At 49.0% G+C, this 71,431-nt stretch overlaps 1 protein-coding gene across 1 annotated transcript; it reads left to right on the top strand.

Moving 5' to 3' along the window:
* The first annotated feature begins 29,543 nt into the window (after positions 1-29,543).
* ALDH1A3 (aldehyde dehydrogenase 1 family member A3) lies at positions 29,544-56,340 on the top strand. The gene is made up of 12 exons (XM_056865683.1): positions 29,544-29,645; positions 33,767-33,907; positions 36,369-36,498; positions 37,811-37,872; positions 42,033-42,161; positions 42,850-42,963; positions 44,987-45,089; positions 46,223-46,407; positions 48,018-48,182; positions 50,547-50,704; positions 52,806-52,880; positions 56,253-56,340. Exons 2-12 carry the CDS (start codon positions 33,833-33,835, stop codon positions 56,323-56,325), a joined length of 1,269 nt encoding a protein of 422 aa, XP_056721661.1. The 5' UTR covers positions 29,544-29,645; positions 33,767-33,832; the 3' UTR covers positions 56,326-56,340.
* The last annotated feature ends 15,091 nt before the right edge of the window (positions 56,341-71,431 follow it).

Genomic DNA, 71,431 nt, shown 5'->3' on the forward strand with positions numbered 1-71,431 from the left:
GCATTATGCAGGGGGTTGGACTAGATGACCCTGGTGGTCCCTTCCAACTCTATGATTCTATGATTCTATAATTCTATGAAAAGCCCCATTTTAAAAGGACACACTAATAAATCGACATTACAGCACCTCCTCAAAATTTCTAAAGGTGGCAGTCCCCCCTCACCTCCTCAGAGAGCCCATTCCTCGAGGTGGGAGCCACTCTAGCCTTAATTTTTCATAAGCCGGGGCCTCCACAGATGAGGCCCTGCCACGTTTTCTGAACTATCATCCCTCACAAACTGGGTATGCGCAGGTCACCTTTCCCTTCTTTCCTGTTGTCCAGAATGGACAGGTGGCCGCATAAGCTGTAAAGAAGGAGAGGAGGAAACATTTGCAGATATTAAAACGTGCATTTCTTCCCCCTCTTTGGAGCTAATATGGTAGAATAGCAAGGTGGCTACCTGCTCCCTACCTGTTTTTTTTGGGGGGGGGGGATAACCAGCGAATGCTTTAAGTTATCCATAATCACAAGCCTGGCGCGCTCTCAATGGAGTTGACAGATGCCATCTCTTTGAGTCTCTTTATTGGCCGTTGTTCCTCAGAAAAGCTTGCAAATTGCTCAGATCTCCGCGAACAAAGCCCCACCGTTGGCTCTTGGGAACCTCTGGATATCCTGCCCTGATAACATGTGAATTGCTGAGAATTACCAGAGATAAAATATCCTTTACAACATCAAAGTCGCCAGTTTCCAAGCTGTCAGCTGCAGGTATGTGAAAGTTCTGACAGGCTGAAGATGGAAGGAAGAGATAAAGGGGGAAATTAAAGGCGGGGGGGAATACAATCATGTGAATGGGGGGGGATCTTTATCATTGCTTTGGCACTCGAGTTTCTATGAGAGGGATTAGCGCTGTCTCTTTGGAGGTGTGAGCAAAAAGCATCCTGGGTTTGGCTTCGGGAACCGGCTACCAAACCCTCCTCAGCTCCGGGGAGGACAGGTCACAGCCTCCGGTTACACAGAACTCAAAGCGCGCAGAGCGGCGACGCACTGCGCACCATTCGAGACGGTAACCGATCTCGAGAGCTTTGATGCTCCCGTTTTTTGACAGCCGGTGGGTAGGGTGAGAGCGATTCCTTTCTTTAAAAAAACGAGGGGCGTCAGATCTTTGCGTTCAGAGGCCACCTTTCCCCGAATGCCAGTTGCTGCCCAGGGTGGCAAATGCCAGGCGAGGGCTATTGTTTAGCCTCTGGTTGATAATGAAGGGGAGGCACCTGGTTGATACTTAAGGAGAGGCATCTGGATGATAGTTAAGGGGAGACATGATAGAGGTCTATAAAATTATGCATGGTATGGAGAGAGTGGTCAGGGAGAAGCTTTTCTCCCTCTCTCATCATACCAGAACGAGGGGTCATCTGCCGAAGCGGGAAGGTGAGAGATTCAAAACAGATAAGAGGGAATATTTCTTCACACAAGTTAAATTGTGGAACTCCCTGCTTCAGGTTGCGGTGATGGCTGCCACCTAGGAAGGCTTGAAGAGGGGAGTGGACATGTTCATGGAGGAGAGGGCTATCCATGGCTACTAGTCAAAATGAATACTAGTCATGAGGCATACCTATTCTCTCCAGGATCAGAGGAGCAGGCCTATTATATTAGGTGCTGTGGAGCACAGGCAGGATACATGCTGCAGCAGTCGTCTTGTTTGTGGGCTTCCTAGAGGCAGTTGGTTGGCCACTGTGTGAACAGCCTGTTGGACTTGATGGGCCTGGGTCTGACCCAGCAGGGCTTTTCTTATGTTTTTATGAGCATGCCTATTATATGAGGTGCTGTGGAACACAGGCAGGATAATGCTGCTGCAATCTTGTTTGTGGACTTCCTAGCGGCACCTGGTTGGCCTCTGTGTGAACAGACTGCTGGACTTTATGGACCTTGGTCTGATCTAGCAGGGCTTGTCTTATGTTCTTATGTTCAGGGAACAGGATGCTATACTAAAGGGGCCTCTGGTCTGATCCATCTAAAAGTCAGGAATTGGGGTCTTATCTGGAAATTCAGTTCCATTGTTCCGGGCGTACAGCGGGGAACTGCACAAGCCCCAGTATTAGGGTTGCCAGGTCCCTCATTGCCACCGGCAGGAGGTTTTTGGGGTGGAGCCTGAGGAGGGCGGGGCTTGGGGTGGGGAGGGACTTCAATGCCATAGAGTCCAATTGCCAAAGCGGCCATTTTCTCCAGGGGGGGGTTATGTTGTAATAGCAGGAGATCTCCAGCTAGTACCTGGGGGTTGGGCAACTGCATAACACCAGTGCTTTGTTTCTGCCTTATCGCTTTATTTGCAACTCTGGTGAAATTCCACTGGTGCATTTGATTCTAACCAAATAATTCCTTTAAAAAAAAACAGAAAGAGAGAAAAGCCCAATCCGTTTACATTCGAAACAAATGGGAATCACAGCGAATGAACCAACTCTGTTCGTTTCCTTGTGTTTTGCGTTAAAAGGTCGCACCGTTTGCCTTAAAAAATAGCATTGTTATGGAGAAAGGAATTTCTTTTTTTTCCAGATTTCAGTTCTCTTGATATATTAAACGCTTCCGCTTATTGTGTTCTTTTCCTTTTTTAAACTAGAGATTTCGCTTTGATTTCTCTTCAAGGAGACATTAAAGAGAAACCAATGCACCCTTGGGCAACTTCAGCCCTTACCGTTCTTTTATGTTACGCACAACAGGGTGGTGTTTCTAGAAGGAGGACAGGAAAGTGTGCCGAGCCGTCGCCTGCGGCGGAGAATCTACAGAGCGAAATGCTGATATTTCACAGAAACGGCCTTCCTTCTCCCCGAATTTCTCTCTCAACAAAGCGAAATTGGTTTGCAACAGACTCCAAATTTTCTCTCCAAACTCTCTCAGCCCCACCTACCTCGCAGGGTGTCCGTTGCGGGGAGAGGAAAAGAAGGCGACTGTAAGCCGGTTTGAGACTCCTCGAAGGCAGAAAACCAGGGTATAAAAACCAACTCTTCTTCTTGGCAATTCTACACTGCGGGGGCTACGGAGGGGTCCCCACGGCGGCTTTTTCCTCCTGATATGTTGCCTGAGTCTGATTACAACTCCCACCCCCTCCTGGTTGTTCTGTGGGGTGGCCCACCTATGAAATAACAGCTCTTTACTGTAACCAAATATTTCCATTCAGGAAAGCCAGCTCGTAACCAGCAAAGGGAGCAGGCTTCTTCATTCATTCTTGGAGGCTGGTGAAAGGTCCTTTGTTCCACGCAGGAACACCTGGAGGGGATCTTGCTAGAAGCCTCCGGCCCTTTGGGTTCATGGCTCGGAGAAGCTGTGGGGGGCCCGTCGCATTCAACCCTGCGTCGGCGAGGGGAGTAAGTCCCCTTTACAGCAAAGCACGGTATCGGCCATTCTCAGCCGGCACTAAGTCCGAGGAAGCAGTGCATGCTGTGCTTTCCGTAGGTTTACTAGAGCTGCTGCTGCGGTGGGCACTCTCCTGCCCCTGGCTCCAAGCCCCTCAAGGGGTTTTCAAGGCGAGAGGATGAGCAGAGGAGGCGGGCCGTTGCCTTCCTCTGCGTAGCAACTCTGGTCTTCCTTGGTGGTTTCCCATCCAAATATTAACACACACCGTTAAATTGTGGAACTCCCTGCCTTAGAATGTGGTGATGGTGCCAACTTAGAAGGTTTGAAGACGGGAGTGGACATCATGGAGGACATGGCTACTAGTCAAAATGAATACTAGTCATGAGGCATAGCTGTTCTCTCCAGGATCAGAGGAGCAGGCCTATTATATTAGGTGCTGTGGAACACAGGCAGGATGGTGCTTCTGCAGTCGTCCTGTATGGGGGCTTCCTAGAGGCACCTGGTTGGCCACTGTGTGAACAGACTGCTGGACTTGATGGGCCTTGGTCTGATCCAGCGTGGTTTTTCTGGTGTTCTTGTGACTGTGATGGAACCAATAGTCTGAATCAGTAGAAGGCAGGTTCATGTGTGTTCAAGATGGATACAGCATACTTTGTTTCGAAAGAAAATCCCTATAATTGTCTAGCAGTCCTTGGTTCTGTTAGACTCTGGATCCAAATAAAACAGTGAAAGCAATTCAAATACGTTGAGAGGCGCCAGCAATCACTGAGGAAGCTTTAATGCAGAGCTCTGAATGATATGTCTTGACCTTAGGGTTGCAAGCTCTGAGTTGGGAAATACCTGGAGATTTTTGGGGTGAAGCCTGAGGAGGGTGGGGGTTTAGGGAAGGGAGGGACTACAATGCCATAGAGGCCAATTGCCAAAGCGGCCATTTTCTCCAGGTGAATTGATCTCTGTCGGCTGGAGTTGTAATAGCAGGTGTTCTCCAGCTAGTACCTGGAGGTTGGCAACCCTACTGAATATGCAAGTCACAACATACATAGATAAGCATGGATAGGGTTGCCAGGTTGCTCTTTGCCACCAGTGGGAGGTTTTTGGGGCAGAGCCCGAAGAGGGCGGGGTTTGGGGAGGGGAGGGACTTCAATGCCACAGAGTCCAATTGCCAAAGCTGCCACCTTCTCCAGGGGAACTGATCTCTATCGGCTGGAGATCAGTTGTAATAGTGGGAGATCTCCAACTAGTACCTCGAGGCTGGCAACCCTAGTTGAGAGCATAAAATGAAGGCGAGGAGTATGAGGTCTTAAGCATCCCTGGTGCCTAGGAAAGCAGGGTATAAAAGGAACAAGTCAACCAATCAACGAACAAAATCAGGGAAAATCTCGAGTGCTTTGAGAAAGAAGAAGAAGAGTTGGTTTTTATATGCCGACTTTCTCTACCGTTTAAGGAGAATCAAACCAGCCTTCCCTTCTCCTCCCCACAACAGACACCCTGTGAGGTAGGTGAGGCTGAGAGAGCTGTGACTAGCCCAAGGTCACCCAGCTAGCTTCATGGGGAGGAACCAATCCAGTTCACCAGATTAGCGTCCGCCACTCATGTGGAGGAGAGGGGAGTCAAACCCGGTTCTCCAGATCAGACTCCACCGCTCCAAACCACCGCTCTTAACCACTACACCACGCTGGCTCTGTTATCCAATGATGTGTGAAAAAGGGGGGTGAGTTGGAAGCTCTCCTGATGCGCATGTACGTCCAAGCATTTAAAAGGGCTTGTTGGATCATTGCGACCAGAGCAGTGTGCGCAACTCTCTCTCAAGATGTGCAGGGCAGGATTTGGCCTCTAAGCATCCTGCATGTTCCCCGTTCCAAAACGATGTTTATTTTTCTAATTATAGTTCAATGACATTTTACTCCATGAAAACTAATTAAAATCCACTGAAGGAAACGCTCAATGCCAAAGAGCCCTATTTTAAACCAAAGCTTTGAAAAATTAGGAAAATCTGGAACTCATGGACGAAAATTGCTCATCGTTGCGTCTACAAAGAAAACAGATTCCACCCCCCCTTCCCCAGTTCTGCACCCAAAATCCAGCCAACTTTTTCCAAAGCTAAACCGTAAACCTGAAAACGTTGTGGTTTTGTTCAGATGGGGAAAAAAAAGAGGTGAAACGCTAACACCACCCCAAATTGCTGAAATAAGAATATTTTTATATAAACTGACTACACCCAAAGGAAAATGCATGCCTGTTTTCTCCATGTTCTTTCTTACCTCCCATTCTCCGTCACGGAGAGAAATGCCAGATTTCAGTGATACAGGGCAGGAAGAATAACAATAGTAATACTAGGTGATCTGAACAAGTAAAACAACTCCCACCCCTCGGTCCCCAGCGGCCACCCTCAAGAGACTGAAGAGTGAGAGAAAGAATAGGTGGAAAATGGCCTCTGTAGTATGCTCTAGGAAGTTCCCCATCTCTCCAGCATGGTGTAGTGGTTAAGAGTGGTGGTTTGGAGCGGTGGCGTCTGATCTGGAGAACCGGGTTTGATTCCCCAATCCTCCACATGAGCAGCAGACACCAATCTGGAGAACTGGATTTGTTTCCCCGCTCCTCCACATGAAGCCAGCTGGGTGACCTTGGGCTAGTCACAGCTCTCTCCGTTTGGGACGGGGAGGGACTTCCATGCCATAGAGCCCGATTGCCAAAGCAGCTATTTTCTCCAGGAGAACTGGAGATCAGTTGTAATAGCAGAAGATCTCCTGCTAGTACTTGGAGGTTGGCAACCCTAGATCCCTAATGTGGTGCCTGTGGCACCCACTTGCTTCTCCAAAATATCTCTTCCCCAAAGAGAAGAGCCGGCTCTGGCTTTCCTCTACTTCATTACAGTAGGAAGTGTTTCAAAAAATCTCAGAACCTTTATATTTGCAGGGAACATTTGGAAATAGCCGCCCTCCATCACAGGAGGATGCTTGGCTTGAAACCTCCCAACCGTCTGCGAATCCTCCTGGCGTGTTGTGATTAGGCAATGGTCTCCACGGTGGTCATTTTGTGACTGGTCCCACCCTTCACGGTCGCCAATTTGTTGTGGCACCGATGCCCCGTTCCCCAAATCCCAAAAAGCGGCGACCTGTTCCCTGCTCTGGAATCAGAGGAACGGGGCACGAAAGTCAAACCGACAGCCTTTCCCCCCTGTCCTCAGCATCTAGATAGACCACCTCTGAATATGGAGGTTCTATTTAATTACGGTTTCTAATTTATTCAGCCTGTCCTTCGTGAATTCTTCTAATCCTTTCTTTTATTAGCATTTTTTAATAAAAAGGTCGCTTTCCCTTCGTTCTGCTTTTTGAATGCTCCAGAATCCTTCTTTGCTCTCTTTCCAGACTTCCCGCCCCTGCTCCGTCGCCGTTCCTGTCTTGGTTTTTTGATGTTGGATATGATTTCGTTCTTATACTTAGCTGATGATTAGTTAATTGGAATTTAATCGAGGGGCTGTCGGTTCACTGCGACTAGGTGGCCCGGGCCGCCACCCGATCCTCAAGAACTAATGCGTGAAATATAACTTCATCTTTATTCGGCTGGAATTAGATCCGATCAGCGTGTGGAAGAAGACGGAGACACACCGTGGAAACCGAAGCTTTAAAAATCCACCCCGGAGCAGATGACAATGAAAGAGAGGATGGATTCCTCTGGTTATACCCTCTTCTGTACTCTTCTTGATTCTTTCAAACATTGGGCTGGTTCTGACATTGGTTTCCCAGCCACTACGTTGCCATTTTTTAAAAAATTCTGCCCTTCCTTTAAAGACCTCTGGCCAGCATATGTGATTCGCCCCCTCTGTTTTCTCCTCACAACAGCCCTGTGAGGTAGGTTAGTCTGGCTTTCCCAGGTTCGGCAGAGAAGCTTTGTGAGTAGAATGCAAGGGAAATCCTGTGGCACCTGAGGAGGAGGAGGAGGGGGAGGAGGAGGAGGAGGAGGAGGAGGAGGAAGAAGAAGAAGAAGAAGAAGAAGAAGAAGAAGAAGAAGAAGAAGAAGAAGAAGGGGAAGGGGAAGGGGAACAGGAGGAGGAGGAAGAGGAAGAGGAAGAGGAGGAGGAGGAAGAAGAAGAAGAGGAGGAGGAGGAAGAGGAAGAGGAACAAGAGGAGGAGGAGGAAGAGGAAGAGGAACAAGAGGAGGAGGAGGAGGAGGAAGAGGAGGAAGAGGGAGGAGGAGGAGGAGGAGGAAGAGGAAGGAGGAGGAGGAGTTAGTTTTTATATGCCAACTTTCTCCACCCCTTAAGGAAGACTCAAACCGGCTTACAATTGCCTTCCCTTCCTCTCCCCACAAAAGACACCCTGTGAGGTAGGTGGGGCTGAGAGAGCTCTAAGAGAATTGTGACTAGCCCAGGGTCACCCAGCTGGCTTCATGTGTAGGAGTGAGGAAACCAACCCGATTAGAGTCCGCCACTTTTAACCACTGTACCGTGCCGGCTCTCTGCCTCATGAACAAAAGTGAGTCCAGCATGAACTTTCTTGAGTCAAAGCCCACTTGGTCAGATGCATCGAGTGTGCATCCTTAAGAGAGAAATTTATACTCAAAAGTTACAAGCCACAGAAAGGTGTGTGTGTGTGTGGGGGGGCTATTACAAAGAGGAGTCAGTTGGAAACCAATAACCGATCAAACAAATGACCAATTCAGTTCATTCAGAGTAGATGAGGTCCTGTCCCAATAGATGGCCAGAGCAAGATAAATGCTGGACGAGATCTAATCAAGGAAGAAATGATAAGACCTAATCCTTGAGATGAACACATGAAGCTGCCTTATACTGAATCAGACCCTTGGTCCATCAAAGTCAGTATTGTCTACCCAGACTGGCAGCTGTTGGGAAATACCTGGAGATTTTGGGGGCGGAGCCTGAGGAGGGCAGGGTTTGGGGAGGGGAGGGACTTCAATGCCATAGAGTCCAATGGCCAAAGCGGCCATTTTCTCCAGGGGGACTGATCCCTATCAGCTGGAGTTTAGGTGCAACAGCAGGAGGTCTCCAGCTAGTACCTGGAGGTCGGCAACCCCAGATTGGAGGGTTTTTCACACCACCCAGCTTTCTTCTGGTCCTCCCCCCCTTATTCCGCCGTGGCCCAGTCCCCTCGCCCGGCCGGCCCCCCGCCCCAAAGGTTCCCCGAGCCCCCTCTGCTCCTCGTTAGGAAGTGTTAGGAAGTTGCTGAAGTGCAAAATGAGCCCTCCAAACGCTCGTTGTCCTAATTAAACTTTGACGAGGAGAGTGACAAGAGGCAGCGGAGGGGAAACAACGGCCACACTGTTTGGGAAACGGCCCTAAGCTGGGAAGACCTTTGTCCCCCCGAACAAAAGCACTTGTTTGCATGTGTTAAAGTCTATTAAACTTCATCAGGCCCAGGTGCAAACGCCCGCCCGCCCTTCCCCTGGCTCCCTCACCCACCCATCTAGAGGCTCCCCCCCCCCATAGATCCACGCCACCTTCCAAGATCCAAAGCCCCCTGTCTCGGGGTGTCAGGAGCGGAGGAAGGAGGGACCACGGCCTCTTCCCCCCCCCCCAGGCCCACATCAAAGTGACTCCCTTGCGATGTAAATATTTTGCTCGGAAATAAATTATCGTTGCTGTTTTCATCAGACTTCAGCACCCAGGGGCCAGAGGCTTGCTGGAAGGTTTTTGTTAATGAGGGAGGGGGGACTTCATTAACATGGTAGTAATGTAATCATTGAAAACTGGTGGCGAGGCGATATTGCGAGGGTTGCCAACCTCCAGGCAGGAGCTGGAGATCTCCCGCTATTACAAGTTGTCTCCAGCTGATAGAGATCAGTTCACCTGGAGAAAATGGCCACTTTGGCAATTGGACTCTATGACATTGGAGGCCCTCCTCTCCCCAAACCCCACCCTCCGCAGGCTCAGCCCCAAAAACCTCCCGCTGGTGACAAACAGGGACCTGGCAACTCTATCACCTGACATGATTCCGTGGTAGAGAGGGGATTCGAACCTGGTTCTCACAAGATCCTAGCATGACAGTCTTACCCAAGGTCACCCCTTAGGGTTGCCAACTTCCAGGTACTAGCTGGAGATCTCCTGCTATTAGCCGATAGAGATCAGTTCACCTGGAGAAAATGACCGCTTTGGCAATTGGACTCTATGGCATCGAAGTCCCTCCCCTCCCCAAACCCCACCCTCCTCAGACTCCACCCCAAAATCCTCCCATCAGTGGCGAAGAGGGACCTTGCAACCCTAGGCAACCGTAGATATTGATAACCTCTGTTATGGCCTCCATTAGTAGGGTTTCCATCTCCAGGTTGGGAAATACCTGGAGATTTTGGGGGTGGAGCCTAAGCAGGGCGGGGTTTGGGGAGGGGAGGGACTTCAATGGTGTATAATGCCATAAAGTCCACCTTCCAAAGTGGCCGTTTTCTGATCCCCGTCTCCTGGAAATCAGTTACAGTAGCAGGAGATCTCCAGCCAACACCTGGAGGTTGGCAACCGTACCCATTAGATGCCTCTTTTCTAAACTGGAGAGTCCCAGACTCTTCAGCCTTTCCTCATAAGGAAGATGCTCCACCATCTTGGTTGTGCTCCTTGGTACCTTTTCCAGCTCTGGAAAAACAATGTTTTTTGAGAGAGAGAGAGACGGTGACCCAAACTGTACAAATGAGGCTGCACCATAAATTAACATCTTACGCCTCCTTGAGCAATGTGATATAGATCGAGAACTGGAAATCCTAGCGCCAAATCAGCTGCACGCTTTCTGGGGGTTACCAGATACCTGCCTTGAGTTGCCACTGCCAGCCAAACATCTGGAGAAGAACATAGGCCAGCATGGTGTAGTGGTTAAGAGCAGCGGTTTGGAGCGGTGGACTCCAATCTGGAGAGCTAGCTGGGTTTGATTCCCCATTCCTCCACATGAGCGGTGGAGGCTAATCTGGTGAACTGGGTTGGTTTCCCCACTTCTACACATGAATGCAGCTGGATGACCTTGGGCTAGTCACAGTTCTCTTAGAGCTCTCTCAGCCCCACCCACCTCACAGGGTGTCTGTTGTGGGGAGGGGAAGGGAAGGTGATTGTAAGCCGGTTTGATTCTCCCTTAAGTGGTAGAGAAAGTCGGCATATAAAAACCAACTCTTCTTCTTTCCACAAATCTTGGGGGTGGGAAGCCCCCACCCCCGTTGCCTACAGAAGAATTACAACTAGGGTTGCCAGGTCCCTCTTTACAGCCGGCGGGAGGTTTTTTGGCCAGAGCCTGAGGAGGGCGGGTTTGGAGGAGGGGAGGAACTTCAATGCCATAGAGTCCAATTGCCAAAGTGGCCATTTTCTCCAGGGCTGGAGATAATAGCAGGAGATCTCCAGCTACGGTAGTACCTGGAGGTTGGGAACCTAATTACAACCTTCATCTCAACTCTAAGAGCCATGCTGAACATCTGAAGCGAAAAAAGCTTAGAGGAAAGACCCATGTCTCGTCATTGCCTACTGCGATGGAAAACGAAAGTGGTCATTTGTGAGAACGGTCACATAATCAGGAAATTCCTAAGCACCTCCAGAGATGCCAGATGGAAGGAAGAACTCGGGGACTTCCAGGTCCCGACTGGAGCGAGCGATGGAACGACCGGGATTCCGAGAAGATGAAAAATTGCAACTGATAAACAATCCAAAACGAAAGCAATGCTGTTCCTGTGTGTGTGTCAAGTGCCGTCAAGTCGCAGCCGACTTATGGCGACCCCTTTTTGGGGTTTTCACGGCAAGAGACTAACAGAGGTGGTTTGCCAGTGCCTTCCTCTGCACAGCAACCCTGGTAGTCCTTGGTGGTCTCCCATCCAAATACTAACCAGGGCTGACCCTGCTTAGCTTCTGAGATCTGATGAGATCAGGCTAGCCTGGGCCATCCAGATCAGGGCAATGCTATTCCTACATGCACTCACATTGGTCCCAGAGCCAGTGTATGGCTGCCTCCTGATGTACACTGAAGAAACCCATTCCCAGGGGCTTTTATTTTGGCTGCCAGCATCCTAGGACTTCTTATGGGTTTGTCTATGTAGGTCTGGAGTGGGGAAGGAAGTGAGATCAAATCTGTTGGCCCCTCCAACTGTTTCCCATTTATTCATTCACACATGTTGCTGGAACCTATGCACAATCTCAGATAAACACGTACAGATTGGGGGGGGGGATGACAGATCCTAAAAAGAGTTACACCCTATTGTACCTGTTGAAGTCAATGGGATTAAAGGTGTAACTCTGCTTAGAAGAAGAGTTGTTTTTTACACCCCGATTTGCTCTACCTTTCAGGAATCTCAAAGTGGCTTACAATCGCCCTCCCGTCCCCACAACAGACACCTTCTGAGGTAGGTGGGGCTGAGAGAGTTCGGAGAGAAAGGTCCAAGGTCACCCAGCTGGCTTCATGTGGAGGAGTGGGGAATCGAACCCGGTTCTCCAGATTAGAGTCTGCCGCTCTTAACCACTACACCACGCTGGCTCTAGGAGTTGTAGGGGGGTACACAGATGTGACCTTACTCCCCCCCCCCATATATTCATCCTACATGGTTGAGCTCCTGTATATGTCTAATTAAACCACATGAACACATGAAGCTGCCGTATACTGAATCAGACCCTTGGTCCATCAAAGTCAGTTTTGTCTACTCAGACCGGCAGCGGCTCTCCGGGGTCTCAGCCAGGGGTCTTTCGCATCACCTACTTGCCTAGTCCCTTGAACTGGAGATGCCGGGGATTGAACCTGGGACCTTCTGCATGCCAAGCAGATGCTCTACCACTGAGCCACAGCCCCCTCCCCTGTATCATATAGTTGGTATCCAGATCCCACAATTTTGTACCCGACTTTGTACCTGTTGTAATTCTGATCGTTTATGGACTTACTTTGGGGGGGGGGGCAAAATGTTGGGAATTTTTTTTGGGGGGGGAATATTATCCCCAGTAAATAAGATCAGATGTGCTTCAAGGGGATATGGGGGGAATGCATGATTCACTCATCCGGCTACCTCACCGCCATTTTACGAACCGACACAACTTGATAATTGTATTAGCCTTCCGTCAGAAAGTGCGCCGTGGCTTCCGGTGGGATTTATTTTCAAGCAAGGATGCTTAGTATTTCTACGGTGAGGATAACAGAGCTTAATGGGGGGGGATTCATTGGTGATCATCCCAGGCATTTGTTTTTAGGAATGTGTGTGTTAAGTGCCGTCAGTGGCGACCCTATGAATCAATGTCCTCCAAAACGTCCTAGCCTTAACATCCTTGCTCAGGTCTTGCAATCTGAGGGCCGCGGCTTCCTTTATAGAGTCAGTCCATCTCTTGTTGGATCTTCCTCTTTTCCTGCTGCCCTCAGCTTTTCCTAGCATGATTGTCTTTTCCAGTGACTCTTGTCTTCTCATAGTGTGGCCAAAATACGACAGCCTCAGCTAAGTCATTTTAGCTTCTAGGGTCAGTTCAGGCTTGATTTGATCTATCACCCACTGGTTTGTTTTTTTGGCCACCCACGGTATCCGTAACGCTCTTGGTTGCCGGTGACACATCCTTACACTTCAGAATCTTTTCTAGCTCCTTCATGGCTGCCCTTCCCGGTCTCAGCCTCCTTCTGTTTTCAGGAATAGCCAATATAAGATTAGAGAGGAATGCCCCTGAGCAGATGCAGAGTGTCATTCCATCGAAGCGCTGAGATAAAGAGCAGTTATTACCAACTATGTGACAGGACGAGAGTACCTGGGAGGACAGGAAGGGTTGCGTCAGCGCTTGGCTCTCATGGCCCTTTCTTACATGCCCAGGGAAATGTCGATCGCCGCTTTGGGGACAGGAAGCAATTTTCCTCCAGGCCAGATTGGCCAGGGATCCTGGGGGATATTTTTTGACCATCTTCTGAGCATGGAGTAGGGGTCACTGGGGGTGGGGGTGGGGGAGGTAGTTGTGAATTCCCTCATTGTGCGGGGGGGGGGGGGGGTTGGACTAGATGACCCTGGTGGTCCCAACTCTATGATTTTATAATTCTACCATAGGAGAACTGCTAGTGTGCTGGGAAAGACCTACTCATTAAATAACTAAAGGTTCTCATGAATCCAGAATTCCCATCTACAGGCTACCTACTGCGTCTCTGCCTGATTCCCTGCTCTGAGCTTCCCATCTTCCAATGAACCTACTCGCAGGGCAGACGGTTCCCCCGTGTCTTTCACAGGTGTTGCCCAATGCGGCCGAATGACTTGCCCCAAGGAGGCTGCTTGGTGTCTCTGGATGAGCTACCGCACTACTTTCCCTTTTCCTCTCCGATCACCGACGCATGTACAGACACATCAGATGGACTGCTCTGAGGGCAAGCAGTGTGGTGTGGTGGGTAAGGTGTCGGACTAGGATCTGGGAAACCCAGGTTCGAATCCCCTCTCTGCCGTGGAAACCCGCTGGGTGACCTCAGGCCGGTCACACGCTCTCAGCCCTGGAGAAGTATTTTGATGGGAGCCTTCAAAGGGATACCAGGGGCGTGACACGGAGGCAGGCAATGGCAAAACCACCTCCCAACATCTCTTGCCGTGAAAACCCTACGGGGTCGCCATAAGTCAGCTGTGGTCTTTTATGCATGGCTGTTTCCCTCACAGTCACCCCTCCGAAGATTTCAGGTCTTTGTGTTGATTATGGGTGCCGTTTCCAACCGTGAGAAGTCGCCTAGCTCTCCACCCGCCTTTCCCCATGTTTTCCTTGCGTTTTCAGAGACCTGTTTTATCTCGAATTTGAAAACAAGGGCAAAATGCGGGGAAATGGCACCCATAATCAACACAAAGACCCGACATCGTCGGAAGGGTGACGGTGAGGGAAACAACTCTCACATAATTTGAAAGCCAACCTTGGAAGCCAGCGTGGTGTAGCGGTTAAGAGCAGTGGTTTGGAGCAGGGGAGTCTGATCTGGAGAACCGGGTTTGATTCCCCACTCCTCCACGCGAGCGGCGGAGGCTAATCTGGTGAGCTGGCTTCGTTTCCCCGCTCCTACACATGAAGCCAGCTGGGGGACCTTGGGCTAGTCACGCTCTCTCAGCCCCACCTATCTCACAGGGTGTCTGTTGTGGGGAGGAGAAGGGAAGGTGATTGTAAGCCGGTTTGGTTCTCCCTTAAGTGGTAGAGAAAGTTGGCATATAAAAACCTCCTCCTCCTCCTCCTCCTCCTCCTCCTCCTCCTCCTCCTCCTCCTCCTCCTCCTCCTCCTCCTCCTCTTCTTCTTCTTCTTCTTCTTCTTCTTCTTCTTCTTCTTCTTCTTCTTCTTGCCTCCAGTTATAATTCACCAGGGGAAACAGGAGTGTGTCCAGTTTATCTTCATCGGGGAACGAGAAGAACGGCTCCCACATCAGAGTTTGGTGTTTTCAGGCAGATTTGAGCCCCTGCGTCTCTTCCCCCCACCCGACAGAACCCCAGCCTCGCCTCTGGCTGCTCTGGGATTGCAAAGGCCGAAACCAAATCCAGACCCTTCGTTCTGACGGCCCAGCAGACGGCGGGGAGAGGGGGGGAAGGCTCCGGCTGGAATTCCAGGGCGCACGGAGGGGTCCCGTTGGACGCGGGAGACACATCCCAGCTGGCGGGCAAGAGGCCAAAGAGAAAGAGGAGGAAGCCAAGAGGAGCAGAGAGGATGTCTTCACGCTGATCGATGCAGTGTAGGGGTAAGGCAGCCCGGGATGGGAACGGCTTTGATTAGGAGGGGTTAATCTGATATGAGATCATCCCCTTGTGTGCCGAGGGGGGGAACACGCACACACATGCAGGTGATCTCCTCAGAGGTTTGTACTTGGGGGGGGGAGTGGGGGCGCGTGCTCATTTTTAAGGCCATTGTACGTGCGCGTCTCTTCACTGCTGCGTACAAACTTATATAAAAGATATGCAGGCAGTATCAACGTCAAGATGTGTGGTGCAGTGTCTGAGTAGGATCTGGCAGACCCAGGTTCGAATCTCCTGTGCCCCGGAAGCTTGCTGGGGGCCCGTGAGCCAGTCTCTCTCTCTCTCACACACACACAAAATCAGTCTAACCTACCTCACAGGGTTGTTGTGATAGTTTATTATGCATTAATTTATTGTGTTGAAATGTTTGTACCTCACCTTTCTTCTTGGATCACAGCGGCTTACCGTGATAACCCAAACATTACAAGTTAAAGGCACAATAAAATCACAACCCCCAAATACCTCCCTCCCCGCAAAAAATGTCTGCTGTTTATACACACACAAGTATACATGGTATATAAAGTTACCATGTGTGTGTAGAAAGTGTCGTCAAGTCGCAGCCGACTTATGACAACCCCTAATAGGGGTTTCAAGGCTAACAGAGTTGGTTGGCCATTGCCTTCCTCTGCATAGAGGCCCTGGTGGCCCTAGGTGGTCTCCCATCCAAGTACTAACCAGGGCCAAACCCTGCTTAGCTTCTGAGATCTGTCGAGATCAATCTAATCTGGACCATCCAGGTCATGTTTGAAATTGTGTGTGCGTCCTGTCCTCCATAAGAACAAAAGGAAAGCCCTGCTGGATCAGACCAAGGTCCATCAAGTCCAGCAGCTTGTTCACACAGTGGCCAACCTTTAGGAAGCCCACAAACAAGACAACTGCAGCAGCATTCTCCTGCCTGTGCTCCACAGTACCTAACAGAATAGGCCTGCTCATAAGAACATAAGGAAAGCCCTGTTGGATCAGACCGAGGTCTGATCCATCAAGTCTAGCAGTCTGTTCACACGGTGGCCAACCTGGGGCCTCTAGGAAGCCCACAAGCAAGAAGACTCCAGCAGCAGCATCCTGCCTGTGTTCCACAGCACCTCATATAACAGGCATGCTCCTCTGATACTGGACAGAATAGGTATGCATCATGACTAGTATCCATTTTGACTAGTAGCCATGGATAGTCCTCTCCTTCATGAACATGTCCACTCCATGAACATGTCCACCCCCATTGTTTAAATGTTCCTGGGAAGATGATGACCACTACTCTGGACTTATATTAGGGGGATCCCTTTGTTTTGAGATGAAAGGCGTTTCTAAGAAGGCTGTGTTCATATACACATTTAACATGAAGCTTGGATTTCCTTGCAGATGGGAGTTTGGGCCGACGTGCTACTCTTGGTCGGCCCAAACTCCCATCTGCAAGGAAAGCCAAACTTCACGTTAAATGTGTATATGAACGCAGCCTTCTTAGAAACGCCTTTCATATATATATGTAAAAAAACCGGTAAAGGTCCCCTGTGCAAGCACCGGGTCATTCCTGGGTGATGTCACATCCCGACGTTTACTAGGCAGACTTTGTTTGCGGGGTGGTTTGCCAGTGCCTTCCCCAGTCATCTTCCCTTTACCCCCAGCAAGCTGGGTCCTCATTTTACCGACCTCGGAAGGATGGCAGGCTGAGTCAACCTTGAGCTGGCTACCTGAAACCGACTTCTGTTGGGATCGAACTCAGGTTGTGAGTGGAGCTTGGACTGCATGTACATGTATATGTGCCCCCAAAGCATTTCAGAATTGAAACCCTGAAGTCCATCACGGAGGCCCTAAGACCAGGAGACTTCCTCACTTCCATAGATCTGACAGAGGCCTACCTCCACATTCTATATATATGTGTGTGTGTGTGTGTGTGTGCGCGCGCGCGCGCGCCCTGACCTGGATGGCCCAGGCTAGCCTGATCTCGTCAGATCTCAGAAGCGAAGCAGGGTCAGCCCTGGTTAGCATTTGGATGGGAGACCACCAAGGAATACCAGGGTTGCTGTGCAGAGGAAGGCACTGGCAAACTACCTCTGATAGTCTCTTGCCATGAAAACCCCAAAAGGGGTCGCCATAAGTGAGCTGTGACTTGAAGGCACTTTATACCCACACACATATATGTATATATGTGTCTCCCATATGTATATATGTGTCTCTGTCTCCCAGCCCCCCCCCCCCCCCATGGCTCCATGGCTCGGTGCGCGTTTGGATCAAGGGGCATATGGGAGATGCGGGCGTGGGTAAAGTTACTTTCCAGCGTACATATAGCACGCGCATCTGGTTCCCCCCCCCACATCGGTCTCATCTCAGAGTGGGCAGGGGGTACCCCGAGGTCATCTAGCCCAACACACACATACGGCAACTATAAATGTGTGTCTACCCACATTCATCCCACTCTGAGATGAGGCCAATGTGGCTCCATGGCTCGGTGCGTGTTTGGATCAAGGGGCATATGGGAGAGGCGGGCGTGGGTAAAGTTACTTTCCAGCGTACATATAGCACGCGCATCTGGTTCCCCCCGCCCACACTGGTCTCATCTCAGAGTGGGCAGGGAGTACCCCGAGGTCCTCTAGCCCAACACATACGGCAACCATAAATGTGTGTATACCCACATTCATCCCACTCTGGTTCCCCCCCCCCCACATCGGTCTCATCTCAGAGTGGGCAGGGGGTACCCCGAGGTCCTCTATCCCAACACGCAGATACGGCAACCATAAATGTGTGTATACCCACATTCATCCCACTCTGGTTCCCCCCCACATCGGTCTCTTCTCAGAGTGGGCAGGGTGTACCCCGAGGTCCTCTAGCCCCACACACACATACGGCAACCATAAATGTATGTCTACCCACATTCATCCCACTCTGGTTCCCCCCCCACATCGGTCTCATCTCAGAGTGGGCAGGGGGTACCCCGAGGTCCTCTATCCCAACACACACATACGGCAACCATAAATGTGTGTATACCCACATTCATCCCACTCTGGTTCCCCCCCACATCGGTCTCATCTCAGAGTGGGCAGGGGGTACCCCGAGGTCCTCTAGCCCAACACACACATACGGCAACCATAAATGTGTGTATACCCACATTCATCCCACTCTGGTTCCCCCCCCCCACATCGGTCTCATCTCAGAGTGGGCAGGGGGTACCCCGAGGTCCTCTAGCCCAACACACACATACGGCAACCATAAATGTGTGTCTACCCACATTCATCCCACTCTGAGATGAGACCAATGTGGCTCCATGGCTCGGTGCGCGTTTGGATCAAGGGGCATATGGGAGAGGCGGGCGTGGGTAAAGTTACTTTCCAGCGTACATATAGCACGCGCATCTGGTTCCCAACACCACCACATTGGTCTCATCTCAGAGTGGGCAGGGGGTACCCCGAGGTCCTCTAGCCCAACACACACATACGGCAACCATAAATGTGTGTATACCCACATTCATCCCACTCTGGTTTCTCCCCCCCACATCGGTCTCATCTCAGAGTGGGCAGGGGGTACCCCGAGGTCCTCTAGCCCAACACACACATACGGCAGCCATAAATGTGTGTCTACTCACATTCATCCCACTCTGGTTCCCCCCCCCCCACATTGGTCTCATCTCAGAGTGGGCAGGGGGTACCCCGAGGTCCTCTAGCCCAACACACACATACGGCAACCATAAATGTGTGTCTACCCACATTCATCCCACTCTGAGATGAGACCAATGTGGCTCCATGGCTCGGTGCGCGTTTGGATCAAGGGGCATATGGGAGAGGCGGGCGTGGGTAAAGTTACTTTCCAGCGTACATATAGCACGCGCATCTGGTTCCCCCTGCCCACACTGGTCTCATCTCAGCGTGGGCAGGGCGTACCCCGAGGTCATCTAGCCCAACACACACATACGGCAACCATAAATGTGTGTATACCCACATTCATCCCACTCTGGTTCCCCCCCACACATCGGTCTCATCTCAGAGTGGGCAGGGGGTACCCCGAGGTCCTCTAGCCCAACACACACATACGGCAGCCATAAATGTGTGTCTACCCACATTCATCCCACTCTGAGATGAGACCAATGTGGCTCCATGGCTCGGTGCGCGTTTGGATCAAGGGGCATATGGGAGAGGCGGGCGTGGGTAAAGTTACTTTCCAGCGTACATATAGCACGCGCATCTGGTTCCCAACACCACCACATTGGTCTCATCTCAGAGTGGGCAGGGGGTACCCCGAGGTCCTCTAGCCCAACACACACATACGGCAACCATAAATGTGTGTCTACCCACATTCATCCCACTCTGGTTCCCCCCGCCCACACTGGTCTCATCTCAGAGTGGGCAGGGGGTACCCCGAGGTCCTCTAGCCCAACACACACATACGGCAACCATAAATGTGTGTATACCCACATTCATCCCACTCTGGTTTCCCCCCCCCCACATCGGTCTCATCTCAGAGTGGGCAGGGGGTACCCCGAGGTCCTCTAGCCCAACACACACATACGGCAGCCATAAATGTGTGTCTACCCACATTCATCCCACTCTGGTTCCCCCCCCCCACATTGGTCTCATCTCAGAGTGGGCAGGGGGTACCCCGAGGTCCTCTAGCCCAACACACACATACGGCAACCATAAATGTGTGTCTACCCACATTCATCCCACTCTGAGATGAGACCAATGTGGCTCCATGGCTCGGTGCGCGTTTGGATCAAGGGGCATATGGGAGAGGCGGGCGTGGGTAAAGTTACTTTCCAGCGTACATATAGCACGCGCATCTGGTTCCCCCTGCCCACACTGGTCTCATCTCAGCGTGGGCAGGGCGTACCCCGAGGTCATCTAGCCCAACACACACATACGGCAACCATAAATGTGTGTATACCCACATTCATCCCACTCTGGTTCCCCCCCCCCCACATCGGTCTCATCCCAGAGTGGGCAGGGGGTACCCCGAGGTCCTCTAGCCCAACACACACATACGGCAACCATAAATGTGTGTATACCCACATTCATCCCACTCTGGTTCCTCCCCCCCACATTGGTCTCATCTCAGAGTGGGCAGGGGGTACCCCGAGGTCCTCTAGCCCAACACACACATACGGCAACCATAAATGTGTGTATACCCACATTCATCCCACTCTGGTTCCCCCCCCACTGGTCTCATCTCAGAGTGGGCAGGGCGTACCCCGAGGTCATCTAGCCCAACACACACATACGGCAACCATAAATGTGTGTCTACCCACATTCATCCCACTCTGGTTTCCCCCCCCACATCGGTCTCATCTCAGAGTGGGCAGGGTGTACCCCGAGGTCCTCTAGCCCAACACACACATACGGCAACTATAAATGTGTGTATACCCACATTCATCCCACTCTGGTTCCCCCCCCCAACTGGTCTCATCTGAGAGCGGGCAGGGGGTACCCCGAGGTCATCTAGCCCAACACACACATACGGCAACTATAAATGTGTGCCTACCCACATTCATCCCACTCTGGTTCCCCCCCCCCAACTGGTCTCATCTCAGAGTGGGCAGGGGCTACCCCGAGGTCCTCTAGCCCAACACACACATACGGCAACCATAAATGTGTGCCTACCCACATTCATCCCACTCTGAGATGAGATTAATGTTGGGGGGGGACCAGATGCGCGGGCTACACGTACGCTGGACAGTAACTTGACCCCCGCCCGCCTCTCCCATATGCGCCTTGATCCAAACGCGCACGGAGCCATGGAGCCATCGGGTGGGGGGGCCTGGGAGACGGAAGGGGTAGCCCCCCCCCCCCGGCTGCGCGGCTTCCCCTCCGGCAACAATCGCCGGCATTGTTTGCCGCGGAGGCTCCGGCCGGCCCAGCTGGGACCTCGCCCGGCCCAGCTGCGGCCGCCGGGGGGAGGCGCAGCCGGCGCGCCCTGGAGCTGCGCCTTTACGCGCGGGCCGGCCTCCCTCCTCCTACCTGCCGCGGCCGGGCGGGGCGGGGTGGGGTTGGGTGGGGTTGGATGGGGTTGGGTGGGGTTGGGTGGGGGGGTCCCGGGGAGGAGCCAAGGGGACCCCCCCCGCGCCGCGCCTGGGAGGCGTCGGGGCCATAAAGGCGACGGGCCGGCCGGCGGGGCGAGCGGAGGCGCTTGGCCATGGCCGCGGTGAACGGGGCGCTGGAGAACGGGCGGCCGGAGGCGAAGGGGGTCCCCCGGCCCGTCGAGGACCTGGAGGTGCAGCACACCAAGGTGAGCCCTCGGGGGGCCGGAGGCGCTGCGCAGCGCGCGCGGGGGGCCGGCGGGTCGAGCTCCCAGTCCTCCTCCTGTGCAGCCAGCGTGTTGGAGTGGTTGATACTGGGATGATGGATTTGACTACTTTAACTAGCGGGTTGTAGAAACTAGTTTTAATGTTTTCATAGGTTGCTATTAATAGATATTTTTTAAAACTGTGGCCACACTTCTTCGGAAGTCGGGTGATGGGTCGCTTTTTTAAGGTGGGCGGTGGGTGGAAGGGGTATCTTTTTGGTTTTCATAATTTTGTAACCACGAATGTATGAATAAGGATAGATAGATAGATAGATAGATATAGATCGAAGGGGTATCTTTTTGGTTTTCATAATTTTGTAACCATGAATGTATGAATAAGTGTATGTATATATAGAGAGAGAGAGAGAGAGGGAGAGAGATCGAAGGGGTATCTTTTTGGTTTTCATAATTTTGTAACCATAAATGTATGAATAAGTGTATATATATAGAGAGAGAGAGAGATCGAGAGATCAAAGGGGTATCTTTTTGGTTTTCATAATTTTGTAACCATGAATGTATGAATAAGTGTATATATATATATAGAGAGAGAGAGAGAGAGATCAAAGGGGTATCTTTTTGGTTTCATAATTTTGTAACCACGAATGTATGAATAAGGATGGATGGATAGATAGATAGATAGATAGATAGATAGATAGATATAGATCGAAGGGGTATCTTTTTGGTTTTCATAATTTTGTAACCATGAATGTATGAATAAGTAGATAGATAGACAGACAAACAGACAGATATAGATCGAAGGGGTATCTTTTTGGTTTTCATAATTTTGTAACCACGAATGTATGAATAAGTATATATAGATACTCTTTTGTATTTTCTTATGTTGATTTTCTTTTGATTGTGTTTGTTTGTTTGTTTTTTGTGTTTGTTTGTTTGTTTTTTGTGTTATGTTATAAAAATTAATAAAAAATTATATATGTATAAAAAAAAGAGCAGTGGTTTGGAGCAGTGGACTCGGATCTGGAGAACCAGGTTGGATTCCCCTCTCCTGCACGTGAGCGGCCGAGGCGAATCTGGGGGACCGGGTTGATTTCCCGCTCCTACACATGAATCCAGTTGTTTCACCTTGGGCAAGTCACAGCTAGGGCCTGTGCCAGTCATTTTTGCGCCCTAGGCAAGGCTAACTACTTGTGCCCCCCCCATTGCTAACCAATTTTGAAAAGAAAAACAAACAGATGTCTTGTAGAAAAAAGAAACGCACCAAAGGTTTTATAAGAGGTTATAATTAATTCTGTTCCGTAGCACTGTTGTGGTACTTACCTTAAAATAAAAAATATCAATTGTCAGTTCCATTTTTTTCAAGAAACTAATTTGTTTAAAAATGGTGCCTCCTCAGGCCAGTTCTGCACCCCTCTGAGGTTGGCACCCTAGGCAACTGCCTAGTTCGCTTAATGGTAGCACTGGCCCTGGTCAAGGCTCTCTCAGCCCCACCGACCTCCCAGGGTGTCTGTTGTGGGGAGGGGAAGGGGATTGTCAGCAGGTCTGAGTCTCCCGTAAGTGGTAGAAAGTCGGCATATAAAAACCAACTCTTCTTCTTCTTGCCTTTCTTGGGTTTTTTAAATCTTCTGTGTGCTCCGAGAAAGCGTTTATAGTGAACTGGTACCTGCTTCAAAATTCAAACGTAGTCCCGAGGCTCCAAGGCCATTTATGTATGGGAGGTTTTGCCTTGGATTTGCCACTCTCTAAATGCACGTTTTTCCCATCCAAATTCTCAAAACTCAACAATAAGCCCCCATGCAGAGTTCTGAGAATCCTGACGGGGAAAATGTGCATCTAGTGATCAGCAAATCCAAGACAAAACCTCCCATGCATAAGTGGCCCTCGTTATATACAGCCAGCGTCGTGTAGTGGTTTGGAGCGGTGGACTCTGATCTGGAGAACCGGGTTTGATTCCCTGTTCCTCCACATGAGCGGAGGAGGCTAATCTGGTGAACTGGATTTGTTTCCCCACTCCTCCACATGAAAGCCAGCTGGGTGACCTTGGGCTAGTCACACTCTCTCAGCTCCACCAACCTCACAGGGTGTCTGTTGTGGGGAAGGGAAGGTGATTGTAAGCAGGTCTGATTCTTCCTTACGAGGTAGGGAAAGCCGGCATATAAAAACCAACTCTTCTTCTTCGAGGCTTACACCTTTGGTAGAAGAATTCTAGCTGCATCTGTGTTGTCATTCTCACTGTCTCTGAAGAAGTGAGCTGTGGCTCCCGAAAGCTCCTACCCTGCCACTGGTTTTGTTAGTCTTTAAGGTGCTACTGGACTCTGGCTCATTTCTACTGCTGTTGACAGACGTTTCGTGCATTCCTGAAGGAGAGTTACTCCAGTCTAAGCCCATTCATTTCAATGGGCTTAGACCAGAGTAACTCTCATTAGGAATAATGCACTGTAACACGGCTACCCATCGTGATCTACCTTTGGCAGAAGAAGCTTTGGGGAGCGGGGGCTTCTTTCCTCTGCAGAGCTCCATACAGCTGAGGTTAAGCTCTGACTCACAAAAGCTGCCTCCGAAAGAAGGTTTGGTTCTTCTTTAAGGTGCCGCTGGAGTCCTGTTTGTGCTACAAGCCATCTGGAATTACCTCCAAAATATGTGCCATGCGGCTTCTGGCACCTGTGTGCGGTTTCTGGTCTGCATTCCTTCTTCTAGGGATTTCTTTCTAAGGGGATCTGGTCTCAGATCTAGAGCTGACAAGCCTTTATGGTTATTTCTGGATTGTCTCTATTGCATAGGTGGAGAGATGGGAAGATAAGGCAGGCCCTTAGTGTGTTTGAGTGGGAATATCAAATCCGGCTTTCCCAATTTAAATCTAGCTCTCTTTTTGCTGGTCTTCCATGGAGTTGTTTTTGGCCAAATTTATATTCTCCATGTGCTATGTGTGGGGTATTGAAAAAGAGTTTAGCATGCCTCTAAGCACATCAAGATTTATTGTGTTCCTGTAAAGAGAGATTGGTGTTATCATTCCCATAATTTAGATTAAATCCACCGCTCCATTCCTGTAAGGTGACTGTGGAAAGATTTGAACTCAGGGCTTCTTGGCTGACTTCTTGAGTTTTGCTGGCTTTTAATTATTTTTTTCACCCACTGCAGTGTACCAGTTTTCTCTTGTTAAAACAAAACTCTACTGCAACCTTCTATTGAAAAACTATGGATTTGACCGTGCGTTGCAATGCAAAAACTAGAAACCCTGTGACATGTAACCAGTGATTTCCTGTCACCTGGGGTTGCTTCTGCCTTAATGTCATGTTATGCCTTCAAAACTAGATAAAACTAATAGCAGCCCTCGCCCTCTTTAACCCGCAAGAGGAGGGAGCGCATGACTGAGAAAGTTTAATGCGCAAGAAAAGGATGGCATGTGAATGGTGGCTTGAATTGAGGCAGAATCCGTATGCGGGTTTGTTATCTCAAAGTTTCTTGGGGGATCTGTCCTATAGCTGTGTGGAAAGGCGTCTCGGCGATTACTTAAAGCAACCGTGCAGCGTTCGCAAAGGGCTTGGTGTCTTATCCTGAGCTCAGTGAAACAGCTAGAATGGTAAAACTGGGCCCTTTCCCCACGGGAAAGGGAAACGAAAGCCCCGTGGCACCTTAAAGACGAACGGCGTTTATTTCGGGAAGGGGCTTCTGTGAGTCGCTTGCTTGTTTGCGTCATCCAGTATGTATAGCTGAAGTATATTTTTTAAATTAAAGTGCAAATAATGTTCCTCTTGGGAATTATGATGAGTTGGTGAGAAACCAAAATCACTGGAACTTTAGTCTGTTAAGGCCTTCAATGCATAGCCATTGTCAATTAAAACTGTGGGTTCCCATGTCTTCTCAATGAAGAGCGACACTTCTTATTCTCCTTGAAATTTGCACACTTCTTATTCTCATTGAAAATCTCAAAGGAAAACAGTGCACAAACCATTTTTTTTATTATCCTGGGAATTGGATAGGTTGCAAATTTTCAGACTGCCTGCTTTTTAGGGAGGGAGGGAAAAGAATCAGAGGCGTGATTAAAATTTGGTGCGGATTTCTCTCCCCCCCCCCCCTCATGTCAACGTTTCAAAGGTAAGGTCGGGTCTTGATTAATGAGACTGTAGGGTTTGGTGGGGTATCGAAACCCGAAGTCACAGAAGAAAATAATACCTGGAGTTTAACTTATCTTAGGCCACTTATGCATTGGAGGTTTTGCCTTGGACGTGCACATTTTCACCAACTGAATTCTCAAAACTCTGCATGGGGGCTTATTTTTGAGTTTTGAGAATTTGGATGGGGAAAATGTGCATCTAGAAAGTGGCAAATCCAAGGCAAAATCTCCCATGCATAAATGACCATTCAGAAGAAAATGAGGCCGGGATTATGTGTAAAATATGTCTACAATTTAAGGAAGGGTACAGCAGTTCCTCAAATGTGAATGCACATTCTTCGGGGAATAAGGGGGAATTCTTCCAGCTGAAAAATCAAATGCATGTGGATCTATATATACACACACACAAACCGATTTGGAATTTGATTTAAAAATGCACTGGTAGTGTTGGGAGCCATCCAGTAAGATGATAAATGCATCCAGAAATATTGCATGATACCGCACAAATATTTGGGAAATAAAGTATGAAGAGAACATGCAAACTGAAACCAGTGCCAAATGAACTCTTACCCTAAATAAAGTACGGCTGTAATTATACTGGAGCTATATAAGGATGTCAGAGATTTTTAAAAAATGTTTATTGAGTAAAGATTTATTTTTTTAAAAAAAGTCAATTGGCTGCTTTGTATTTACTGCTGAGCTGTAAAAGTTGCATTTTTAAAGGCATTTGCAAAATGCAGGGGCTCAACTTGGGTGCCTTTTGGAGGACCTAAAAAGAAGGGGTACAAAGAACCAAAAAAGATCAGATTTAATTTTTTTAAAATGACACGGGTGGTAAATAAGTTTTGATAGCCGTGGGTTTCTTCCTGTTCTTAGTATGAAGGGGAAATTTGTGTATGGAGGGAGGGTCTTTCTCCATCTCCCTTATAACATCTGCACTGGAAGAAACAAGAAAAAAATTCTTAAGTTTCTCTTCCATCAGGAACGGTGAGATACAGTTTAGACCGCATCCGACTTTTCAAGAATAGTGCATCGGCCCAAACCCCCATTTGCAAGGAAAGCCAGGCTTCACATTAAATGTGTATATGAACGCAGCCTTCTTAGAAATGTATTTCATCTCAAAACAAAGGGGTCCCCCTAATATAAGTCCAGAGTAGTGGTCATCATCTTCCCAGGAACATTTAAATAACGGGAGTGGACATGTTCATGGAGTGACATGTTCATGGAGGAGAGGGATGTTCATGGCTACTAGTAAAAATGGATACTCGTCATGATGCACACCTATTCTCTCCAGGATCAGAGGAGCATGCCGAATATATTGGGTGCTGTGGGACACAGGTAGAATGGTGCTGCTGCAGTTGTCTTGTTTGTGGGCTTCCTAGAGACACCTGGTTGGCCAGTGTGTGAACAGACTGCTGGACTTGATGGACCTTGGTGTGATCCATCAGGGCATAAGAACATAAGAAAAGCCCTGCTGGATCAGACCAAGGCCCATCAAGTCCAGCAGTCTGTTCACACACTGGCCACCCAGGTGCCTATGTTATGTTCTTATGGTTACCTGGCTGGAGTGTAGAAAGGAAACTGGCTGGAGTGTAGATAGGCACCTGTCTAGTCAGCAGACGATTTGGTGACGGGAGTGTGGTTGGGGGAGGGCTGAAGGGAAGGTTGTGGTAGTCTGTATCAGATGGAGATGATCCAAAAGTGTGTCGATGGAGAGGAAAACGGCAGGGACGAAGGAAATAAAAGAAGAGCAGGATGTAGCCAGGAGAGGAACCAGGGGGTGACTCCAGAACGCTGCGCTTGAATCAGGCTGGCCGCTGCTTACAATCAACTTTTGCTGAACCTTTGCAATTGCTAACCTGTGAGGTTTCCAGCGAGTCCGTGATAACTCTTGCTTTGCAATCCTGGGTGCACTTACTTGGGAGTAGGCCCAGCTGGATGTATTGGACTCCATTCAGTATTCCCGTAAGTCCAGTATTCATGGGAGGGATGAGAAAGCACGAACCTCTGCTTGACTGATTGAAGAAGAAGAGTTGGTTTTTATATGCCGACTTTCTCTGCCACTTAAGGAACAATCAAACCGGCTTACAGTTGCCTTCCCTTCCCCTCCCCACAACAGACACCCTGTGAGGTAGGTGGGGCTGAGAAAGTTCGGCGAGAACTGTGACTGGCCCAAGGTCACCCAGCAGGCTTCATGTGGAGGAGTGGGGAAACCAACCCGGTTCACCGGATTAGAGACCGCCGCTCATGTGGAGGAGTGGGGAATCAAACCCGTTTCTCCAGATCAGACTCCACCGCTCTTAACCACTACACCATGCTGGTGTAGTGGTTATATACCCATCATTTTGGGACCCAACAGTAATGTGACAAATGGCAGCTTGGATCCAGCGATGTGGTAGTGGAAGCGTTAACAGGCTTGGTGCAGCTCCACTTGTACAAGATTTTGCGCAACACCTGGTTCCGTTCCCCCGCTACATTGTGGTGGCCAGAAATTCATTGCACAAGCTTTTTGGCAAGTGGAAATGCAAATGGGGACACTGCAAGTCTGAGTTAGTTTAGCAAGCAGCTGAGAGCCAGCGTGGGGTACTGGTTAAGAGCGGCGGCCTCTAATTTATTCCCCGCTCCTCCACGTGAAGCCTGCTGGGCGGCCTCGGGCCCGTCACAGTTCTCTCTGAACTCTCTCAGCCCATGGGGAGGCAGGCAATGGCAAACCACCTCCCAATGTTTCTTGCCTTGAAAACCCGACGGGGTCGCCAGAAGTCAGCTGTGGCTTGAGGGCCCTTTCCACCAGCAGCAGCAAGCAGCTACCGCAGTTTTTGTCGTCTGTTTCTGCTTGTGCGAGAGCTGAAGTGGAAGTTTTAGATGGTGCAATTACAAGAAACGTTGTGATCCAACCTGCAGGGTATTTCTGCATTTGCCCAAGGTCAGGCTGTCCTCAAAGTTCTCCAGAATGGGTCTTGATCTGTAAATTATCCAACTCCTAATTTTTAAACTTCATTTTTGCAGGGTTTTTTTTTTGCGGGGGGTGGGGTAGACAACAGGTTGTGTGTTCTAAAGGCAAGATAATACATAAAATCACTGGAATATAATCCAAATCTAGTGTCAAAGAAATGCACAGTTGATTCTTCCCTTGAGTGCATAGGATGATTTTTGGCAGCTATTTATACTGCTGTTTACTATTTATTTCTCAAACAGATCTATTTCCATACTATGTGTGTATATATGTATATATAAATAATCAGCAATTGCTGTCCAGCCTGTGCCCCCCCCACCAAAGATCCTTATCCAAAAGCATGTGCAAGAACAATTTTTTCCCCATCTTTGTGAAGATCGAGTTAATAGAGAGGTCATGCTTGTATATGAAAAGGGTGTTCACTGTGAGGTGTTACGTGTGTCTTGTTTTTATTGGATTACTTGACATCTACTTTATTTTCAGTGCTGTTTTAATGTTTTGCTCTTCACTCCCTTGGGGGTCCCTGTTTGGATGGAAAGGTGGCGTGGAATGAAATGCTTGAAAGAAATCAGTACGCTGGAAGTGACGTCTGTGAAAATAATGCTGTCGGTGATGGGAATCTGCTGAGCTTGGGTAGAAAAGATTCATAGATGTAGGGCGAAAACGCATGGTCACTTTGGCCTCCTTTATTCCCTGTTTCAGCCAGGATTCAGCCAGGATCGAACGCATGCGTTTCGCCAAAGGTGCGTTAGATCCTGGCTGAATCCTGGCTGAAACAGGGAATAAAGGAGGCTAAAGCGACCGTGCGTTTTCGCCCATAGGCAATGTCCAAACTCAGATGTGCCTTACACTATAAAAAAGCCGTCCTATGCAAACTGATTTGTAAGGATGCTCCATAGAGATCAATGGAATTTACTTGCTCCATTTCCACGGCAAACTTCCATAGGCATACAGTGTTTGCAATAGGTGGCTGGAAGTGAACTACTTTGGCCATACCAAGCTCCAATATGTTTACAAAGAAGTAAATCCCAAGCAAGTGTCCTTAAGCTTACCACTGAGATGGGGAAATCTGACCCGAGGTGATACCATTTCAGACTTCAGACAGAGATGTGCATGACTCAAAATGCTTTTCAACATGGAAGGGGGAAAATCCCACTGCGTTGAAGACTCGCATGTCAGGAAGAAGAGCTTTAGTTCTTCTCATAATGGAAATCCCTCTCTCTTTCCCCCACCCCCTTCTTCTCCTTCAGATATTTATCAACAATGAATGGCATGAATCCAAAAGTGGAAAGAAATTCCCAACCTATAGCCCTTCGAGGGCTGAGAAGATCTGTGACGTGGAAGAAGGGGACAAGGTCTGTTTAGTGTCTTCTCGACTTGAACGCAGAAATGCAAGGGTTCCTGCTGCAGGTTCGGCAGCTCAACCGTGCATCTTCTCAGACAAGTTAGGAGAGAAGCCTTTGTCAATAGCCGGTTGGGTCTTCTGCTGGAGTCTACCTGAAATTGCTTCTCTGGGGCAGAGGTGCTCCCAGCGCTCTAAAGTAGAACAGTTGTGTGTGAGGAGTGGGGAAGAATTTGGCCCCACACCTCCCTCCCTCAGGAACCTGATTTTCCTATATTAAATTATAGAATCATAGAGTTGGAAGGGGCCATTCAGGCCATCTAGTCTAACCACCTGCTCAATGTAGGATCAGCCTAAAGCACCCCTGACAAGTGTTGGTTTATTTATTTTTATTTATTTTTTGAATTTTTAGCCCGCCCTCCCCAGCAAGCCAGCTCAGGGCAGGTAACATCAGTTAAAACCATACAATAATACTTGGTAACAATAAAATGCCTAAACCCCCCAAAAACAACAGGATGGCGCTCAGTAGCTGCTTGGAGACCGCCAGAGAGGGGGAACTCACCACTTCCAAGGCAGCTGGTTTCCACTGCTGGACCATATAGGGTTGCCAGCTTTGGGTTGGGAAAAACCTGGAGATTTGGGGGGGCAGAGCCTGAGGAGGGCGAGGATTGAAGAGGGGAGGGATGTCAGTGCAATTACCAAAGCGGCCATTTTCTCCAGGTGTACTGATCTTTATTGGCTGGAGATCAGTTGTAATAGCAGGAGCTCTCCAGCCACCACCTGGAGGTTGGCAACCCTAGGACCATACCACCTTGGCATGCAGGTTAGGTTGTGGTGCCGCATGGATTCAGACAATCCACCTTCCAAAGGTGCCAGCATGGTGTAGTGGTTAAGAGCGGTGGTTTGGAGCACTCTGATCTGGAGAACCGGGTTTGATTCCCCACTCCTCCACATGAGCGGCGGAGTCTAATCTGGTGAACTGGATTTGTTTCCCCACTCCTACACATGAAGCCAGCTGGGCGACCTTGGACTAGTCACAGCTCTCTCAGCCCCACCTCCCTCACAGGGTGTCCATTGTGGGGAGGGGAAGGGGAGGTGATTGTAAGCCAGTTTGAGTCTCCCTTAAGTGGCAGAGAAAGTTGGCTTATTAAAACAACTCTTCTTCTTCCTCTTCTTCAAAGTGGCCATTTTCTCCAGGCGAACAGGTGGCCATTATCTCCAGGCGAACAGATCTTTGATACCTGGAGATCAATTGTAATAGTGGGAGAACCCCAGACCTCACCTGGAGGTTGGCAACCCCAACGCACAGGACGGTTGCTCTTACCTGAATCAAGATCACGCGGAAAGCTTTGTTTTCCCCAAACAGAACGTGAGAATTTTGCCCTAGTGATAGCTCTGTGACGGATCTGTTCTTCCCTTCCCTTCCCAGCCCCAAACTATAATTGCGTATTAAGCCTCGGTATTGCAACATCCGTGTAATGCAACACTGGTTAAGAGCAGGGTGGATTAAGAATGGAATTTCAGCCTTGCCCGTAGAGTTTCCTTATTGTTGCGGGTTTTACTTTGGACCTCTTTTTCGTGGGTGGGGGGGAGCAATATTATTCTTGTAACGGAGAGTTGACGTGGGTCGGGCTTGACATTTCAATTGAAAGATTCCAGCTGAGTTTGCCCACTTGCGTAATAATGACTGTGCGGCGTTCCAAACCACATCGAAGGTATTTAAATAATCTGAATGCCACCGAGGTCGATCCAGATCTTGGTGGCAAGCGACTGTGGGTGCTGGGGAAACGGAGTCTCTCCGTTCTGGTGGAGAGTTACGCCCATCTCTGTTAAACGTGGTTAAAATGCTTAGAGCTGTTTAGCTTGGAATGAAGACAGCTGATAGGAAGAAAGTAGATTCCTTGGAGATGTGGTGTTGGAGGAGAGGGTTACGGATACCGTGGATGGCCAAAAAGACAAATCAGTGGGTTATAGATCAAATCAAGCCTGAACTGACCCTAGAAGCTAAAATAACTAAACTGAGGCTGTCGTATTTTGGTCACATTATGAGAAGGCAAGAGTCACTGGAAAAGAGTAGATAGTCCTGCTAGGAAAAGTTGAAGGCAGGAGGAAAAGAGGAAGACCCAACAAGAGATGGATTAACTCCATGAAGGAAGCCACAGATAGGACATTGATTCATAGGGTTGCCAGGAGTCGGAAGTGACATGATGGCACTTAACACACACAAGGGGAAACGTGATAGAGGTCTGTAAAATTATGCAGGGTATGGAGAGAGTGACCAGGGAGAAGCTTTTCTCCCTCTCTGATAATACCAGAACACGGGGTCATCTGCTGAAGCTGGAGGGTGAGAGATTCAAAAGGAACATAAGAAAGGCCCTGCTGGATCAGACCCAGGCCCATCAACTCCAGCAGTCTGTTCACACAGGGGCCAACCGGGAAGTCTTTCTTTCATGCAGTGCATAGTGAAATGGTGAAGCTCCCTGCCCCAGGATGTGGTGATGGCTGCCAACTAGGAGGGCTTGAAGAGGGGAGTGGACATGTTCATGGAGGAGAGGGCTATCCATGGCTACTAGTCAAAATGGATACTAGTCATGAGGCATACCTATTCTGTCCAGTATCAGAGGAGGAGGCCTATTCTATGAGGTGCTGTGGAACACAGGCAGGATGGTGCTGCTGCAGCCGTCTTGTTTGTGGGCTTCCTAGAGGCACCTGGTTGGCCACTGTGTGAACAGACTGCTGGACTTGATGGGCCTTGGTCTGATCCAGGAGGGCTTCCCTTATGTTCTTATGAGCATGCCTATTATATTAGGTGCCGTGGGTCACAGGCAGGATGGTGCTGCTGCAGTCGTCTTGCTTGTGGGCTTCCTAGAGGTACTTGGTTGGCCACTGTGTGAACAAACTGCTGGACTTGATGGGCCTGGGTCTGATCCAGCAGGGCTTTTCTTGTTTTCTCATGTTCTCGAGAACCGCACAGCTTGCACATCCCAGTCCACAACTGTATTTTGCTTCACACCTGACTAAAAAGTCCAGCAATACAATTGATTTACTCAGTGGCAACTCTTAATTCGCTTTCATATTGTGCCATTGAGGGGAAAAACCCTAAAGTAGAGATTCTGTGTTAAAGCATGAAACTGCTTTATTTCTTGGAAGTGGGATCTTTTTTTCCTTCAAGCACAGGCTAAGTGTTCTCTCACCCTGCCTTTTCCTAGGGGGCCAAGGGTAGGGGTTGCCAATCTCCGAGGGGGATTGGGAGAGAGGGCAAATAGTTTTGCCCCTTTCTATTCTGACCAGTAGCCTAAAAATATTAAACCACGGCAGCCAGCAACTCCAACGTGGCACAAAGACATGGAAATCACAGGTCTTTCCATCAGAAACCTTCATGCTATTATTGCAGTTGCTTGTTGGTAACTCTTCATTGTGTCTGAGTACAAATCTATGTGTTCTGGAAGGTTTAGGCCAACCCTTATCTAGCCTAAGAGCCAGCGTGGTGTAGTGGTTAAGTACGGTGGTTTGGAGGGATGGACTCCAATCTGGAGAACCAAACAAAGTAACAAAAAAAACAAAAAACAAAAAAAAAAAAATACAATAAACAAAAAAATAAAATAAAAACAAATAAAAAAAAACAACAAAAAAAAATAAAAAAAACGAAAAAAAAAAAAGAACCAGTTGATTCCCCACTCCTCCACATGAGTGGCGGAGGCTAATCTGGTGAACTGAGTTGGTTTCCCCACTCCTCCACACAAAGCCAGCTGGGGAGGAGCTGTGGCTCAGTGGTAGAGCATCTGCTTGGCATGCAGAAGGTCCCAGGTTCAATCCCTGGCATCTCCAGTTAAAGGGACCAGGCAAGTAGGTGTCGTGAAAGACCTCTGCCTGAGTCCCTGGAGAGCTGCTGCCGGTCTGAGTAGGCAATACTGACTTTGATGGACCAAAGGTCTGATTCAGTATAAGGCAGCTTCATGTGACCTTGGGCTAGTCACAGCTCTCTCAGCCCCACCTACCTCGCAGGGTGTCTGTTGTAGGGAGGGGAAGGGAAGGTGATTGTAAGCCGGTTTGATTCTTCCTTAAGTAGTAAAAAAGAGTTGGCATATAAAAACCAACTCTTCTTCTTCTAAGTTTCTTGTCTTTGTTTTGTAGGCTGACGTAGATAAAGCTGTGGAAGCGGCAAAAGCTGCCTTCCAAAGAGGATCGCCATGGAGGCAAATGGATGCTACCAGCCGAGGGAGACTCATACACAAGCTGGCCGATCTCATGGAGCGTGACAGGGTTGTGTTGGCGGTAAGTGGGATTGGCGCGCGAACCGGCGCAGAAGGGAGCGGAGAGGGGTGGGTGGGTACCGCGAATAGCGAGCCAGAAGTGTTGACCAAAACTACTTGGGCTGGAATCCACAAGCAGTTTGGTCCAGAGTAGATCCATTAATCTATGGCTCTGTTTCAAGAAGAAGAAATAGATGTGCCGCATGTTAGCTTAATTGCTTGGCATGATCCAGAGAATGACATCTAGGTTTTTAAGAGGCGAGGGGATAGAGAATTGAGACGGAGGATCAGAAGAAATCAGCCAATTAAAATCATAAAAGGTATTCTTTATTTTGCCAAGAGAGGAGGGTGTTCAAGACTTTTTTTTCCAAACTGAAAATGCTTTAAAGTATTTTATTTATGTTTGTATGGGTGGGGGGGGGGAGTTCATACCCTGCTTTCTCATCTAATCTTGGCCTCTAAAGGCAGTTTTCAGTCCAAACTTTAAACCAATCAACAACAATCTTTTTCTTTTCTTTTTTAAATCCACAATAAAATAAAAATTATAGCCCCCTCAATAAGAGCCCAAAAAAACAATCTGGGTGCTGCCAAAGGCCTGGATTAACAAATACTTTTTTTGTTACTGGCATAGCGAAAGTGCCTGACAAACATGTGTGGGATCACGCTCCAGAGTTCGGGGTGGATCCCACAAATTGGTTCTGCTTGCAGAAGTGCTTTCCTCTGGCCGAAGGAGTAGGGTTACCAACTCTACGTTTGGAAAATTCCTGGAGATGTTGGGGTTAAGCCCGGGGAGAGAGGAGTTTGGGAAGGGAAGGGACCCCAGAGGGGTACAGTGCCACAGAGTCCGCCCTCCAAACAAGCCATTTTCTCCTGGGGAGCTGATCTCTTATCGCCTGGAAATCAGCTGAAATTCTGGGAGCTCTCCAGGCCCCGCCTGGAGTCTGGCAACACTAGGAAGGAGGCTTCCCCCAATGGGAGGGGCCGTGGATCAGTGGTGGAGCATCTGCTTGGGATGCACAAGGTCCCAGGTTCAATCCCCGGCATCTCCAGTTAAAGGGACTAGGCAAGTAGGTGATGTGAAAGACCTCCGCCTGAGACCCTGGAGAGCCGCTGCCGGTCTGAGTAGACAAGACTGACTTTGATGGACCAAGGGTCTGATTCGATATAAGGCAGCTTCATGTGTTCAATGCTGGCAGAAGATTCTCTTGTATCAGGAAAGGCTTCTTCTGTGGGATGACAGCCCCTCCCTCCAATAGGGTAATGGATCCATAGGGACAAACTCCTTGGAAGGCTTTAAGAGGGGAGTGGACATGTTCATGGAGGATACTAGTCAAAATGGATACTAGTCATGCTGCATACCTATTCCCTCCAGTATCAGAGGAGCATGCCTATTCTATTAGTTGCTGTGGGACACAGGCAGGATGGTGCTGCTGCAGTCGTCTTGCTTGTGGGCTTCCTAGAGGCACCTGGTTGGCCACTGTGTGAATGGACTGCTGGACTTGATGGGCCTCGGTCTGACCTAGCAGGGTTTTTCTTATGTTCCCTGGGTGCCACTTACCCAATTTAAATTTTAGTTTAATGTTTTTATGTAACCTATTGTATGTATTTTATTAATATGGTAAGTCGCCTTTAGCTTCATAGAAAGACAGGCGGCTCATAAATATTTTAAATAAATATAATAAAGACCTCGAAGGAAGCCCGGGGTTGCTACACAAAGGTACAGGTCCCCTGTGCAAGCATCAGGTCATTCCTGACCCATAGGGTGAATTCACATCCCGACGTTTTGTAGGCAGACTTTGTTTACGGGGTGGTTTGCCAGTGCCTTCCCCAGTCATCTTCCCTTTACCCCCAGCAAGCTGGGGACTCATTTTGCTGACCCCGGAAGGATGGAAGGCGGAGTCAACCTTGAGCAGGCTATCTGAAACCAACTTCCGTTGGGATCGAACTCAGGTCATGAGCAGAGCTTGGACTGCAGTACTGCAGCTTATCACTCTGCGCCACGGAGCAATGGCAAGCCACCTCTGAATATCTCTTGCCTTGAAAACCCCAAGGGGTCACCGTAATTTGGCTGCAACTAGATACCATCGATTGTAAAGCTGTTCAACTTAGATGGGGAAAACAGACTCTATGCAGGGGTGGAATGATTAAATTCCATCCCCCTTCCCCGTGTAGCCATGATCCAAATCTTTCTCCCTCCCTGCTGCAGCTCCTGTTAGCAATTTTAAAACCCTGAGATAATCTGGTTTCAGAGAGTAGCCGTTTCGGTCTGCAGAAGGACGACTAGATTGGAGTCCCGCAGCACCTTTTTTTGGGGGGGGGATGAGCTTTCGAGAGTCAAATCTCCCTTGGTCAGATACGAGTTAGATGAGTTGGAGATAATCTGAGCACGTGTCTTCGCTGTGTCTTGTACAATCTTGAGAAACGTTTTTTTAAAAAAATATCTTTTTTTGCATGTGTGTGTCTTTTTAAATTTTCCCCTCCAGACCTTGGAAACCATGGACACCGGGAAACCGTTTCTCCAGGCGTTTTTCATCGACTTGGAAGGATGCATAAAGACGCTTCGGTATTTTGCTGGGTGGGCCGACAAAATCCAGGGGAAAACCATCCCTGTGGGTAAGCTGAACTCGGAGCAGGGGTGCTTTGGCGGGGGCGTTCCTTAAATCTATCAAAATGAATTAAACTAGTGGGAATGAACGGTGCCACCCTGGGCAGAGTTATACCCTTGTAAGCCCATTGAACTAAATGGACTCAAGAAGGGTGTTGCTCCACTCAGGATGGCACCGTAAGGCTGCTGCCCTTGGCGGTGCGCTTGGGAGCAGTGCGGTGTAGTGGTTACAGTGTCCGAGTAGGATTTGAAAGACCCGGATTAAAATCTCCCCTGGTCCATGAAGCTCCCTTTGGGTGACCATTCTCTCAGCCAGAGGGACCTCTCAGAGAGCCAGCTTGGTGTAGTGGTTAAGAGTGGTGGTTTGGCGGGGTGGATTCTGCTCTGGAGAACCAAGTTTGATTCCCCACTCCTCCACGTGAGCGGCGGAGGCTAATCTGGTGAACTGGATTTGTTTCCCCACTCCTACACACAAAGCCAGCTGGGTGACCTTGGGCAAGTCACAGCTCTCTCAGCCCCACCCACCTCACAGGGTGTCTGTTGTGGGGAGGGGAAGGGAGCGTGATTATAAGAGGGTTTGAGTCTCCCTTAAGTGGTAGAGAAAGTCGGCATATAAAAACCAACTCTTCTTCTTGTTGGAAGGCTGAAACGTGGAGGGGGAAATGGCAGACGCCCTCCTGAGCTCTTTGGAGAACATGATAAAAATGTACTAGTAGGACGTTGTGTTGAATTCATGGGGGTTCCTGCCCCTAAACGTAGTTGGAGTTAAGGTGCAGCAAACCTTCTAAAGGTTTATATGGAACGAGCATGTAAAACTCTTTGTAGAAAGGCAGGGGGCAAACAAAGTAAATACCCCCCCCCAGACTGTAAGGACTTCTATGCATGGCTGCTTCCCTTGCTGTCACCCCTCCGACAACTTCAGGTCTTTGTTGAGATTATGCATGCAGTTTCCGACTGTCAGCGGTCACCTCGCTCTCCCCCTGCCTTTCCTTGAGTTTTGCCCAGGTTTTCAGGGACCTGTTTTATCTCGAATTTGAAAACACAGACAAAACGTGTAGAAACTCAGGGGGAGAGCGAGGTGACCTCTGATGGTCTGAAACGGCATGCATGATCCAAACAAAGACCCTATGTCGGAGGGGTGACGGCGAGGGAAACAGCCGTGCGTGAAAGGCCAAAGTATTCTAGCTCAGCTCTCTGAAGAAGCTTCGAAACTACATGCTGTTCACTTGATATTTTTGTTTGTTTGGGTCCTGGTCGTCTGCTTCCTATCAAAATCGTGACCGGTACGTAACTCAGTTCTCCTCGAAAAATGTTTTGCAGATGAGAATTTTGTCTGTTTCACCAGACATGAGCCCGTGGGAGTTTGTGGGGCGATAACACCGGTGAGTACAATGTTTGAGTTGCTGGTGTGGTATGTTGAAGGCGTCTTTCCTGCCATGATCTCGCCGCCGTTTTCAACGTCCTCCGCTCCGTTGCAACGTTGTCCTCCGTTTCATGATTTAGAAGGACGCTGATGTAGGGCTAGGCTAGCCATTTGCCTGCCCTTGGCCCCAATCTGCCACCTTCAAGAAATTGAGGGGACAGAATATCCCGGAAACGCCGGAAATGATGTTATTAAGTGTAATACCGGAAACAATATTAACCCAGAGATCATTTTTGATATATGCCACTACTGCTGCAAGACTGGTTTATGCAGCAAAATGGAAGCTTTCGGAGATACCGGACAAGACGGACTGGATAAACCAAATGCTGGAACTAGCAGAAATGGCTAAACTTACAGCATTAGTGAATCTGAGGGATGACACAGAATTTGTGGGAGAATGGGAGGCATGGACAATATATTGTGAAAATGAATTAAAGCTGGGAAGGCTTAAAGGTTATATTTTGATCTAATTCAAACGAAAGAAGTAGAAATATTATTAAGGATATTGATTTAGAGTTAAAGAATTGTAATTAGATTGATATAAGAAATATATTATAATGAATTAGAATTTAAATGCAAAGGGGACAATTAAGTTATCAAATAGATAGAGGAGGGGAGAGGGGAAGTCAACGAAATACTAGCATTAATTAGTTATTTGGTTAAGAAAAATAATGTTTATATCATATAACAATGTTATTGAATGATGCAAATTATTGTGATATTAAAAAAACAATACATTTTTTTAAAAAAAATTAAAAAAAAGAAATTGAGGGGGAGGGGGGAAAGTGGCTGGAAAATGGCCCCCCGCGGTGACGCTCGGACTTTCCCCATGTCTCTGTGTTCTAACTTCCCTAGTAACTAAGGACAGTTCTGATATTTTTTTTGTTCCTGGTAAAACATCCCTAGGGTTGCCAGCTCCGAGTTGGAAAATACTTGGAGATTTCAGGGGTGGAGCCTGAGGAAGGCAAAGTTTGAGGAGGGGGAGGGACTTCAGTGGGGTATAATACCATAGAGTCCACCTTCCAAAGTGGCCATTTTCTCCAGGTGAACTGATCTCTCACCGGGAGATCAGTTGGAATAGTGTGAGACCTCCAGTCACCACCTGGCATTTGGCAACCCCAAACATCACCATTGTCCCCTCGTTGGCTTTTGGGGAGACCTTTTTGTGACAAATGTTGGTATGTACTCATAGGGACTAGAGCCCACACTTCAGTTCCTTCCACCTGAATGGCAGAAGTTCATGTCTGAACAGAAGCAATCTTTACACGCATGTATGCATGCGCCACGGCACACGATGCTAGCACATTGCTTCCCTTCCACTACCCTATAACTGCTTATTGCTTCATGCCGTAAGTTGCCTCTGATATTCATGGAGGAGAGGTCTATCATCGGCTACTACCCATGCCGAGTCAAGAGAACTTCCTAGTTTGGCCCCTATGTGAGACAGGATGCTGGACTAGACGGAACACGATTCTGATCCGGCAGAGCTCTTCTTACGTTGTTATGAGCCGCAACAATTCTGTCCTAAATAAAGCCAGATCTGATGTGTGATTCAACGTACTGTGATCATTCTTTAATTTTTAGAAAGGTATGGCTTCTTTATTTTTTTTCCCACCTGGTTTTTGTCGCCGGTGCCGAGTGCGCAAAGTAAATGAAAACCGTGTACGGCAGATGGGGTGGAGTTATTCAGTGTTATAAGAGGAATGCACTTGGTTTGAGAATCGGTGGGCAAATAACTACACGAGCGGGTGACCTATTTGCAGTCGGGGGGTTTAAGGGCTACCTTCCCCAACTTTCCAACAGGATCAGCTAATGCACAGAGCTGCCGCCCAGGAAACATTCAGAAAAGCCCAGGGCAAAGTGCTGATCAGCCGTTCTTTCTGCATTGGGCACCTCACCTAACTAGTGCCTGGCGACCAGCGGGAGGGTGGTGGGTGGGGATGGGAGGGCCGAGACGCCAGCTGGAGCGCTGTGTCACTACGGGTAAAAAAAAAAGGTGGGGGAGTGACATAGGTAGCTCTAGGAATTGCCGGAAAATTTATGGGGGTTTTTTTTGGAAACTCTATGGGGTTTTTTTAACCAAAGGTGATGTGGCGCTGCAGGTTTTAAAAAAAAATCTCCTGCCATGAGTGGTGGTAGGCCATGGGAGTGGGGAATCCCCCTGCCTCTACTGGGGGAAGAAGAAGAAGAAGAAGAAGAGTTGGTTTTTATATGCCGACTTTCTCTACCACTTAAGGACGAATCAAACCAGCTTACAATCACCTTTCCCTTCCCCTCCCCACAACCACGTGAGGCAGGTGGGGCTGAGAGAGCTCTAAGAGAGCTGGGACTAGCCCAGGGTCACCCAGCTCGCTTACAATCACCTTCCCCACAACAGACGCCCTGCGAGGTAGGTGGGGCGGAGAGTGTGTGACTAGCCCGAGGTCACCCAGCTGGCTTCATGTGGAGGAGCGGGGGAACAAACCCAGTTCTCCAGATTAGCGTCCGCCGCTCATGTGGAGGAGTGGGGAATCAAACCCGGTTCTCCAGATCGGAGTCCACCGCTCCGAACCACCGCTCTTAACCACTGCACCACGCTGGCTAGAACGGGACCCTTGCCCCTAACTATGCTGCAACGGTGGGGGGGGGGCGGCTTCGGCGTGATCGGAACCCGCCTCTGCAGCGTACTTAATATCACGGCTAATCCAGCGTATCGTGGGCTTTCTCTGATTACACTGCGAGGGAAGCTCACGGCCCCGGCATTTAACTCCGCTTAATCGACAGCAGGTATTTTCCTTGGCCGGAGATGATTGCAACTGGGCTGAGAATGTTTGCACAGCTGTTGGGATAAAATACCACTCCGGGTATTTCCTTACCGCGGCTGGGAGCTGGCCAACGTCATGTTCAGAGCAGACAGGGTCTGACATCTGATGTCCCTAGGAAAATAGCAACCCAGCGCTGATTTGGGCGGAGAGCATTTCTGTGAAAGCCAACTTCTTCTTCTGTTTCCCTTTCGTCTGCGGGGTAAACAGGATGTGCGAAGAGAAACCGATTTGCTGCCCTGTCTTGCCGGCTTTTCCCAGCCCTTCTGGAGACCCTTTAAGTGACTTTTAAGACCCGGTCGGTAACGGGGCAATCGTGTCATCCTGACCCCACTCCAGGGACAGACTCGAGGAACCGACTCCTCCCAAGAGGAGCTAAGGATAAGGGTTTCGAAAGTGTTTGTTCTGTGATTCCACTCAACCCCACCTCCGAGAAGAAGAGGAGTTGGTTTTTATATGCCGACTTTCTCTACCGCTTCAGGCAGAATCGAACCAGCTTACAGTCGCCTTCCCTTCCCCTCCCCACAACGGACGCCCTGGGAGGTGGGTGGGGCTGAGAGAGTGTGACTAGCCCAAGGTCACCCAACTGGCTTCGTGTGGAGGAGTGGGGAAACAAATCCAGTTCTCCAGATTAGCGTCCGCCACTCATGTGGAGGAGCGGGGGATCAAACCCGGTTCTCCAGATCAGACTCCACCGCTCCAAACCACCGCTCTTAACCACTACACCACACTGGGTCACCTTTGTTCTTGGTTGTCTTGTGATGGTAGGTGCTGTATAGTTCTGTGTGCTGTCTTGGTAGTTGTGGAGACCAGTGTTACCGCAGGGACGCCTAGGGGCAGAATAACCCCAAAATAAGCCTCCATGTGTTCCGTTGCGAGAAGCAGCATTGTCTGGAGAGCCAGCGTGGTGTAGTGGTTAAGAGCGGTGGTTTGGAGCGGAGGGCTCTAATCGGGAGAACCGGGTTTGATTCCCCACCCCTTCACATGAGCAACGGACGCTAATCTGGAGAACCGGGTTGGTTTCCCCGGCCCTCCACATGAAGCTCGATGGGGTGACCTTGGGCTAGTCACAGCTCTCTCTGCCCCACCTACCTCACAGGATGTCTGCTGTGGGGAGGGGAAGGGAAGGTGATTGTAAGCTGGTTTGATTCTTCCTTAAGCGGTAGATAAAGTTGGCATATAACAACCTTCTTCTTTGGAAGTCTCTGACTTCCTGAATACAGAATTGTCCTTAGCGAATGGGGACAGTTGGGAGTGCAAGAGATGGCTGAATGGTAAATGGTATTCACAGGGTGTACCCAATGCTCTTCTCTTTCAGTGGAATTTCCCATTGCTCATGCTGATCTGGAAGATGGCGCCAGCTCTGTGCTGCGGGAACACGCTGGTGGTTAAACCTGCTGAGCAGACGCCCCTCACATCCCTGTACATTGGGTCTTTAGTCAAGGAGGTAGGTGGAACCCGTGCCTAATATGGAAGTCTGGCCATTTGTTTATCTATCTCAGTAATATCTTGTCTGATCGGCCGAGGCTCTCCAAGGTCTTGGGGAGAGTCATAGACATCACCCATTGCTTGATCCTTTTAACTGGAGATGCTGGGGATTGAACCTGGGACCTTCTGCATGCCAAGCAGGTGTTCTACCCCTGCCTGCAGCTGCTCTACCACGGATCCATAGCCTCTTCCCCCAGCTTTGTGGAGATGCAGTGGCCATGTATCCTAAAGTACATTGAGGATATACTCATGAACACATGAAGCTGCCTTCTACTGAATCAGACCCTTGGTCCATCAAAGTCAGTATTGTCTACTCAGACCGGCAGTGGCTCTCCAGGGTCTCAGGCAGGGGTCTTTCACATCACCTACTTGCCTAGTCCCTTTAACTGGAGATGCTGGGGGTTGAACCTGGGACCTTCTGCATGCCACTCAGATGCTGTACCACTGAGCCATGGCCCCTCTCCATGGTTCTCCAGGGGCTCAGGCAGAGGTCTTTCACATCACCTACTTGCCCAGTCCCTTTAACTGGAGATGCTGGGGATTGAACCTGGGACCTTCAGCATGCCAAGCAGATGCTCTACCACCGAGCCACAGCCCCTCCCCTCTATCCCCCCTCACTTATTCTAACATTTAAATATCTTTTTCAGGCAGGTTTCCCTCCGGGCGTCGTTAACATTGTGCCGGGGTACGGCCCGACTGCGGGGGCTGCCATTTCTTCACATCCTCATGTTGACAAAATAGCTTTTACTGGCTCGACAGAGGTAGGTAAAGTGACTTCTTCAAGCCCGAACCTTCCTGTGTTTGTCCTTCTCAGCAAATGCTCCCAACACAGCATTTATATGAATTGTCCTTCCCAGCTGTAGCTCAAACCAGTATTGTTGGATACTCTGCTTCGGCTGGCTGGGTGCTTGGGGACAGACTGTTTGGCTTTACACTGAGGTGTGTACTGTCTGTTCATCGAGAGCCAGCATGGTGGAGCGGTTAAGAGCGGCGGACTCTCATCTGGAGAACCGGGTTTGATTCCCCTCTCCTCCACATGAAGCCTGCTGGGTGACCTTCGGCCAGTCACCGTTCTCTCCGAACTCTCTCAGCCCCACCTACCTCTCAAGGCGTCTGTTGTGGGGAGGGGAAGGGAAGGAGATTGTAAGCCGCTGTGAGGCTCCTTAAAGGTAGAAAAAAGTGGGGTATAAAAGTCAACTCTTCTCTTCTTCTTTACATTGGGGCATGTATTATCTGTTCATCTGTTCAAGCATTCTCTGCATGCTTGACAAGACCATTCATAACAATGATAAACAGCTATTGGCCAACCAAGAATCCTCTCAAACAGCTTTCAAAAAAAAAAAACTGGAACCTTTTGCATACGACAGTGCCATCTACCGGTTATGCTCTGTATATCTGTTCATAATTGTTGCAAAAGTTTATTTTATTTATTTTATTCTGTTTATAGTCTGCCTTGCATAGAATCATAGAGTTGGAAGGGACCACCAGGGTCATCTAGTCCAACCCCCTGCACAATGCAGGAAATTCACAGCTACCACCCTCCGACACCCCCAGTGACCCCTACTTCATGCTCAGAAGGTGGCCAAGGTGCCCTCCCTCTCATGATCTGCCTAAGGTCATAGAATCAGCATTGCTGACAGATGGCCATCTAGCCTCTGCTTCAAAACCTCCAGGGAAGGAGAGCTTACCACCTCCCGAGTCTCACTGAGACTCAAGGAAGATTACACAAGTGTAAATCAGTGCAATCAGTAGGATGAGACATCTACTAAATAATGTCCTAGGACTGCTGGTGGAAAGTGCTGTGAAGTCACAGCTGATTTATGGAGACTCTATAAGGTTTTCAAGGCAAGGAGCATTCAGAGTTGATTTGCCATTTGCCAGCCTCTCTGTAGCAACCCTGAACTTCCTTGGTGGTCTCCCATCCAAGTATTAACTGGGGTTGACCCTGCTTTGCTTCCGAGATCGGATGAGATCAGGCTAGTCTGAGCCTTCCAGGTCAGGGCATACTTGGACTAGGGTTACAGAAAACTGAAACAAAACATAAAGCATTAAATGTGGTATGTAATACTATTTTCTGCATTGTTCAACATAAGTAGAAAACAATGCAGGGAGACGAAGTTAATACAAACAGCAAACAGATAAGTACATTCCTGGATCATTCCATTCCATTATAATATAACCGTTGTGAAAATGCCTCTCCCCCACTTAGTAATTCAATTTTGCATAGTTGGTGGAGTGCCGGCAGCGTGGGGGGTCTTCCGGACCCCCGTCATAAATAGCTGTTCTGCCCAGCCATGGACTAGGGAGAGATGATGAAAAGGATAATAACCCAAGAATCTCAGGCTGCATTTTAACGTGGTGATAATCTGGCATTTTCTCAGTATCTTGGGGGATCTGGATACCTAGGGCGAAAACGCACGGTCGCTTTAGCCTCCTTTATTCCCTGTTTCAACCAGGATTTAGCCAGGATCGAACGCACCTTCGGCGAAATGCATGCGTTCGGTCCTGGCTGAAACAGGGAATAAAGGAGGCTAAAGCGACCGTGCGTTTTCGCCCCTAGAAATCTAAAAAGGTGTTACTTCTATTCTCTGTAGTTATTTCAATGCTTCACGTGTCTCTTAAGTCACGCCCGCTATGAACCGCACAAGGCCTGCAGATCATCTCCTTTGAAAGGAAAGGCTGAGATCCTCGGGAACAAAAGCTTCCCACGTTGTATGAAGTTCTCAGCCTGGAGGGCAGTTGCACCAATTGTGGTTGTGGTTGTTTTAAATCTTCCCAATGCAGGTTGGCAAATTGATCCAAGAAGCTGCTTCCAAAAGCAACCTCAAGAGGGTGACGCTGGAGCTTGGCGGGAAGAATCCTTGTATTGTCTGTGCAGATGCTGACTGTGAGTATGCAGGGGTGGGGGTAATAAATTTTTACTGCAGTAGCTTGTAGGAGGTCCTAGGTTCAATCCCTTGCATCTCCTGTTAAAAGGACCAAGTCACAGGTGATGTGAAAGGCCAGCGTGGTGGAGTGGTTAAGACTGGCTGACTCTAATCTGGAGAACCGGGTTTGATCCTCCACTCCTTCACATGAGCGGTGGACTCTGATCTGATGAACCAGGTTTGTTTCCCCACTCCAACACATGCAGCCTGCTGGGTAACCTTGGGCTAGTCACAGTTCCCTCCGAACTCTCTCAGCCCCACCCACCTTGCAAGGTGTCTGTTGTGGGGAGAAGAAGGGAAGGAGATTGTAAGCTGCTTTGAGACTCTTTAAAGGTAGAGAAAAGCGGGGTATAAAAACCAACTCTTCTTCTTCTTCTTCACCTGGAGATAGGGTTGCCAACCTCCAGGTAATGAGGAATCAAAAACAAAGCACAAGTATAAGCCCACCAATATGGAGCAATGAATATCACAACTGGATTATGCTGATAGGAATATAATCTGAGAAAACATCTCAAAGGAACAACCGCAGTTGATAAGAAACAGGGGACAAGTCCCGATAGTACAATAAATAAGGAACGCAAAACGTTAAGAATTACAAAGGCGTTAAAACGCTCATAGATCATAAAAGTCCATACATAGAACAAAAAGCAATGGAACGAGAATATGGCGCTATATTCTCGTTCTGTTGCTTTTTGTTCTATGTATGGACTTTTATGATAATCAGCATAATCCAGTTGTGATATTTATTGCTCCAATTGATATTTATTGCTCCATACTGGAGATCTCCCGCTATTACAACTGATTTCCAGCTAATCGAGATCAGTTCACCTGGAGAAAAAGGCTGCATCGGGAATTGGACTTTATGGCATTGAAGTCCCTGCCCTCTTCAAGCTCCTCCCCAAAAACCTCCCACCAGTGGCAAAAAGGGACCTGGCAACCCTACCTGGAGATCCAACTGCCAATCGGAGTGGTCAATACTGACAATTCTTAGTCTGTGCTGGGAAGCATTTTCTACTCTGAGCAACAAGACAAGACCCCACCATTGTAAACCCTGTTTTCTTTATCTTTGTCTTGTATTCTGGGCCTCTCCTAGTGGACTTAGCCGTCGACTGCGCCCATCAAGGGGTCTTCTTCAACCAAGGCCAGTGTTGCACAGCTGCGTCCCGGGTCTTCGTGGAAGAGCCGGTCTACCCAGAATTCGTCAAGCGCAGTGTGGAATATGCCAAGAAACGGCTCGTGGGGGACCCGTTTGATGCCAAAACCGACCAGGGGCCGCAGGTAAAAAAACCTCTGCGGAAGCAAGCGCGTAGGTTCCAAGTTTGTGTTGTTGCAACCGACAACTCTTTGCGGTTGATGCCTGTGTCAATGGCCACACGTAGGCAACGCCGTTGGTCGTTGTATTTGTATTTAGGTTCTTGCACAGAGTTTTGTTATCTAAAGAAAAGAAGAGGAGCGAAAAATAATTATTAGTGGCTTTCCTAACAAGCAGAAGTCTGGCTACTCAACTGCCGAATACAACAAGCTTGTGTTAGCATCTAACTCCTACACAATAAGGAAGGAAAATTGTATTTGGGTGTGTTCAGCTTTAAGTATTGCATTAGCTGTGCCTTATAGACGGCCTTTGTATTGTAAATGCTGTTGCTTGTTTTGTAAGTGTTTTGAAAGTGTGTATTGGTGCTTGCTTTGAAAGTGTATTTTGGTGAATAGAATTAGCTTGTTAAATTAGCCGGAATTGCTAATTCTTTGTAGCAAAGTTTTATCATGCCATGCTAGGGCTTATCATAGAATCATAGAGTTGGAAGGGACCACCAGGGTCATCTAGTCCAACCCCCTGCACTATGTAGGAAACTCACAACTACCTCCCCCCCACACACACACCCAGTGCCCAGAAGATGGCCAAGATGCCCCCCCTCCCATGAACTGCCCAAGTTCATAGAATCAGCATTGCTGACAGATGGCCATTTAGCCTCTGCTTAAAAACCCCCAGGGAAGAAGCGCTTACCTCCTCCCGAGGAAGCCTGTTCCACTGTGGAACCGCTCTAACTGTTAGAAAATTCTTCCTAATGTCTAGACGGAAACTCTTTTATTTTATTTTTTATTTATTTTATTTTAACCCATTGGTTCTGGTCCTTCTGGGACAACAGAAAACAACTCTGCATCTTCCTCTCTATGACAGCCCTTCAAGTACTTGAAGATGGTTATCATATCCCCTCTCAGGCTTCCTAAAGACCCCTGGTTGGCCCCTGTGTGAACAGTCTGCTGGACTTGATGGGCCTTGGTCTGATCTAGCGTGGCTCTTCTTACATTCTTATGTACTTAGAGATATCACCTCTCTAAGCTGGATGACCTCAGTAGACTTGGAAAGGCGTAACTCTAGCGTTATTCTCATTGTTCACTCGAGGGTGCTGTACCATGATGCTCTAATGGTTCCCAGGGCTGAGGCTCCTATTGGCTCTGGAATTGCAACACATGAACTCTGGAATTGCAAACCCTTAGGATTATGCCAAGTCATCATGCAAAACCATAGTTAAGACTAACCGTGGCTTGATAAAGCAGTTTCAAATCATGGTTTAAGAGCCTGGTTTGACAGATGCTTGCTAACCATAGTTAGAGGAGCAGCCAACGCTCGGACAATCACCTGAATGATTAGTTTGTTTAAACCACGGCTTGGCATTTCAGTTTGAACTGGACCAGGGTGCAAAAGGGAAAGAGGTGTGCTGCAAAACACTTGGGCCGTAGAGGTACGCTCACCAGAAATCAAAGATCGGCTTCTGCTCCCTAGTGGGTAGAGCGAGCCAGGCTGAAATTGCAGACTTCTGCAGAGCAGGAGCAATCTGGCACCAACCTCAGCTGCACTCTCTCTCCCTCCCTTTCTTGCGTTGTGGCAGATTGACCAAAAACAGTTCAACAAAATCTTGGAGTTCATCGAAAGCGGGAAGAAGGAAGGGGCCAAGCTGGAATGTGGGGGCTTGGCCATTGGAGATCGAGGCCTGTTTATCAAGCCTACCGTTTTTTCGGAGGTCACGGACAACATGCGCATTGCCAAAGAGGAGGTATGCTTCTCGCAGGATACGTTACGAGATCTTGGGGAAACTGAAGCTTTCACCAAAATTAAAAAGCGCATTAAAGAGCTTGATTATAACAGCACTACTTTTCGTGCTCTCCGCGTTCTTTCATCCCAGTTCTTTGGAATAACACCATCACGTGGTTTGCCTGCTTATACTTATTATTTGACAACTCCTCGTCTTTCTAGAGCCTTCTGCTTAGCTAGACTGAATGCTAACCCCTCTATGGTTGTGCAGGGCAGAATTTTGAATATACCATACCCAGAAAGGACCTGTCCTTGCTCCTCTGGCTCTATCGATTCATTAGCTCCTGCCCTCTCGGAATGCCACTTTTTGATCACATTATATATCACCCCTTTTAACATATAAATCTAATGCCTCTGGGTCTGACATAATGCCTTTTTTACTAAGTGACAGGGATCCCAAAACTACATTGCCAGGGGCAAGATTTGTTTCAGTCCTTATATCCCTCAAACATTAGATGTATGCTGCTCAAGATCCAAAGCTAATCTGCATGGCTATTGTTGAATGTTGTCTTTGTTAGTCTGGAGGTTTTCAGAACAGGAAGACTAACAAAGACAACATTCAACAATAGCCATGCAGATTAGCTTTGGATTATACACATTAACAGATCACTTCAGGATACAATGGTTCCATATTAACATACCATACCCTCATTAGCACATGATACTTACAGGACAATGATTAGCACATTACTTTTGCAGGACAGTACTCAGCTCAAACCCAACCCCTTTCTGACTATATATTACTCTTCCTACACCCTTGACACTGAGAGACACTGTCCTTCAGTGTTACTACTCTGAAGATGCCTGCCACAGTTGCTGGCGAAACGTCAGGAAAGAAAATTCCAAGACCACGGTTACACAGCCCGGATAACCTACAAGAACCAGAGATGTATAGCAATTATTGAAAAATAATAAAAATATATATTAAAAAAAACCTGTGCCAATCGATCCATGTAAACAGAAAGTGCGGGAGACATGAAGTTCCTGTTTAATTTGGCACACACCCCACGCCCCCAGTGATTGGTCGTTTTAAATTGACCAATGAGGGCCTTCCCTGCCCCGGGAAACGACCAATCACCGGGGGCGAGGGTGTTACAAGCTGAACAGGAACTGTGCGCGTCTCCCGCACTTTCTGTTAACATGGATGGATTTGCACACAGTTTCGTCCCTCCTTTTCAAGGTAATGCGTACAGTTTCCCCCCAGCCCGGGTCAATTTGATCCTGGCTGGAACGGTGAATAAAGTGGGTTAAGGGACCATGCGTTTTTGGCCTGTGATTAATGAGCTTGTTACCCAAAAAAAAAATTGATTGATCGCTTGGTGACAGCAACGAGGAGGCAATGCAGAACATCGCCAATTTTGTTTTGACAACAGCAAACCCTCTGCAAGAAGGCTGTTTTTTAATGCTCGTGGTGTTGCAAACTGTAAATAGGTTTGCTTTGATTACTTTGCGTTTGTCTTTTATTCATTGGACGCTTTGTATTTTGAATGCGGCTAAATAAAAACAGGCTCTAAGTGACAAATTTTAACAAATGCCGTTTCCTTAACCAAAGCGGGGGTAACTTTTGCTTAGTAAATGTGTCTATTGGAGACGCTGGCATCTGGAGTGAGGCAACTTGGAAGATCAGTGTGAAAGGCTGATAATTCAAGTCAAGTTTTATTTCGATACAATATCAGCTCTAGGTTAAAATAGTAAAATAAAATAATAAAAGTTGATGGTTCTGGAAGGATGATTTGAAGAAGAGGAGGGAAAGATCTTCTACTGGGAAACGTTTTCAGTGAGCCGTTTACGAATCCCACTAGACCGGAGGCAGAATTTGGCTACTTGAATGCTGATCTCCCAAGAGGAGTCTGCTAAGAGAAGGGAAACTTTAGCTTCTTCCGTTCTTCCAGGAAAGGATGACAATATGGGGAGAATGTACTGCGATCAATTAATCAATTGGCCCCTATGTGATATTGACAGATATTTGTGGGGTTTTTTATTATTTTTTTATTGATTTTTTATAATTAAACAAAAAGTAAAAATAAAAGAAAAAAAACTAAAATAAAATCATAATACAAACAAAAAAAGAAAACATAAAAATACAAAATCCCAAAAAGAGCACTTTTACAACCAATAAATTTACATTGTATAATATAATTTGTAAGATACATAGTGCCCTAATAACCACCACCCACCTTAACTGTGTACCCACCACCCTTGGACTTCCGGAGAAGAGTTTTGACAGTGTTTAAGAATCTATTATTATTTCTTTTAAAAAAATCAATCTATAATTCATTAACTATACTTGTAAAATTCATTTTCGCCAATTTATCCCATTTGACAGATATTTGGACCGGTGCAGCCCATAATGAAGTTTAAAAACCTCGAAGAAGTCATTCAGAGAGCCAATAACACGGAATATGGACTCACTGCTGCTGTGTTTACCAAGAACTTGGACAGGGCCCTGACGTTAGCATCAGCGCTGCAATCCGGGACAGTCTGGTAATATTTCTTTTCTCTGTGAAACGCTGGCCTATGCAGGCAGCCTTCCATTAATCCAAACTTGCCACTGTAGAGATATAAAGCGGCAAAACAGTGTGCTTGCCTTGCTATGTTTGGGGGTCAGGTGTCCTAGATTTTTTGCCAGTGTGTAACAGAAGGGTGTTAAAATTGGCCCGGGTAGACCGGCCGTCTGATTTACTGGGGAAATTCCAGGCGGGCTGTGGTCCGCAGGCATCCAAGAAGAAGAAGAGTTGGTTTTTATATACCGACTATCTCTACCACTTAAGGAAGAATCAAACCGGCTAACAATCACCTTCCCTTCCCCTCCCCACAACAGATACCCTGTGTGAGGTAGGTTGGGCTGAGAGAGCTCAAAGAGAGGTGTGACTAGCCCAAGGTCACCCAGTTGGCTTCATGTGGAGGTGTGGGGAAGCCACCCTGGTCCACCAGATTAGCGTCCGCCGCTCATGTGGAGGAGTGGGGAATCAAACCCGGTTCTCCAGATCAGAGTCCACCGCTCCAAACCACCGCTACACCTCCCTGGCTCTACAAGCCAAGTGTAGCCCCGATTGTCGAGCAAGGACGGCTCTGCTCGGACTCCGTGAATGGGGGGGATAGCGATTGGCTTGCTGGTTGCTGCCGACTGGGTCCAAGCCACAATAAGCAAGCCATTGCCTGTCACCCCACTGACTAGGTCTGTGGTGTCTACTTGACTCTGCTTGATCCAGAGATGTCTGAACGGCCTTGGCTTGCCTTCATAGGATTGCTCTTCCTTTCTGAGCAAACGTGTGAAGTGCTCTGGGATGCCATACAGAGGAGTGGTTATCATGATCTGAAGTCACCTGAATAGCCCAGACTAGCCTGAGTTTGTCCGAACTTGGAAGCTAAGCAGGGTTGGTCCTGGTTGAACACATGAAGCTGCCTTCTACTGAAGCAGACCCTCGGTCCATCTAAGTCAGTACTGTCTACTCAGACTGGCAGCCGCTCTCCAGGGTCTCAGGCAGGGGTCTTTCACGTCACCTACTTGCCAATCCCTTAAACTGGAGATGCCAGGGATTGAACCTGGGACCTTCTTTGTGCCAAGCAGATGCTCTGCCACTGAGCCTCGGCCCTTCCTGAGCCAGTTAGTACTTGGATGGGAGGCCACCAAGGAAGGTGGGGATCACTATGCAGTGAAGGGTGGCTACCAAGGAAGGTGGGGATCACTATGCAGAGGCAGGTGATGGCAAACCACCTCTGTTTGTCCCTTGCCCTGAAAATCCCCATGAACAGTTGCTGTGAGTTGGTTGTGACTTGACGGCACTTAATTATTACTTATTGTAGTCAGACCTGGCCTCCTGTTGTTACGTTCTCCCTTTCCAGCCTTTCTGTCGTCCATATAAATTGGCCTAATGGGTTTATGCTGCCATTCATCTCATGAAGCAGGCTGTAGGTCAGGAAAACCTATGCTGGAGTCCGTGTTCTTAATGTTTTAAGAAGCCCTTGAACTCCTGTTTTATTTTGCCGCAACAGACTAGCATCGCTGCCCTTCTGGATTTTTTCCCCTCTTAATCTGAGTGTTGTTGTGTTGGAAATTGAGGGCCCATGGATCGTGATTGTGGTTAGAAAGAGTCAATTCAGAGCACACAATAAAACAGAGTCAAAGACTTTTTCTTAATCAAACAAATAATCCTTTACTTTCCTAAACAGGGTAGCTTACATGGGATGAAAACAAATAACATTTCTTTCTATCTAGTTCCCCATAAAACTTGCTAGAGATTCTAGCAGGCACTATGGCTTAAATCCCATTGTCTGTGTCCCAGCTCAAGAGAGCTGAAAACAGGCATCTTGCATCGGTGAGATGCAAAAATCAACTGGCTATCCTGCCCTAAACTTTTACAACCTTAACAAAGGAACAGGGTAATAAAACAATTCTGACTCCGTGCCTTTCTGCACGTTTGCAATGGCGATTTGCTAGCCAATAGACTACTGACACCTGTCATTTCATCATCATCTTGAGACTATCTAAACTGTTGATATAAACAAGTTAACCCTTTAACTGTCTTGACGGAAATGGAACTCGCATTGAATCCCCAACATGTTGTTGTTCTTCCTTTTACAGGGTCAACTGTTACACGGCTCTTTACGCGCAAGCTCCCTTCGGTGGCTTCAAAATGTCGGGCAACGGCAGAGAACTGTAAGCTGGGCTTTTGTTTTCTAATTTAAAAAGAGGGGGCGGAGGGACCCTAAATTACACTTGAATCTAACTCGATTGAGCTTAAGGCACTTAAGCTTGGGGGGGGGGTTGCCCCTCTTTTTAAAGCTTGGGTTTGCTGCTCTCTGGTTGCACGCTTTCCCCATCCAAATTCTCAAAACTCTGCAAGGGGACTTATTTTTGAGGTTTGAGAATTCGGATGGGGAAAATGTGCATCTAGAGAATCTCAGAAGGAGATTGAGACTGGGAAGGGCAGCCATGAAGGAGCTAGAAAAGATTCTTAAGCGTAAGGATGTGTCACTGGCAACCAAGATTAGGTTAATCCATGCCATCGTATTCCCTATTACTATGTATGGGTGTGAAAGTTGGACAATGAAGAAAGCTGACAGAAAGAAAGTAGACTCCTTTGAAATGTGGTGTTGGAGGAGAGTGTTACGGATACCCTGGAGTGCCAAAAAAACAAATCAGTGGGTTATAGATCAAATCAAGCCTGAACTGACCCTAGAAGCTAAAATGACTAAACTGAGGCTATCGTATTTTGGTCACATCATGAGACGACAAGAGTCACTGGAAAAGACAGTCATGGTAGGAAAAGTGGAGGGCAGCAGGAAAAGAGGAAGACCCAACAAGAGATGGATGGACTCAATAAAGGAAGCCACAGCCCTCAATTTGCAAGACCTGAGCAAGGCTGTCAAAGATAGGACATTTTGGAGGACGTTGATTCATAGGGTCGCCATGAGTCGGAAGCGACGTGACGACACTTAACACACACACACAGAGCGGCAAATCCTTCCAGGCATCAATGGCCAGTGCTTAGTGTTTTGAACACTTTCTGACTTAACTTCAATAGACCAGGGAATGTCTGAAATAAATGGGCATGCTGTTTCGACCGCTGCTTTCTGCACATGCACTCCACTGCTGAACAGTGAGACCTTCAAGGATGCTCTGCTTTGAGCATTCCTTCTCTAAGGACAGGGCCTACTCAGTGGTAGCGCCCTGCCTGCAGAACTTCTTGTTGAGGCAGAAGAGGAAGAGTTGGTTTTTATATGCCAACTTTCTCTACTACTTGAGGAAGAATCAAACCGGCTTACACTCACCTTCCCTTCCCCCTCCCAACAACAGACACCCTGTGAGAGAGGTGGAGCCAAGAGAGTTCTAAGAGAGCTGTGACTAGCCCAAGGTCACCCAAATGGCTTCATGTGGAGGAGTGGGGAAACCAACCCAATTCTCCAGATTAGAGTCCGCCCCTCATGTGGAAGAGTGAGGAATCAAACTTGGCTCTCCAGATTAGAGTCCACTGCTCCTAACCACCGCTCTTAGCTCGTATGAAGGCATGCTTGTCCCAGGGACTTCTGAAGGCTGGTAGAATGGGTAACATGGGCTGGCTTGCTACTTGTGTTTCATAAGCATTGCTTAAAATGCTTTCCAGGGTTGGTAGCTGGCTAGGTTGCCAACCTTGATCGAAGGGTTAAGGCTGGAGATCTCCTGCAATTTCAACTGCTCTCCAGAAAGAGTGATCAGTTGCCCTGGAGAAAGTGGCTGCTCTGGAGGGTGGACTCTCTAGCATCATATCCCACTGAGGTCCCTCCCTACACCAAACCCTGCCCTCCCCAGGCTCCGCTGCCCAAAACTCTAGGATTTTCCCAACCTGCAGCTGGCAGCTGTATAACTGGCATAGGAGCTTCCATTTCAGGCTCATTGTAACGTAATAAAAATAACAGCACCATGAGGCCACCAAGTATATAAAGGTAAAGGTCCCCTGGGCAAGCACCAGGTCATTCCTGACCCATGGGCTGATATCACATCCCGACATTTCCTAGGCAGACTTTGTTTACGGGGTGGTTTGCCAGTGCCTTCCCCAGTCATCTTCTCTTTACCCCCAGCAAGCTGGGTCCTCATTTTACCGACCTCGGAAGGATGGAAGGCTGAGTCAACCTTGAGCCGGCTACCTGACACCGACTTTCGTCGGGATCGAACTCCAGTTGTGAGCAGAGCTTGGACTGCAGTACTGCAGCTTACTGCTTTGCACCACGGGGCTCTTCCACCAAGTATATAGGAGATCCTAAATAACAATATTACCATGCAATCCCAAAATATCAGTTCACAACCCTATAAAAATTCTACTAAGGTTAACATTTCAGATGCCATTCAAAACCATATAGAATACTCCATCAATCCTTCATGTATATAACCAATCTGATTCAAGTCCAGTGTGCATGAAAAGAGACTGCTTGAATCAATCCTGATTGAAAATTGGAGACAGAATTGAGGATGAAGGTCACAAGCTGAAGAAGGTCCCAAGCTGTAGACGACACCCCGGTATTCAGTCGTTTCGCATAGCTTCCTCAGTTCCGACCATATCCTTAAAATACAATTAGGCAATCGATAATATATTCATAAATTATAAACACAGGATAACAAATACACGCCCAAATAATAATGGATTTTACCTCTAGAAAGGTGATGTGTATGCATGAAACATCTTCCCTGGAATTCACAGCATAAATTAACAGCTTTAGGGATTTCAGGCTTGTTGACAGGGTGTAGATTTGTAGAAGGAAAGAGGCCTGACAGCAAATCCAGTATTATGCAGGTAACGTTTCACTGCAACACCCCGAGGGAGTGTTAATAATCACAGAGGTCCGCAGGTGTTTCCACGGGTCTCCCTTAGTTTTCAAGGATTAGGCATGTATTTCAGCTTGACGTTTTGCAAAAGGGCAGTCCTCCAGGACAGCAGAGTTTCAATGGTTAGAGCGGTTCCACGAAACCTCGTCATCCCTCTCGACCTTCACACAGTGCATAGTTCAATTGTGGAACTCCCTGCCCCAGGATGTGGTGATGGCTGCCACCTTGGAAGGCTTTAAGAGGGGAGTGGTCATGTTCATGGACGAGAGGGGTATTCATGGCTACTAGTTAAAATGGATACTGGTCATGATGCATACCTATCATCTCCAGGATCAGAGGAGCATGCCTATTCTATTAGGTGCTTTGGAACACAGGCAGGACAATGCTGCTGCAGTCGTCTTGTTTGTGGGCTTCCTAGAGGCACCTGGTTGGCTACTGTGTAAACAGACTGCTGGACTTGATGGGCCTTGGTCTGATCCAGCAGGGCTTTTCTTATGTCCTTATGAGCATGCCTATTATATGAGGAGCTGTGGAACACAGGCAGGACAATGCTGCTTCAGTCGTCTTGTCTGTGGGCTTCCTAGAGGCACCTGGTTGGCCACTAGGTGAACAGACTGCTGGACCTGATGGGCCTTGGTCTGATCCAGCAGGGCTTTCCTTATGTTCTTATGATCTGGGGGGAACGCTTAGATCTGAAACTGAAGCATCTTTCCTTTTTTTTTCTTGCAGTGGCGAATATGCTCTGGCGGAATACACCGAAGTGAAAACAGTGACCATAAAACTATCTCAGAAGACTCTTTGAGTGAGACAACGCCAGGAGATCTATGACACTCTGAATGTTAATGTATGGACTGAGGGGAGGTGGGTGGGAAACGTGCTAAAATTCACAGAGAGAACGGAAGTAAACTCTTTAAATAAAACAATACGGGATGGGGGGAACCAAACCAACACCATATTATTCATTCTTCTTAGGACCTTGTTTTAGAAAACCTGTTTGGTCAATTACGCATTCTGAAATAGACTAACGGCAGAAATTATGTTCTCGCATAACTAAAGGTGGATCCGTAATTCAAACCAACAAAAAGATCGGCATGCAGGGAACACAGTCATGGCTGAAGACATAACCAAGACTTTGCCGTAGCTATAAGTGGGTAGCCCCCTGACCCCCAGAGGCCATGCCTTCTAACAGTGGCAATAACCCCCCGCCCACCAAATCTTTAGTGTTCTTCCTGCTTGACCCTTTAAAAATCTGTCTTCCATTTTAAAACCCCGATACACAAAGCACTTTGTCCAAATCCTCTCTCTCTCTTTTTTCCGTGTTTGGTATTGGTAGTATTATTGAGCAATCGAAGGCTGTATTTCCTGGCTATTTTGCACCTTCTGTCACTGCCAACCCAGCATTTCCCACCGTAGCGCCAACTTTCTCCACTTGGCTTCATGACTGACCTACACGAGTCACAACCCACTTTGGGGTCCCGAGAATTACTGAGCATTCGTCCCCCCATGAGACGAAGCTCCCCTGCTCAGAGAAGATTCTTCGTCTCCCCATCCTCCACGGCTAATCCTGCGCACCGTACATACTTTCAAAAATGTAAAATTTCTCTTTTTACGATACGCTTCAGTAAAGGAGCTCAGCTTCTCGCTTTTACCGTTGCGAGACCCAGTTCTTGTTTTTCATCCTGAACAAAGCGTGAAGGGACACGAGGCACCCGTTAGGTCTCATGCGCAACAGCCGGGTGTAGGTTTCATTCTGTGGAGAGTATGCAGTATGCTTCCCTACGGATCATGCCCCGGGAAGAGAGAGTCAGACTGCAAAACCAGTCTGTCTTTTTATTTTAAATCGACGCAGTCCTAAATGCTGCTGTTTTCCACATGGGGATGAGCTGTGTGATTTCCCCATTGAATGCGCCATAGTTCTGTGTAGGGCGGGGGGGGGGGGGACTCCACCTTAACCGCATTGAACCTGGGTCAAATAACCCATATGGGAAAGATTGCTATCTGGAATGACCCGTCTTCCCCAGTGGCTGGCGTCCTAAAATCAGCTTGACGTAAATGTTATCCCTTTCGGTCGCGATCTGTCGTGGCTCTGTTTGGACACAAGATGAAACCGTGGTTTATTTGGAACTCTGGTTGGTTTGTAAAAGCTGGCTTTGGCTCCAGGGTGATCGATTGCTCCAGCCCTGGTTTATTTTGACCGATGCGGGTTTCGTTGCTTTAACTCTGACCGGGCCATTTGCATTTTTGGGAAGCGCATGCACACAGCACTGAAGAATGAGCCAGGTGTGAGGGTCTCTGTCTTTGTGTCTCTGCTTTCCATCACCTGCGGTGTTATCAGTGAACTCGTAAAAGCAGTTCACACCTTCTGGTCTCAGGCGCCAGGCCTGATGGCCCATGTATCTTCCCCCCCGCTGTTCTTCCTGCCAGTACTCCCTCAGGCCGGTGCGGCCTTGGAAGTGTGATAGCCGCACCAGACTTCCTGGGATCCGTCTGATGTTTTGTATTATGCCAAGCTTGTAACTTCCCATAACAATAAGTGTGAACCCCAGTGCCCCAGTGCCCTGGAGTCAATATATTCTGTAAACCCGTATAGCCCCTCACTTGCAACTTTCTACCTGTGCCTGTCTCATCTCCTGAAGGCTTCAATAAATCTATTGTTTCTGTATCAACGTCTGAGCAACTGATTTGGAGAAGCAAACTCAGAGAGGGGGATCTCTCACATTAAGTTGCAAGTCCTTGCCTCTCGGACTGCAGCTGTACCGCTTTGGACAGAATGTCAGCCGACGAGGACACCACCCCTATCCCCGATGCCCCCAAGGAACCGGACGAGCCGGAGAAGCCGGACCCGAAGGAGGAGGGAGCCAAGCCAAAGAAACCGAAGGATCGCGCCCCCGACCAAGATCGGGACGGACGTCCCCGGGGGCTTACTTATTGGCTGGACTCTCCCAAGGGCTGGTCGCTCTCGCGGACTGCGGCGAAGGATCGCCGGTTGGCCTTCCCCAGCACGGGACTCGAAGGGGATCCGGCCCGCAAAGAGGCCCTCATGGAGGAAGAACGAAAGCAGTGGCAGGAAGACCGCCGGGCTATGCAGGAGCAGATGGAGATCATGCAACGCGTAATGGGTGAGATGGCCACGACCCTAGATGCGCTGAAGTTGCAACCTCCAGCCGGTGCTCCCCCAAACGGGGCGCCGGTAGTTCCGCCCGCAACCCCTGCCCCCCCGGCCCGTCGGGACCTGAAAGTCACGTATGACGGGTCGGGAGACCAGTTGACCTTTTTTATGGTCCAAGTAGACATTTTTATGCGGGAACAAGGCCGAACCTTCGTTTCTGAGGAGTCCCGGGTGCAGTACGTGGCTTCCTTACTGCAAGGGGAGGCGGCTGCCTGGATGGTGTTGCAGTATGAACTCCGCTCGCCGGTGCTGCGAACCCTGGACGAGTTCATGGTAGCACTCCGAAACCGTTTTGAGGACCCGACTCTGGGTGAGCGGGCTAAAGCCTCCCTGATGCAACTGCGCCAAGGGACTAAGTCGGTGGCGCAGTATGCAAGTGAGTTCCAATCACTGGCTAGCCGAATTCTGGACTGGAGTGAAGCTACCTTGGTACAATGTTTCAGGGAGGGTCTCAACCCAGACCTCCAACATTGGGCCTTCATGCAAGGGAACCCCCCGGATGTGGAAGGTTGGGTTCGCCATGCTGCTGACATCGAGAATCGCAAACAACTCCTGAATTTGTCCAAGCAACGGCTTGGGCGAGACCCCAGGCCCCGAGGTGACCGTGGCCGGGAACTCCGGCAAGGGGGTGGCGGGGGTCTCTCGGCCGCGGAACGCCGCAAGCGGTTCGAGGCCGGCGTCTGCCTGATCTGCGGGGGAAAGGGTCACTTTGCATCGCAATGCCCCTCTCGCTCAGGCCGTCCGACCCCCCCCCCGCCAAACCCAGGCCGAGCCGACGAAACCAGCCGCCGACAGCCAGCCTCGCCGCAGAAGTGGACCACTGAGCCGGCGCTCCGGCGCACCCTCCGCTCTCCACGCGCGCCCCCAGGATGGGGCCTCCGACTCTACGGTCCCATCGGGGTCCCGGATTACAAATACCGTCTTTGATTCGGACGGCTCCCCGGAAGCCACCACCCCGTCCCCCTCTTCCAGCGAGGAGGAAGAGTGGGAACAGCCGGCAAAAAACGCCGTCGGTCTGCTGTAGAGGGGGCTCCGCAGCAGACCGTCCCTATCGTTGTGCAAGGAGCTCCACCGATGGTAAGCGCCCAAGAGGACAATGTATTTGTGCGTGTTCACCTGTCCCTACCCAAAGGGGGTCCCCCGTTAGAGGTCCCCGCGTTGGTCGACTCGGGGTGTGCCCGCACCATGATAAATGAGGAAACTGCCAAGAAGTTGGGTGTCCGGCGCAAGCGGCTTCCGGGACCCCTCCGTTTTTCCCAAATGGACGGGAGTGACTTTAAACGGGGCCCTGTGACCCACAGAACTGCAGCCGTGATTATGTCCGTGGGGGAACATTGGGAACGGTTGTATTTCACCATCGCCCCTATTGTAACCCCTGTGGTGTTAGGGATGAACTGGTTAAGGGGACACAATCCCTCCATTGATTGGGTTAAACGGGTGCTTTCCTTCCCCGAAAACCCCTGTGGGTTGCATGACAAGGAACGGGTACTCAGAACTCCAGCCGCCGCACTGGTAGGGTCCCCCGCCCCAGTCTCTCCTCAATTACCCTCTGAGTACTCGCAGTTTACTGATGTTTTCGATGTTAGAGAGTGCGACGAACTGCCTCCCCACAGAGAAACGGACTGTGCCATCGAGATTGTAGGGGAAGGCAAACTGTCTAAGGGAAAGGTTTACCCCATGAGCCCTAGTGAAAAGACTGTATTGCGAGACTATCTGGATGTCAATCTGGCGAGGGGTTTCATACGCCCCTCCAAGGCTCCTTATTCAGCCCCAGCTTTCTTTGTAAAGAAAAAGACGGGAGATTTAAGACTGTGTATTGACTTTCGCAGACTGAACGCAGTCACCCAGTCTAATGCTTACCCCCTCCCTCTTATTCCTGACCTTCTAGCACAATTAAAGGAGGGCCGAATCTTCACCAAACTGGACTTGGTAGAAGCCTACCACCGCATTCGCATCAAAGAAGGAGACGAACCCAAAACGGCCTTTTCCAGTTGTTTTGGGATGTTTGAGTACCTGGTCATGCCGTTCGGACTTTCGGGGGCTCCGAGTGTCTTTATGCAATTAATTAATGAAGTTTTGCATGATTTACTGTTTCGGGGGGTGGTGGTATTTCTCGATGACATTCTTATTTACTCTGAGACCATGGAAGAACATGTGCGCCTAGTGCGAGAAGTGCTCCAGCGGCTGCGGGAGCACAAACTGTATGCTAAGGTGTCCAAGTGTGAATTCCACCAACCTTCTATTACATTTCTGGGGTATGTGATTTCCCACCAAGGGTTGGAAATGGACCCCGCCAAGGTCCAGGCGGTGCGGGACTGGGAAACCCCCACTACCCGCCGCCAACTTCAACAGTTTCTGGGGTTTGCCAACTTTTACCGGAATTTCATTCCCAACTTTGCCCAAGTTGCGCTTCCCCTCACTGCCCTGTTGCGTACCAAGGACAGGGGGGCTAGCGCCGCACTCCCCTCAGCCCGTCTGCAATGGTCTCCCCAGTGCCAGCAAGCTTTTGAACGTTTAAAGCTACTTTTTTCATCCGAACCCGTTTTGGCTCACCCGGATTGCACCAAGCCCTTCGTGGTGCAGGTGGATGCCTCGGATGTAGCCATGGGCGGGGCCCTATTGCAGAGGGATGAGGGGGGACGGTTGAGGCCATGCGCCTACTTCTCCAAGAAGTTTTCCCAGTCCGAAATCAACTGGGCCATTTGGGAGAAGGAGGCAGCAGCGGTCAAACATGCCCTTACCATATGGAGACACTTCTTGGAGGGGGCCGAGCTGCCGTTCGAAGTGTGCACAGATCACAAGAATCTTGAGGCTCTCAAGGGAGCTAGAAAACTCAATGCCAAACAAATTCGGTGGGCCCAATTTTTTGCAAAATTCCGGTTCACCCTCAAACATGTCCCTGGCAAAGAAAATGCCCTAGCTGATGCTTTGTCACGACTTCCCCAGTATCGCAACGATTTCGATCGCCCCGTCGACTCCCTGTTCACTCCCGAACAGCGAGGGGAAGTCCCTGGCTTGGCCGTCACCACCCGATCCCAAGCCCGCCAACCGGAGACCCCCCCTACGCTCAAAGGTATCCCGGAAGCATTCCAACAGCGACTCCGGGACGCCTCCTTACAGGAGGAGGAGCACCATCTCCTCCCCACTGGCTTGGAACGAACCAACACTTGGTGGGTGCAAGGGGGGAAACTATATGTCCCATCTTCCCTTCGCAAAGAAGTATTGGGACTTGTACATGGGGCCAGGCTAGCGGGTCATTTTGGTTTCATAAAAACGCTTCACCTGGTTCGAAGGCAATTCTGGTGGCCCGGTATGAGATCTGATGTAGAGTTGTATGTGCGCAGCTGCCCCACCTGCGCCACAGCCAAGAAACGGATGGGAAAACCCCCGGGGCTTCTCAAACCGCTTGAGAACCCCTCCCGTCCCTGGGAAGTCATCGCCATGGATTTTATCACCGACCTACCTCCAAGTCGGGGGAAAACGGTTCTCTGGGTTATCACAGACCTCTTTTCCAAACAGGTTCATTTCGTTCCATGTGCAGGTCTTCCTTCAGCCCAGGGCTTAGCTAAACTGTTCATCACGCACGTCCTCAGGCTACACTCGATCCCGAGGAAGGTCCTCTCCGACCGGGGGGTCCAGTTTGTTGCCAAATTCTGGCGGGCTTTCTTAAAGTTAATGGGAGTGGAGGAACAGGGCCTTTCTTCCGCCTATCACCCCCAAACGGATGGTCAAACGGAACGAGTAAATGCGGTAGTAGAATGTTATTTGCGTTGCTATGTAAATTTCCACCAGGACGACTGGGTCGACCTGCTGCCATTTGCCGAATATGCGTACAACAATGCGCCTCATTCCTCTACCGGCTTTAGTCCCTTCCACGTTATATACGGGACGGATTTTGGCCCTTTCGGTTCTGCCCCCGTCTCGCCAGAGCTCCAGTCTACCCCTGATCTTCAGGAGTGGATTCAGGTGGTTAAGTCCACCTGGCCATGGTTGCTCAAAAATCTGGAAAGGGCAAAAAGCAAGTACAAGGAACAAGCAGACAAACACCGGTCTCCGGGATGGGAACTCAAGGTGGGGGAGCAAGTCTATCTGTCCACCAAAAACCTCCGCTCTCTTCGCCCCTGCAAAAAACTGAGCGACCGTTATGTAGGACCTTTCCCCATTACCAGAGTAATCAACGAGGTTACCGTGGAACTGAGTCTCCCTAAGACTCTCAAGGGAGTTCATCCAGTCTTCCATATAAGCCTCCTCAAACCTTATGTAGCAGCTCCCCAGTTCCACCCCCCTCCCGCTCATGAGATTCCTACCGTAGTAGGAGGGGATACCCATTTGGAAATATCCAAGGTTTTAGATTCCAAATGGAAGAAAGGGAAACTGTTTTACTTTGTTCGCTGGAAAAACCTTGGCTCCGCTCATGACGAATGGGTGGCCGCACCCCACATGGCAGCTCCTCGCTTGGTCCGAGAATTCCACCTCGCTTATCCCGATAAGCCTCGTCCTCTCGGAGGGGGGCCTTAAGGGGGGCAGAATGTGAGGGTCTCTGTCTTTGTGTCTCTGCTTTCCATCACCTGCGGTGTTATCAGTGAACTCGTAAAAGCAGTTCACACCTTCTGGTCTCAGGCGCCAGGCCTGATGGCCCATGTATCTTCCCCCCCGCTGTTCTTCCTGCCAGTACTCCCTCAGGCCGGTGCGGCCTTGGAAGTGTGATAGCCGCACCAGACTTCCTGGGATCCGTCTGATGTTTTGTATTATGCCAAGCTTGTAACTTCCCATAACAATAAGTGTGAACCCCAGTGCCCCAGTGCCCTGGAGTCAATATATTCTGTAAACCCGTATAGCCCCTCACTTGCAACTTTCTACCTGTGCCTGTCTCATCTCCTGAAGGCTTCAATAAATCTATTGTTTCTGTATCAACGTCTGAGCAACTGATTTGGAGAAGCAAACTCAGAGAGGGGGATCTCTCACACCAGGACTGAGCCGGAACATCCACGTTTATACCTCAAGAGCTACTATTAAGACTTCCGACCATCATTTTGGATCCTGGTTTGACACACCCTAAATAACCATGGTTAAGTGGAACGGTCCCCATTCACACAGTCGAACTAACCAGTCCTTTTTTAACCTTAACCACGGTTTCATGTTATGTCTGGAGCCCTCATCTTGTAACTTCTCGGTGTAACAGATGTCAATTTGTTTTTGTATACACTGAATTTTTCTACATTTTTTATATTCAAATAGCATTAGGCACTAATTGTAAAATAAAACCCTGTAGAGCTTTTATATTCTGTTGCATGTTAGCGGGTGTTTTTTATAATGAAATATTACTTTTAAATTGTTTAAATATATGAATATAAATATATATTTATAAACTAGAATGCAATTAATCTATTTTTTATCACTGGCGGTACATGGAGACGTTATGCTTGGGTTTTTTGTTTTTTTTACAAAAGGCATACTGTTGTAATATTAGTGCCTTGATTCTTAATAAAACTCCTAATTTTTGTGATACGGCTGTTCAGGAAACTTTTTGATATTAAATCGACGCCTTATCAAAATGCAGCTTCATATGAAGCTGTCCATATCAGACAACGGAGCCCCGATACTAAGGACACGTTCCTAGGAGTAAGTCCCACTCAATCACATTCAGAGTAGGTATACTTAGATTGTTCCTTTGGTTATGAAGGTGAGAATTGTCAACTCACAATACTTTAATGGGCTGGGCTGTGGCTCAGTGGCGGAGCATCTGCTTGGCATGCAGAAGGTCCCAGGTTCAATCCCCAGCCTCACCAGTTAAGATGACCAGGTAGTAGGTGATGTGAAAGACTTCCGACTGAGTCTTTGGAGAGCTGCTGCCAGTTTAAGTGGGCAATACTGATCTTGAGTTGGAGTTTTATGTGCAGATCAGAGAATTTCCAACTTGGACTCGATAGGGACTAGGGGTAATAGTTTGCATGCTACAGAAAGCAATTTCTTTTTACCTGTTTGCTTCATTGTTCACCCTTCTCACTGAGGCGCAAGGACTAGGGTTAACAGCTCTGGGTTGGGAAATACCTGGAGATTTTTTGGGCGGAGCCTAAGGAGGGTGGGGTTTTGGAAGGGGAAGGACTTCAATGCCATAGTCTAATTGCCAAAGTGGCCATTTTCTCTATCGGCTGGATATCAGTTGTAACAGCAGGAGATCTCCAGCTAGTACCGTACCTGGAAGTTGGAAACTCTAGCAAGGATTGATTGCAACATTTTAAACGCTGCAATAGGAACAGGAACGGTCTAAGTTATAGAAAAGAGCAAGAGACCAGTAGCACCTTAAAGATTAACACAGTTTCTGGCAGGGTGTGAGCTTTCGTGAGCCACAGCTCACAGCTGTGACTCACGAAAGCTCACACCCTGCCAGAATTTGTGTTAGTCTTTAAGGTGCTACTGGACTCTTGCTCTTTTCTACCGCTATTCACAGACTCACACAACTTCCCATAGGGTTGCCACGTCTGTCTTTGCCATCGGCAGGAGGTTTTTGGGGCCGAGCCTAAGGAGGCTAGGGTTTGGGGAGAGACTTCAATGCTATAGAGTCCAATTGCCAAAGCGGCCATTTTCTCCAGGTGAACTGGAGATCAGCTGTAACAGCAGGAGATCTCCAGCTAATACCTGGAGGTTGACAACCCTAGCTGCCCATCGTGATCAGTCGAAGGCAGAGTTTCCCAAACTTTTTGAATCATGGAGCACTTCAGAAGAGAAAATTAGTCACGGAGCACTACTTTTCACCTAGCACCTATATACTAAACCGAACGACAGTTGTATTTTTCTCTTCAATCCATGGAGCACTAGGAGATGCTTTGCAGAGCACAGTTTGGGAACCTCTGATCTAAGGTATAAACACTATTCTGAGACTGGATTACCAAGTTAGAAAGCTAGCATGGAGTCCAGTAGCCTCTTAGAGATAGGGTTGCCAGATCCCTCTTTGCCACCGGCGGGAGGTTTTTGGGGAGGGGTTTGGGGAGGGGTTTCAATGCCATAGAGTCCAATTCCCAAAGTGGCCACTTTCTCCAGGGGAACTGTTCTCTGTCGGCTGGAGATCACTTGTAATAGAAGAAGAATTGGTTTTTATATGCCGACTTTCTCTACCACTTAAGAAAGAATCAAACCGGCTTACAATCTCCTTCCCCTCCTCACAACAGTGAGGTAGGTGGGCCTGAGAGGGCTCGAAGAGAACTGTGACTACACATGAACACATGAAGCTGCCTTATACTGAGTCAGACCCTTGATCCATCAAAGTCAGTATTGTTTACTCAGACCAGCAGCGGCTCTCCAGGGTCTCAGGCAGGGGTCTTTCACATCACCTACTCGCCTGGTCCCTTTAACTGGAGATGCCGGGGATTGAACCTGGGACCTTCTGCATGCCAAGCGGATGCTCTACCCGAGCCATGGCCCCAAGGTCAAACCCGGTTATCCAGATCGGAGCCCACTGCTCTTAACCACCACACCATGCTAGCAAGCGATCTCCAGCTAGTACCTGGAGGTTGGCAACCCTCCTTAGAGACCAACAAGATTCTTGGGGCAGAAGCTGTCGAGAGTCAAAGTTCTGAAGAAGGAAGTTTCCCTTGTTTTTACTCTCGGCTGGTTTCCTGGGGCAAAAATGCATGGGTTTTTTTTGCCTTGGATCTGCCGTTCTCTAAATGCTCATTTCCCCCAGCCTAATTCTCTAAACCAATAAGCCCCCATGTAGAGTTTTGGGGCCCCTTCTGGATGCACACCTTAACGTGGTGAGGGGGGTTGTGTGTGTCAGGGAAGCTGAGAGCAATACCGTAAGGGGTCTAGACTCTATCAAGAGACTAAACTCCTAGCAGAGTCACTCAAGACAGAGTCACTCAAGACAATGGTCACAGCTGAGACACCAGACGAAGATGCATCCACCCCCTTAAGGGATCAATGGCCACATCCCCAGAAGAGAACAGGCAGTTCCAATGGGGTTGGGGGCAGAGGAATCCCTGAAGGTTAGCTACTGGGCAGCAGCAGTAGTGGAAGGTGATACTGGCGGAGGATCTTTCGTAGACAACGGCAGGGCAGCTACAGCTAACCCTGGTTAGTACTGCGCAGAAGGCGGCCCTGGTAAACCACTTCTGACCCACCTTTCCCTTGAAAACCCTATGATGAGACAACCCAAAATGAAAGACTTTCCATTCCTTGGCTCCACCATCAACCAAAAGGGAGACTGCAGCCAAGAAATCAGAAGGAGATTGAGACTGGGAAGGGGCAGCCATGAAGGAGCTAGAAAAGATTTTGAAGTGTAAGGCAGTGGCGTAGCGTGGGTTGTCAGCACCCGGGGCAAGGCAAGTAATTTGCGCCCCCTAACCCGTGGATTTTAGCACTCGAGTCTCTTCCACTAGATTAGTTAAAGAAACCCTTACCCCCTAAGCACATGTATTGTTTGTTATGAAAATACTGATGTAATTAAAGTAAAATGCATCTAAATACAAGTTTATTTTCAAACACTTTATTGAGTGCGAACATGCATTACACATTCTCCACATTTTCAGCAGGTCTATGAATACAAATCTACAAATGTAGTAACCTAGCATGGGCCATGCTATTATATGTCGTCTCACAACCATCGTAAAGAACAACAAATATCAAGAACAAAAACTAAACATCAAAATGGAACCATACCCTGGAGATGATCCAAGACTGGGCTAGATGGAGCCAGCTTCCTCAATCCTGTACCTCTAATTGTAATTCTTTAATAGAAGTGCAAGATATCAATCTGTATATACAGATTAATTTAAATTCACCCATTTACCTTTCAGGACGTTAAGGATGAAGAAGAGAATGGGCCCCGCTGCTGGTGAGGGGGCAGAATACACAGTGTATTCACCCAGTGAAATATTCAAGGGTTTCACAATTTCCGCCTGATAACTCCTGAGGTCATCCAATGTCAAAGTGCCACCTGAAAGATGAGATGAGAGAATTTATAAATATTTATAAACATTTATAAATATTCTAAGAAGATATTTAAAGAATAGATAACCTTCTTTGGTGTTTGAAGTTATGAGATAATGGGTTAGCCAAGAATGTGGACCCTTATCAAGTGGGATTGTTCGCTATTGTTAGGAGATGATTTTAAAATCCTGTAAATACGGGAAGCTGTATTGACCTATTTACTTTTATGGACTCATGTAATTGCTCTCCTTTAATTATCTATGTAACTATGATGGGAGGATGGTGTAATGCTTTGTGGATTTAGTCTATGTTAAGAATGCAATATTTATGCTTTAATTAAAAAAGGCTTAGGAAGGACACAGATTTTCTAATAATATTTACTTGCGTCCTGTTCCCAGAATGAACCTATAGCATTACTGAGGTGCACTTTAGGCTAGTGTGTGTGTGTGTGTGTGTGTGAGAGAGAGAGAGATGGTTTTTACAACCTGCTTTTCTCAACCTTAAGAAGTCTCAAAGTGGGTTATAATCACAGTCCCTTCCTTTCCCCACTACAGACACCTTGTGAGGTAGGTGGGGCTTGAGAGAGTTCGGAGAGAACTGGGACTAGCCCAAGGTCACCCAGCAGGCTTCATGTGGAGGAGTGGGGAAACCAACCCAGTTCACCAGAGTAGGGTCCACCGCTCATGTGGAGGAGCAGGGGATCAAACCCGTTTCTCCAGATTTAGAGTCCACTGTTCTCAGCCACTACACCACGCTGGGGGAAGGAGGCAGCCACAGGCAGCATTCCTCTCCCCCACCATTCCCATTCAAAGGTCCTGAATGCAACAGCGCGCCACTGGAGCCAGCTTGCAGCTTCGGGGACCCCTCCAATGTGATTTTCCCCCTTCTAGCTTAGCAGCCAGGCAGCTGGGGCCACTGGCTACCTCCGATCACTCACCCACCCAAGCAGGCGGAAGGCCGGTTGGTGTTGGCAAGGGTCTGAGGCGGAGGATTAGCAGAGGGGTCTACACCTCCTCAAGGGCCCCGATCCTAAAACTGAGATTCTGAAAATCCTGGCTAGGCTATACCATGGGAAAATACGCAGCCAGAGGCGGAAATGTACCAAAAGGGGAGTTGAGGAGGGCAATCATTCTGGGAGCTTTTAAGGGTGGCTGGGAGGGAGACAGCCAGGTCTCTCCCCTTATGGGACGCTGTCCAGCAGGAATTCCTCTTCCACTTTCCCCACTGCAAGAGCACAGGACACCGTACAGAGATTTGCCCGTCTCCGTCTACATGCAAGGGAGAGACCGAAGGGCATTACCAGCTTCAAGCAAATGTGGCCTCGAGGCTGAGAGAGGGGAAAGCCAGGCCAAAGGGACGGACCACTCTGCTCCGAAAAGTAAAAACCCAGGTGGGATCAGGGGGACGGGCATGGGCCCATTTCCCACAGTGCAGCCCGCGACCCTCCACAAGATGGAGCCAGTGGGCCAAAGAGAAGATTCTGTCTTGCAAAGCAAAAAACCGGTCAGGAGCAAGTGAAGACTGGGACGCTCTCCCTAGATCCGTGTTGGCGAACCTATGGCACGGGTGCCACTTCCGGCACGCGTAGCCCTTTCTGCCGGCACGCACGGTTCCTCCAAGCCGCTGGCCTTTCCGGCCCTGCCCCACCCTGGATGGGGGAGGCTGTAGCCCAGGGGTGGGGAACCTCCGACATCATTGGCGGTGGCCCCCGGACTCTCCCACAGAAGCTGCCGCCATTGCCGCCGCTGGAGCGTGCGCAGCCAGCCAGGCGGGTGGGAGAGCTGGGAACAGAAGCTGAGCGCTCACACTCGGCATGGCCGGTGGCTTCTCCGGCGCCCTCTGGGCCTGTGCGAGCGGAGGGGCATGGCTGGTCGGTGGGTGCGAAGGAGGCGCCCTCTGCCCCACCCTGCTCGCCTCTCACAAGCCTGCCGCCACGCCCCACCGAGTGGCAAATCCAAGGCAAAACCTCCCATGCATAAATGGCCTCTTTCTTTTTCTGTCTCCCTCTGTCCTTTTCTTTCTCTCCCTTGCTCCATTTCTTTCTCCCTTTCTCTCTTTTTCTTTCTTTCTTTCTCTCCCTCCCTTCCTTCCCTTTCCCCCTCCCTTCCCTTCTTTCCTTCCTTCCTTCTTTCCCTCCAGCGGCTTCTCCGGCACCCTCTGGGACTGTGCGGGCGGAGGGGCGTGCAGTCCTATTCCACCTTTGAAGTGCCCACAAGCTATCCTCCAAACACCTTTCCATTTGTCTTGATATGTAGAGAGAAAACACTAAGGAACTAGTTGCCAATCTCCAGGTACTAGCTGGAGATCTGCTATTACAGGTGATCTCCAACCAATAGAGATCAGTTCCCCTGGAAAAAATTGCCACTTTGGCAATTGGACTCTATGGCACTGAAGTCCTTCCCCAAACCCCGCCCTCCTCAGGCGCCACCCCAAAAACCTCCCACTCATGGCGAAGAGGAACTTGGCAACCCTAGCCTCTCCCTCTGGGCCCCCTCTGGGGGTGGTATTCAGGTTACATTGCTGCATTGGCACTCGGCGATAAATAAGTGGGTTTTTGGTTGTAGTTTGGGCACTCGGTCTCTAAAAGGTTCGCCATCACTGCCCTAGATCTTCATTATTACTGTTAGTCACTGTTGAACCAACCAAACTTACCTGCAGCGGCGGCTTCTACTCAGTTCCCCACGTCTCCTCGAGTCCTCCCGCCTCCTGCTCGGCAGCTCAGCCAATTGCATGCTGGTTCTCTCCCGCGCTCAGCGCTGCGCTGGGCGGCTGCTTCACTGTCCCTCCCCCAGATAGTCCCTCCCTCGCTCTCTCCGCACCGCACCGCACCGCACGCCTGGCACGCACCTCCCCCTCCACAGTGGGCGGCGACCCGGCGGCTCGGATCGGATTCGCACAGCCCTCACTGCAGTGAGAGAGAGTGAGTGAGTGAGCCAGGCAGGGGCAGAGAGCTGCGAGTGCGAGTGCGCCCCCCCAGATGTTGCGCCCGGTGCGGCCGGCCCCCCCTGCACCCCCCACGCTATGCCACTGGTGTAAGGATGTGTCACTGGCCACCAAGACTAGATTAATTCATGCCATCATATTCCCTATTACTATGTATGGGTGTGAAAGCTGGACAGTGAAGAAAGCTGATAGGAAGAAAATAGATTCCTTTGAAATGTGGTGTTGGAGGAGAGGGTTACGGATACCGTGGACGGCCCAAAAAACAAATCAGTGGGTTCTAGATCCAATCAAGCCTGAACTGACCCTAGAAGCTAAAATGACTAAACTGAAGCTGTCGTATTTTGGTCACATCATGAGACGACAAGAGTCACTGGAAAAGACAGTCGTGCTAGGAAAAGGTGAGGGCAGCAGGAAAAGAGAAAGACCCAACAAGAGATGGACGGACTCAATAAAGGAGGCCACAGCCTTCAATTTGCAAGATCTGAGCAAGGCTGTCAAAGATAGGACATTTTGCAGGACTTTCATTCATAGGGTCGCCACGGTTTTGAGAATTCAGATGGGGAAAAAATGCGCATGGACAGAGCAGCAAAACCTCCCATGCGTTTTTGGCCCCAACTTGCACGCATTGAAACCAAGCGTCTAGGAGCAGCGTTGCAAAACGCGTCCCTCCCGGGTGCAAGGGGCCGGCTCTTCCCCGCCTCGCCCCTCTTGCACGTGTGAACCCGACGCCCCGCCTCGACGGAAAGGGCTGCCTTTCCTGCTTTTGCACGGCCCGCCTCGCCGCCTCTCCCCACCCACCGCCTGGATGGAGGAAGAAGTGGCGGCGGAGGCGTCCCCGTGAAGCGCCTCGGAGCACCCCCCCCACCCC

The sequence above is a fragment of the Euleptes europaea genome, chromosome 20 (genome assembly GCF_029931775.1).
Source record: "Euleptes europaea isolate rEulEur1 chromosome 20, rEulEur1.hap1, whole genome shotgun sequence".
NCBI classification, from domain to species: domain Eukaryota; kingdom Metazoa; phylum Chordata; class Lepidosauria; order Squamata; family Sphaerodactylidae; genus Euleptes; species Euleptes europaea.

What these genes read in the sequence shown, in the direction of transcription:
- ALDH1A3 (XM_056865683.1), top strand. Translation starts at nt 33,833, where the DNA reads ATGGATGCTACCAGCCGAGGGAGACTCATACACAAGCTGGCCGATCTC. An exon ending in TTTGTGGGGCGATAACACCG is followed by an intron (nt 37,873 to 42,032) that starts GTGAGTACAATG and finishes CTTCTCTTTCAG; the next exon opens with TGGAATTTCCCATTGCTCAT. An exon ending in TCGGGCAACGGCAGAGAACT is followed by an intron (nt 52,881 to 56,252) that starts GTAAGCTGGGCT and finishes TTTTTCTTGCAG; the next exon opens with TGGCGAATATGCTCTGGCGG.